Raw genomic sequence first — 72,089 nt, 5'->3', positions numbered from 1 at the left:
GGGGGAGGGAAGGGACTTGAATGCCGTAGAGTCCAATTGCCAAAGCGGCCATTTTCTTCAGGCGAACTGATCTCTGTAGGCTGGATATCAGTTGTAATAGCAGGAGATCTCCAGCTAGTACCTGGAAGTTGGCAACCATAATCTGTGGACCTGGAAATATTACACATTTTCTCCTAGTTCAAACCTCCCCTTCTCCTGTCCTTTATTCTGTTTTCCTCCCCTCCCATGCCTGTAGTAGTTAAGTAATTTAGGAGAAGGAAATGGATAAATGGGTCAGTGAACAGAAGCACATGGCATTATTAGAGAAGCATGAAAATTATATGGACCCAGGGTATGAAATTATATGGTCCTAGGGTATGGAGCTAAGTACAGTAGGCTGGTTAGTGCCAGGATGGAATTTCTATGAGGAATTCTATATAAACCCCCTTGAGTTCCATGAAGAAAGAAAAAAAACGGGATAGAAAAGCAGTAAATAAATAATATATACAGCATAGAATAGCGGCTTTTAAACAAAGAGTTTTGTTTGGAAAGGCCAAACTTTCTGAAAGAAAGAAATGAGATTTTCCCACAGCCATTTTATCAGGAGACAATTGTTAGCATAATACCAAATAAGAGATTGTACTTTCAGTGTTTATTGGTCAGTCATCTGACAGAGTAGAGCGAATACTTCCAAGGTTAGCTGTGTTATGTAATGCATTTGTGATGGTATCTGCATTTTGTTATCAGCACCGAATGCTGACACTGCACCTGCTGTTTCTAAAAAGTGGTAGAGGAAATCCCATAATATACACCGCTATTACATTACAAATCCTGTGGCATGTAGCTAAGAGCCCCATAAAGCCCCCAATGACAGATTGCTGAGTTAAAAATAGACTGAAAACCCACATAACCTGCCCAACTTGTAGGTTGCGAATGAAAGACATTTATGAAGTTTGTGTTTGTGATTGGTTAGACCGATAGTGGATATCTGGCTGACCTTGCCTTGTCAGCTGAAGTTTGCTTTCAAGGAGTCAGCACACAAAGCAAACAGATTCGCAGAGGAACCCAAACCAGCAATGTTTTCACCCAATGCATGTCCTTATCAGAGCTCCTGAGACCAGTACACAACCACAGGCAGAGAAGCAATAGACAGTAAAGGCTATGTTGTATGGGACACAGTGCTCACCTTATACTGAATCAGATCCTTGGTCTGTCTCAGTATTGTCTACTCTGACTGGCAGCAGCTCTCCAGGGTCTCAGGCACAGGTCTTTCACATCATCTATTTCCTTTTAAATGGAAAGCTCTAACACTGAGCCATGTTTTGTCTTTGAAATTTACCTTGAAGCTGATCCCTAGTTGATTTGAATTTCCCTCCTCCGATCAGAAACTGGAGTGATCTCTTTGGAGTCCAATATGTGGATCCGAGCACTTAACTATTGGCTAAAACTCATATTCAACCCTATTGGTCTAACCCCTCTGATTCTAGCTAATAATCACTGCTCAACTTGGCAAAGTGCAATAGAGAAGATGCTTCAGAAATACAGCCTCTCTTCTCAAGCCATATTGGCATTGGGACACCAAAAAGCCAAGGAAACAATCAAACAGAGACTCTTGGACCATGCCCTTCAATCAGATAGGGCTCATAAATATTCATAAATATTCAACCATCTTGCAATACATCAAACCTTTCCACCCTGCAGACTACCTTGGATTCCTGGAAGTAACCAAATATTGAAGGGCCTTTACTCTTACGCGTTTCAGTGCCTTACCTTCAGCTCTTCTGGAAGGCAGGTATCTCCATACTCCCTTTCATCAATGACTATGCCCATGCAAAAAGGAGAAAGTGGAAACAATAGAACATTTTCTGCTGCAATGTCCCTTCTACAACAACATAAGATCGCAGTACATTCTCCCCATATTGTCATCCTTTCCTGGGAGATCGGAAGAAGCTAAAGTTTCCCTTCTCTTAGCAGACTCCTCTTGAGAGATAACCATTCAAGTAGCCAAATTTTGCCACTGGTCTAGTGGGATTCATAAACGACCAATTGAAAACCCCATAGAAGATCTTTCCTCCTTCTCTTCAAATCATCCTTCCCAGAATCAACTTTTATTATTTTATTTTATTATTTTAAACCCAACTTTGATTTTTATTCAGAGCTGATATTGTATCGAAATAAAACTTGATTGATTGATTTGAATTTAATGCCACCTTGCTAAATATCAACTTTAATATTTTTTCCTGGTGAGAGATGTAGATGTTGTTGCACCAGTTCAGAGCAGCAACCACAGTGCTATTGAGTTCAGCATCCTCGTCAATGGAAAATTACCCCTAATGTCCAAAACAGGAACATATAATTTCACTTTATTTTGACTCACACAGGGCTCAGGTGGGCTGGGATCAGCCCTTCTGCCATATATTGATGTCCATTATTTGTTTATTTGTTTTTAAAAGGTGATGAATGTACCATAGTAACAATATACAAAATGGAGCAGCAGCAGCAAGCTGATGAAAAGCAGGTCCAGCATCATAAAAAACAAAACACAACGACAAGTGCTACTGTTTGGTTTCTGTCATTCTATTTTTTTTTAATTGGACATTCTAATTGCAGGTAACAGATGCTATGGGTTTTATATTGGTTATTCTTATGCAGCATTATGCATGGGGTTGCCAACCTCCAGGTACTAGCTGGAGATCTGCTATTACAACTGATCTCTGGCTGATAGAGATTACTTTGGCAATTGGACTCTATGACATTGAAGTCCCTCCTCTCCCCAAACCCTGCCCTCCTCAGGCTCTGCCCCAACAACCTTCTCGGTGGTGAAGAGGGACCTGGCAACCCTAATTATGGGCCCTCTCAATGAACAAACTGCACTGTTTGTCTGACTTTATTTTTCATCATTGCATATCACTTCTCCACATCCCAAGCAGCACCTTTCCTTGCTGACCTTCACACTGATGACACACCAGGGGTCTCCAGCTGCCACAGGGATTACAGGGGGTTGGGTGGGTCGGGTGTGAGAATCCTTGTATGGCTAGTCCATATGAGACCTTGGATGGTTTTCTCCTTTCTTCACCTTTGACAGCCGGCAGGGTTCTCTGGTATGAAAGGTCAGTAAGTAGAGTTGGCAACTCCAAATTGGAAAATTCTTGGAGATTTGCAGGTGGAGTCTGGGGATGGTAGAGAGGGGAGGGACCTCAGCTGGGTATAATGTCCACCCTCCAAAACAGCCATTTTCTCCAGGGGAACTGATCTTTGCAATCTGGAGATCAGTTGTAATTCCAGGAAATCTCTAGGCTCCTCCTAGATGTTGGGAACTGTTTCACTAAGTGGACAGAGTAGCGCCTATGCTGAGTACTTTGCATATTACAAAAGAGAGGCATTTGGGGATGAGAACAACAAATTACATTACAGCAGACACAGACCTTAAAATCCGGCCACAATTTGTGAAAAGAGTTTGGCGGCAGACCCATTTGGCAGACTGGTCCAGAAGGGGAGCACATGAATCCAATTACTTGATCAGGCTTCTCAAGCCAACATCCAACCGGCTGTCATAAAAGTGTATGTTCCCATTGTTGAGATGAAAAGTTAAGCTTTGTGTGTTTATGGCAGGCCTAAAAATACATTAAAAAGAATTCTGAGCACCTGACATCATCAAGAGGCCCAACTATTTCTAAATAAAACAGGTTTATTCATTCACTATGTTTTGTTCACATACAAGTCAAAGACATTATATAAAATAAACTACAAGTAGTTATGGGAGGGGGGGAGAGCCATTTCAGATTACAAGTAACCAGGAGTTCATCACCAATTTTCTGTTATTCATCTTGAATTGTCAGTGACAATCTTTGTAGACATTTAGACATGTAGAGAGCCAGCATAGTGTAGTGGTTAAGAGGGGCGGTTTGGAGCGGTGGACTCTGATCTGGGGAACAGGGTTTGATTCCCCACTCCCCCACATAAGCAGAGGAGGCTAATCTGATGAGTTGGATTTGTTTCCCTGCTCCTACACATGAAGCCAGCTGGGTGACCTTGGGCTAGTCATAGCTCTCCCAGCCTCACCTACCACACAGGGTGTCTGATGTGGGGAGGGGAAGGGAAGGTGATTGTAAGCTGGTTTGATTCTGCCTTAAGTGGTGGAGAAAGTCAGCATATAAAAACCAACTCTTCTCCTTCTTCTTCTTAGGATGAAAGAACTCATGGCATTTGCAATTGTGGGGACCCATAGTAATAAAACTTAAAATAAGGACCAGCAAATGGTAGCCCAGGAACCCAGTCTCAGGGACCTTAACTCTGGTCCTCATATAGTCTTTGATCCCAAGGGCTCCCCTCAATTAAGTCTCTCAGCCACTTTGTCAAAAATTGAAATGAATGCCTAGAGCTCTGTAACTCCACTCACCCCCAATGTAAATATCAACTGAGTCTTTTCCCTTTATGCGCCTCACTACCTCAGCCTGTGTTTTAGCAAATAGAAGCTTCTTGTTTGCATCTCACCCAAATAATAGGTAAGGCTCAGCTGGTGTCCTCTAAAAAAAAGTGCAATGAATCCACAGAGAGGGAAGAATACCGATGCTTAACCCTTTCCCTTCTTGCCATTTGCCCATTCAAAGTCACATGCCACCACCTGCAAAACTGCAGTCCAATCCATGGAGGAAAATATAGTGTTCCCATATCATTTCCCCAGTTAAGAAAGCAAACTTGGTGACCAGTTTTGACCAGACAAATGGAAGGAAGGGTTAAGAAGCCCCTTCATCCACCTATCTTGAGCACAGCTTCTGAGGCTATTTTGCCCTGATCTCACAGCCAGCAGCTGAGATGACTCAGCCAATGTTGTGAGTTATGCCAAAGAGGAAGAGATTAAAGAACTACTTGCCTATATCTGGGCTGAAGTAAGAAGACATAGCTATTGCTGCTATCTCCCCTTCATCCCTGGATTGAGTCTGACCTTGGACCTTGTTTTAAATTAGTTGCCAACCAGGGCCTTGAGATTGCTTCCTATTAAAGCAACAATTAAGTCTGTTCTTAAAATCACCCAATCCCATTTCTTCAACAATACAATCCATCGGCTCAGCCTGAATAACAAGCTGATGGAAGATATTCTCAGATATAGCCATACGGTTGCCAAACTCCAGGTAGTAGCTGGAGATCTCCTGCTATTATAACTGATTGCCAGCAGATAGAGATCAGATCACCTGAAGAAAATGGCCACTTTGGCAATTGGACTCTATGGCATTGAAGTCCCTCCCCACCCCAAACTCTGCCCTCCTCAGGCTCCACCCCAAAAACCTCCCGCTGGTGACGAAGAGGGACCTGGCAACCCTAGATATTCAGCAACTGTGGATCTCTTTTTTCTGGGGACTGACTCACTGAAGTTCAGCTCAGCTTGCCTTTAATTAGGGTTGCAATTGGACTCTATGACATTGAAGTCCCTCCCCTCCCCAAACCACATCCTCCTCAGTCTCTGCCCCAAAAATCTCCAGGTATTTCCCAACCCGGAGCTGGCAACTTTACCTTTAATGGAAGACAATATTTTAGTGGTTTGTGTGTATTTTATTTTGGCTCTATCTAGCCATATAAAAAAGTGGTAACCTGCCCCAATCCTTTGGGATGCGATATGTCAGCCTAAACTAGTTCTTGGCATATTTCCTCAAATATTCAACTCACGTTTGGTGGAGGAAAATGAATCCAGACAAGGCTGAATTGTGCACGGTACTAGTGAAATGTGGACCAAACAACTGTGCAAAATCTGTTAAGGGCTTGACCCTAAGCGAGCAGAGTTTCTTTTTCTTGAGACCAGGGAGGTTTAATGTGGTCACGAGAATAGGCCTTGTATGTAAAAGACTTGAACAAGCACAACTGATCTCCAAATGTCCCCATACTGGACATATCCTAGCCAGTTATAAATCTGCCTTGCTACTTTCTGTAGTGTTTGGGAAAGCATCCCATGACACACTGCTGAAAATCCACTTATTCATTCATTTGTACGTTGAGAAGTAGCAAGGCAGAACAGAACGCAGACAGTAGGGTTTCCAGCTCTGGATTGGGAAATACCTGGAGATTTTTGGGGCGGAGCCTGAGGAGGGTGGGGTTTGGCGAGGGGAGGGACTTCAATGCCATAGAGTCCAATTGCCAAAGCGGCCATTTTCTCCAGGTGAACTGATCTCTAACGGCTGAAGATCAGTTGTAATAGCAGAAGATCTCCAGCTACCGTAGTACCTGGAGGTTGGCAACCTTAACAGGCAGCCATATCTGATAAAACACTCTGACATAGACAGCATACCCAAGCTACGTATTCAAACCAACCCTATGCTGCCAAAATCTGTTTCCTTTACAGACCCACATCTGTAACCCTTATTTTCCTGGACACAAAGTGGCTGGTCAGCCAGGCAGATTTTGTTGGGCCCAAATAAAATCAAATGCCTTTTTAATTGTCATCAGTTTCTCACCATTTCTCCTTGTTCTCCTCCCTCTGCTTGCTCAAATGATTTCAGATGACCACAGTGATTATCCCATGCTATAAAATATCTCTTTCAGATTCCAAGGTGTTTCCATGCAAATGAGAGAAAATTCGCTGAGCTCTGCCATAAAGCCTATAAATACTCACAAATCAGTCCTACATGAACAACCTGAAGAACTAGAAGAACCAGTGCAGATTAGCAAAAAAATAAATCACTGCTAGACATGCATCTCTCTTAGCATACCTCTGTGTAACCTGCAAAACACGCAGTTTTAACTGACTGCACTAAAAGCCTAATTCTTCTAGAGGAAGTAAACTTGTGCCTGAGCATTACCACTTCCACTTGCAAGCGAGAGGCGTGCATGACTGTATGCTCCTCTAAATAAAACAGAAAACTAAATTAGAATTATTCTAACCAAACATCTCACAGTTTTCTACATTTATGGGAAAGGTTTTTGTATGGAGAAATTTTTGGTCCTCTGAATCCCCTCCCATAGTTTGAAGTGGTACAGGCCAGATACATGTTCATTACCAGCACAAAGGGTACCGGTAAATTAGTATGAAGACTGGAAACCTCCTATTAGCCCAAACTGAGAGCCATTGAAAGGATCTATATGACAGCCACTAAGGTGTACCAGTTACAGTTTCAGAGTAGGGCCTGGTTTCAATTTTCCACTCAGTCATAAAGCTCCTTTGGACCAGTCACAATCTCTAAGCCTAATTTACCTCACAGGATTGTTCCAAGAATAAAATTGGGGGGAAAGCCTAGTTATATAAATATGAGCTTCTTGAAGGAAGGGTGTGGAATGAAATAAATGTAACATATAATGGAAGTGCACAGAAATGGAAGGGTGGACAGAAAAGTATTAGTCATCATGAGTTGATGGCCTTTGGGTTGATGGTACTATGCTAAGTCCAGTTTTTGTATTCTTTTGACAGTGAACCATGTAAGGGTGAAAATTTAGGAGACTGATGAACCCCTGCTTGATTCTTGGTCTCCCGCATAGGATTTTTAAATTTTTTGCCGTCAAGTCACAGCTGACTTATGGCGACCCCGTAGGGTTTTCAAGGCAAGAGACTTTCAGAGGTGGTTTGCCATTGCCTGCCTCTGTGTCATGTCATTTCTTGGAGGTCTCCCATCCAAATACTTGGCCGAGGGTTAGTGTGTGTGACTGGCCCAAGGTCACCCAGCAAGTTTCCATGGCAAAGTGGAGATTTGAACCTGGGTTTCCCAAACATAGGAGATACAAGAACATATTTTTTAAAGGATACTCATAGGCTGTGACTCAACTGAAACAAATTCACGATGACCTAAAAGTTAGGAAGTTAAGGAACAGAACAATGGGACACAGAGCACATAATCAGGCTTCTCTCCCTAATCTTTCCTATAGTCTGTCTCTCTCTCTCATTCTCTCTGCATTTACCACAGAATTAAACTTGCTTGTTTTAGCTTTCCCCATGATCCATTTGTCTACATACTAACATATGAAGATTATAGGACCTCAGTGACTAAGGCTACTGAATGAGATCCTTTGGACTGTCAGAACCATAAAAGCATTCTTGTAAATTCCCATCTTATGAGACAATGGGAATATTTTTAAGAACACACTCATGAGATCCTTGGGGCATGAGGGGGGGTTGAATGAAGAATTCAGCATGATCTCATTTAGCAGTTTGCAGCCTTTCATTTCCTCTTTGCTCTAGTTAAGGTTTTTTTCCTCCTTCCTTCTCAGATAGGTAGAAATGAATATCTGTTTTGGCTGCCTTTACATTGATGAATGCTTGAACAACATAGTTAATTAGATGTCTCCTTTTGTTTAGTTTTGAACCCGTGAACAGGTATTTCAGTTCAATGCTCTTTAACTCCTACAGTGTTTGTTCACCCAAAGGGTGGATATAGATGACAATTTTACCAAAAAATTGCTTTATGGTTGTGATAGATGGTTTCAAGTTCCGCCCTCCAGGAGCCTCAGCCTATCACTTTCAAACAGTGGATTGGAATGTTGGGGGGGGAAAGAGGACTATTTTAACAGTTTAACTGCTGACCAACTGACAGAGTTGAAGGTGGTTGGATTTTGGTGGGAGAATGGTTAGAAGGGACTTTAGGTATTTTGAAGATACGTAGGATTTGGATGCTGTTTCTGTCAAAAACAATTAAAAGTTAAGAGACTTTCTATTCCAAATTATAAGTCTGAATCAGTCAAACAAGAAACCTGCTCAGTAACTGTTAGTATAATATTGAGAAGGTTGGAGAAAAGGAAAACAAACTAGCAAGCCACACACGCCACTAAAATAACCCGGTTTCTTAGCTGTTTTAATCAAGCCTACTGTGTAGTTCCTTCAGGTCTATGATTCCCTTCTAATAGGCCAAGTGAATGCCAGGCATTGTCCTCACTGAGGACTAGGAAACCAAGCCAACCCAAAAGCAGTCAGGTATAAAAATAAAAGTATTTTTTAAAAGAAAAAGTTTGTAGCCTGTGAAATTTAAGTCCTAAGTGTTTAGGTCTGGAGACAGGGAGACGTCACAGTGGTACAATAATCCTCCCAACTTGGCAAAAGAAAATGGAGGCTATATACAGCCATTTTGTAATCATGTATCCTCATGGCAAGGGGGCCATCTTTACTGCTTTGCCACATGATTGTATTTTACACTGTGGTTTTTAATTGTAAGCTCCCTTGAGCAGAAATAGAAATATTATAATTAAATGAATAGTATCTTATCTCTCCATTCCCTTAGCTACCTGGATTTCTGACCAAGCACTGAGGATTTATCTCACAATGTATGTTATTTATTGATATATTTATATCCCATTTTTCTCCCCAATGGGGACCCAAAGCAGGCTATATCATCATTCTCCTATCTTCCATTGTATCCTCACAACACCCACCCTATGAGGTAGGCTGGGCTGAAAGAGAGTGCCTGGACCAAGGTCACCCAGTGAGCTTCCATGGCAGAGTAGTGATTTGAACTTGGGTCTTCCATCTCCTAGTCCTACACTCTAACCCCTACATGACACTGGCTCTCCAGCTTAGCAGGATAACTTTATTACCTTACAAAGTGGCTATAGTAAATTTCTACCTGGTAATGATCACCTGTATCTATAAGAGTTAGTGAGAAAAGGAATGTGAACTTCTTTACAGAATAAGGTCCTTACTTCTACATTCATATATTGATTTACTTTGCTGTCATTTTGCCAATAAAAGTTTTATGTCTGCTCAAAAAGACCCCGTGTAGAATTAATCAAAGAAAGATTAAATTCATTCCAAGTTATCATGCCATCCAAATTCACATACACTGCTACAAATTTTTTATTATCCTGCATTTGTTCATGTTAGAAATGATGGGCGAGGTTTTAATGTAGTCAGAATGACACAGTGCCCTATGAATATTACTAACTTGCCAGTGAGGGCAAAAATGAGATAAGTGGAGAAGGTTTCATTGAGTATTATTCATTTTAAACAAGTCAGTCATCTTTCTCCTGATATGAGCATAGAAGTCTATTTGCAGCAAGGGTGAATCTACACCTGTGTGGACACAGAGGTCTGATTCAGTCCTACTATCTGGATCAAATTTTCTTTTGGCTTCCTAGAGGACCTCTGCATGATTTCAGTATGGCCAGGATAAATTAGACCTGAAGAGGAAGCAGGTACTGTCCATCAAAAATATGCAGCGCAAGCAGCATTTCATTCCATAATTGCTTTGTCAAGGCCAGGTTCTGCTTGACCCTGTCTGAGCACCATGCACTGGTCTCAGTAACCAGCAACAGAATCAAGGAAAAATTTATAAGGAAGCATGGTTCTCTTTTAAGTAGAACATTGGCTGCAAGCCTTTCATTACTTAATTTAGTGCAAGCTTCCATCAGGAGTGAAGGGGGTGGGGCTGGGGAAAATGTATTGCCATGGCCTGGGATATCCTTTGGGAGAGAAGGTTGCTCCCCCTGTTCCCTCAGGTTTGACAAAGTTCACACATTCCAGTGCTTTTCAGCCCCCTACCCTGCTGTGAGCTGTCAATCAGTTTTCCAGCATGGATACTTTATTCAGCTTTCCAATTTTTTCATCATGTGCAATTTTGATCTTCCACCCCTGGGATAGATTTGTCTATGTTACAAAAGTAGCCCAGGTACAGTTACAAGCAAAATAATTACTCTGATAAACGACAGGGATAAACAAACTAAAACACTTCAAATTTTGCTTTCGATCATTAGTTACATTCCAGTGTTCAGCCATATCTTTTCTTCAGTCTTGAGTATCCTCTTCCCTTCAGCTATGGTGTCTTTCAAGTTAGGCCACTTACATCTCTCAGTATTTACAGCCAGTTCTTTGCCTGTGCCGCTACTGTGCTGCGAAATCTTAAATAAAGCCTACAATTACTGAGTAACAAAGACCTCGGGGTTGTGGAGTCCACTAACACTACCATTAAAGAGAAACTAATTCTTTTGCTTTTTAGCAAAATTGCTTTTTAGCACAAGCATAAAAGGCATGAGCTACCTTCATTGTCTCCCTAATGTTCTCCAGCTCCCTGACACCTGTCTGGTTGAGGCACAAAGAGCCTTTCAGAGCAGACGAAGAAAGGGCTTTGCTGGTTTGTGTCCTTGCTTTCAGGGTAGCTGTGGGGCAGACGATCCAGTTTAAAAGGTGGAAAGGTTTCCAGGTGAGAGCTTGGTTCATTAACTACTTACACAGGTGTAGTCTGACTGCATGCAAAAGAACAACATTGTCCAACAAGGCTGTGATTGTTGTTAAAGTTGGCCCCTTTTCTGGCAGAGCTTCTGCGCTTATGTAGCATCTAAATGTTAGACCTCTAAACCAATGGAATGGAAAAAAACAAAACAAATTCCAATCCTATCTAACAGGGAAGTTCTACATTCAGAACAACTTGTACACACACACACACACATGTAGCAGCCCTAACAGCTCAGACAAGAAGAAGAGTTGGTTTTTATAACCCGATTTTCTCTACCTTTTAAGGAGACTCATACCGGCTTACAATTGCCTTCCCTTCCTCTCCCCACAACAGACACCTTGTGAGGTAGGTAGGTGGGGCTGAGAGAGTTCGGAGAGAGCTGTGTCTAGCCCAAGGTCACCCAGCAGGCTTCATGAGTAGGAGTGGGAAACCAACCTGGTTCACCAGATTAGAGCCCGCCGCTCATGTGGAGGAGCGGGGTTGTCAAACCCGCTTCTCCAGATTAGAGCTACCACTTCGAACCACTACACCATGCTGGCTGATCTTGTCAGAGCTCAGAAACTAAGCAGAGTTGGTATTTGGGATGGGAGACCACCAAGGAAGACTGGGGCTGCTACTCAGAGGAAGACAATGGCAAACCACCTCTGTTCATCTCTTGCCTTGAAAACCCCATGAGGTGGAACTTCGTGGGGTTGCCATGAGTCAGTTGTGAATCAATGGCACACTTTATCTTGACACACACAAACTTTAGGACAGACAACGCTTTTCAGCATGGCTCCATGGCCTTTAATTGGCATATGATGAGAAGTTCACCAGGTAAACTGCATGTAGGTCCACGCAAGGAGAGATGGTCCAGATGATATGCAACTCCCAGATAACAAAAGGGATTAAAAAAAAAATAACAGCACTTTAAATTGAGCCCAGAGTGGTTTCCTGTAGGCCTTTTTCTACCTCAGTGGTGTTTTTGGCACCTAGCTTCTGTCCAGGTTCCCCAGTCCATCCTATCCACTCCTTTTCCTGCATTCACTGAATATTAATCTCTTCTCACATGATGTGCTGCCTTGCATTGAACTGATATCTGAACTTGGAATTCAAGTTTGCTATTTTCCTACACTTGCTTGCTTGCTTCTGGGACTAAGGAAGCTGTGAACACTTCAGTCATCTCACAGAGGGAAGTCCAATCCTGTGCCAGATTAAAAGCCATGTTTTCATGGCCATCCTTTTGGATGCATGACGTGCACAGCCCTGGGCTATAACCACCCTGACCCTTCAGCCAGGCTCCATGTGATTTATTTATTAGCAACAATGGATTCCTTTCATAATTCAGGCATGTGATCAATTATTTATTTCTTCTACAAATAGGAAAAGGCTCTTCAATATTTGATGGCACTGGCTACAGAAGCTCCACATCATTTAGTATGTTCCTGTTGGATTCTCTGTGAAGCCACCTCAGTTTCAGCAAATAAGCAAGGCACATGTAACAAAACTGGCTGCAATCCTGCTTTTTGAAGTCAATAAGAACTTTGCCATGGGTTTTCATAGGTGCAGGATTGCAGTCACTGCCTTATTCATTCTTGGATGGGTACAAAGGGAGACTGAGTTTGAGTTTCACAGGTAATCCTCACTACATATATCCAGTGTAGAGTGAAACTAATCTCCAACACATTGTCATTCACCCTTCCTTCTGCCACAGTAGTATGCATGCTACTGAGGATAAGTGATTGCTTTTATTAGAAAACAGGCAGACAGTCTTTCTCTCTTCCATGGCACCAGGCAACATCCTGCTGATGAGACATTAAAAATAATGAGGCCAGCCCCATTTTGCCATTTAATGCAGTGGAACACATTCTGTTTATGATGGCCTTCTTCTCAGTAGGAAATCATAACTGTATCCAGGTTGCTAAAGCTAGAATATAGAATAGTCAACACAAGTATCCTGCAGTAAGAGCCAAGTCAGATGCAGCTTTTAGGATTTGGTCCTCAAGGAATATGAGAACATATTAAGACTTTACTCATTTCTTATGACAGACAGGTTCATGAATTTTGAATGTGTATATTTGCCTATATTTAGTGTTTTTAGAACTCCTAATGAAATAGCTTGGAGAAAGAGCACATGACTAGCTTTGAAGTAGATCCCATGTTTATTTCTTGGCATCGGCTACTGAAGGACCAGGACTAGATTGGTCGGTTTCTGTTTTACCTCTTTTATCTGGCATATTAGCCACAAATAAAATTTATTTATTTACTGAAGGACCAAAACTAGATTGCACTGCCTTACACTGAGCAACGTATTATCTATTTTCTGTATGCATTTCTCTGCTCACTGTATTATTTTATATTTATATAATACTGTTTTCTGCATTGGGTGTCTAATACTTCATACTTTGTTTCAGATTTCTATATTAGTACTATCACATTACGCATCAGATGTCTCATGCTGTTCACTGCCCTGTGTAAGTTGCTTTGAGTCTAGGTGAGAAAGGTGGTCTAAAAATTAATGAAACAAACAATGAGTTGATCTAGTGATGTGTCAGCAGAAGATGCCAATGCTCACAGAACTTTCCTACTTTCCCTTGCCCCCAGCAGTCCCTTCTGATTGTTCATTCCTAGGGTTGCAGGTCCCTGTGGACTAATAGTCATGTGGGGTGCAATTTCTCAAGATTCATTGCAGAGTTATCTAGCATACACACATATTGTATCCAATAGGCTATTGCTTTATTATGGTGGTAAAGTATGACTATCAGTCAAAAGACATGGGCATTTACTTTCTGTCTGATGGAGGAAAACTATTATTCCTCTTGCTTCCAGGATGTTCTAGGCACTTGATGCACAATCTAGCACAAACTCTTCTTTACTGTGTTATGGCCCTAAACTTCAATTACATAATTTTGCTTTCTGTCTTTGCACATGAAGAGAAATCCAAAGAGAACTCAGTTTATTTTACAGTTGCTACCTCCCATGGTCTCTTATGGATTGAGAGCTGGCTGAAAAATAGGAAGCAGAGAGTAGGAATCAATAGTCAGTTCTCACAATGGCGGGATGTGAGCAGTGGGGTGACGCAGGGATCTGTGTTGGGACCGCTGCTTTTCAACCTGTTCATCAATGACTTGGAGTTGGGGTTAAACAGTGAAGTAGTCAAGTTTGCAAATGACACCAAATTATTTAGGGTGGTTAAAACAAAATCGGACTGTGAAGAGCTCCAGAAGGATCTCTGCGTACTGGAAGAATGGGCATTAAAATGGCAAATGAGATTCAATGTAAGTGTAAAGTGATGCATATTGGGGCAAAAAATCCCAACTTCACATATACACTGATGGGATCTGTGCTGGCAGCGACAGACCAAGAAAGGGATCTTGGGGTGGTAGTGGATAGCTCAATGAAGATGTCACCCCAGTGTGCGGCTGCTGTAAAAAAGGCAAATTCCATGCTGGCCATAATTAGACGAGGAATAGAGAATAAAACTGCTGATATCATACTGCCCTTGTACAAATCTATGGTGAGACCCCACTTGGAAACTGTGTACAGTTCTGGTCACCTCACCTAAAAAAGGATATTACAGAGCTTGAGAAGGTGCAGAAAAGAGCAACCAAAATGATTAGGGGACTACAGCAACTGTCCTATGGGGAGCGGTTGAGACGCTTAGGGCTGTTTAGCTTGGAAAGAAGGCGTCTGAGGGGAGAGATGATAGAGGTCTATAAAATTATGCATGGTTTAGAGAGTGTGGACAGGGAGAGGTTTTTCTCCCTCTCCCATAATACTAGAACACGGGGTCATCTGCTAAAGCTGGAGGGTGAGAGAATCAAAACAGATAATAGGAAGTATTTTTTCACACAACGCATAGTTAAATTGTGGAACTCCCTGCCCCAGGATGTGGTGATGGCTGCCAGCTTGGAGGGCTTTAAGAGGGGAGTGGACATATTCATGGAGGAGAGGGGTATTCATGGCTATTAGTTAGAATGGATACTAGTCATGCTGAATACCTATTCTCTCTAGTATCAGAGGAGCATGCCTATTATTTTGGGTGTGGTGGAACACAGGCAGGATGGTGCTGCTGCACTCGTCTTGTTTGTGGCTTCCTAGAGGCACTGTGTGAACAGACTGCTGGACTTGATGGGCCTTGGTCTGATCCAGCAGGGCCTTCCTTATGTTCTTATGGGAGACCATCATGTGAGGCTGCTCAATCCATTGTTTTGGTCTGTGCTCTTAAATCTTACTTTAATTGCAAACCAGATAAGTTTTAGCTATCACAAGTTTTAGCTATCACAAATTAATATGTACTCTTGTTCAGCAAACACACAAAAGACCGTAAAAACTTGCTTTAAAGTTGATGATTGATCTCAATTTAAATCAATCTACTGCTGCTTCAAATTACCAGTTAATATCCCAGAATGTCCTGGAAAATTGTATGATTGACAGAAGAACGAAGCCTATATTCTATGAAGATACCTTGTCTATCAAAGTTTTAATCAACCAAGCTTATGTGTGGAGCCATTGCAAACATCCAATGCTAAAGTGACTATGAAGATGTCCCACAGATGGACATGAGAGGGGCACTCTCCCACATAGACATATCTTCTACAGTTAGCTGACTTTCCTTTAAAGATCATTAAAGAAGAGCAACAGTGTGGTAAGGGTCCACTGAAATCAGTGGGCTTAAACTGGAATAAGTGTCCAGGGCTTGTACTGTAGAGAACACAAACTGGAAATTTAATCTTCCCAGCTCTTGGGGGGACTAAAAGGACTTCAAGAATGCACGAAGTTGGCTCCTATTACATTAAGCAACATTAACAGCAGAAAAGACTGCATTTTCCACAATACCAGCAACACATCTTGGAAAGATTAATACACATAAAATGTGGTTGTAAATCAGTGGAATTTTTAGGCAGCTACATGATATTTGAAGAGAGAGAGAGAGAGAGAGAGAGAGAGAGAGAGAGAGAGAGAGAGAAAAGTCCTTGGGCTTCTTCCTGTTCTTCCTCCAGAGCACAAGCTTTTATAGACTGCCAAAAGAATAAACAGAACAGCTGCTCAATAATGCAGCTTAAAAGTTCCTCCAGATCATGCAAACCTAAGGCACCAATGTATTCTCATGAAATGACAAACCACAGTGGGTTATGTACAGCCTCAGCCATATAAAGCCAGCTCAGACAAGTCAAAGTCCCTTTGGGCCTGCTGTGGATGCTTGCCTTTCCCAGATACGTTGAACGCACAAGCCCAAGGCTGAATGCAGGATTGCTGAGATCAGGGCTATTCTAGGGCAGACAAGTTATGTACTGCTGATAGGGGAGGATTAATGAGCTGGTCTGCTCATCCGTTGCAATTAGAAACAACATTTGAGTTACTGTGGTGCTATTTCTACACTGAGAACTTGAACAGTGGCTTATCAGAGCTCTGGCCACTTGTGATAGTCCTCTGGATAAAGGAGGACTGGTTTAAACATAGGATAATACAACCCAGGGCAGTATCACACTGACTGCTCTTCTTTGAGATGGCAAAGGAATATTTGTTAACAGTCAGGCTGCAGTTTTTATAAAGGGCAGGTTCCCAGAAAAGTATTAGTTAGATTTCAGCCTAGTTTTAATGAAGCTGAGCGGGTCCCAGTTTTAAATGTATAAGGGTCGGTAAGACCTTCTGTTCCAGCTTCTGTTACCATTGGTGGTGGAAAGTGCCATAAAGTCACAGCCAACTTATGGCAACCCCATCAGATTTTCAAGGCAAAAGACAAACACAGGTGGGTTTACCATTGCCTGATTCTGCATAGCAACCGTGGACTTCCTTGGTGGTCTCCCATCCAAGTACTAACTACAGCCAATCCTGCTTAGCTTCTGAGATCTGATGAGATCAGGCTAGCCTGGGCCATCCAGGTCAGGGCTCTGTTACCATTACAGCTTTTAAAAAGGCAAAGCACAGATGTTGTAGCCTTGATGTTAACCCTACATTTCTAGTAGGAGTCATGATTGCTAGCTAGGGTGTGGTCCTAGTTATGATAGTTTTCTGTATAGCTTCAAGTAAGGCAGTTTGCTCACATATCAACTAAGAGGTGGTTTAGGGTATATTATAGATGTTGAATCAAATTTCAGAGACTGACACATCTTGATAGCAAAAGAGGGGAGTTTGCCTACCTACCTACTCTTTGTGCTACTGCTGGGATCTTCCATGTTCTGCAAACCACCCAGCTAGCTTCAGCTTCATGTAGTGCTGGGAATGGCTAGCACAGCTGTATATAAATATCTATCCAATATGGCTACAAAGTTTTTATGCATAAGTTGTTTATCAATTCAAAAAAAGTTTCTACTTTGTCAAAACAGCAAATTTCACAGCAGAATTCAGCTCAACCCTAGTTGAAATACAGTACCTGCCCAAATGGAAGGCCTCTTCTTACATTTCTAGATGCACAGTAGATATGAATGTGGCCAAGAGATGTTCAGGGAGCGGAGTCACAAAAGGCATATTTGGAAGAAACCAGGACAGACTATAGTTCTCTGTCAAGCATACATACAGCCTGTGATGGGCCAAAGCTGGTTGCTGTGAAGTGGATGGCAACATAATGGAATCATCTTGCATGGTGCAGATCTAGGAGTCATCCTACACCAAGGCTGCACCTTCACTGAGCTGTCATTTTACCCAGAATTCAGTATTATGTGAGCTGACTCAGATGGAATACATTTTTCATGTCACCTGTAGCACTTGATAGCAATGAGAAGGCAGACCCATTTAAATCCATGCAATAATGCAAGGGATTGCACTGAGAGTCAGTTTTCTAGTCCCTGACACCATTTGTGCAAACTCACCCTTTTAGCAGAATGCTTCCCTTTAAGCAGCCATTGTTCATGAATCTCAGGATCCATCATCTCCTAACCCTTCAGTGCATTAGCAACAATTTCTTAAAGTTAAGAAAAGACAACCACTGTCCAGAAAAAGCAAAATTATCACTCCTAGTACAAAAATAGTTTAATAAAAGGCATAAAATGTCAGGAAATTATTTGCATAGGAATAAAACTGTTAATCAAGAGTGCATGGAAATATACATACACAGATTTTCCTTATTTTCACACTGTTCTGACTACAGATAGATTTTGATGTGGAAAGGAGCCATTAAAATATATGGAAGCTACACAACAGCATTTTCAACAGTTCTTGTGCCACTGCCAAACAAATTTAATGGTGCTTGTATAGGAGAAACTTGATAATAGATTGAGATCTAGGTTTGAATTGACAGTGGAAAGAAGATCCTTGTAAGAGGACCGTACAAAGACAACAGCTAATACAGCTAAATGAAAGATCAGTGGTAAATGAGGAAGTTGCACACTATATTTCACGCTAATGTGACCAGGATCAAAAAGAAAGCATTGATAGCTAAATAAGATCAAGTAGACAACAAAAATAGATTTTAATCTATAAACTGATTCTATTCAAATATGAGATAGTCTAGAAGCCAGAAAACCATATTGGAAAGGGCAGGTTCCTTTGGTTCACCCCCCCCTCCATCTCTATTAAATGAGTCAAAAATAAACTAGTAGCAAAGAATGAGGGAAGCAACAGTCTGCAGCTTCTACCAAGGATAAGGTTAACTTTAAATTATAAAAACGAGAAGTTCATGAGACAAACCACATTTTTGTTTCACCTTGTTACCTCCACTCACAGCCAGAATTCTTGCAAATATAGCTGAACTGGGTTTTGGGATGGTTAAGATGATCGATGCATGGCAACTGGTTAAAACATGCTTAGCTTAAAAACATGTTTGCACAGCCACTCCTTACTCCACTAGTACTTAAAACGGAACTATGGTCACTGCTGTCCAAAGAGGAGGAAGGGTGATATCTGTACAACATTCCCATATAGAGATTATACCTACACCCCAACCCCAGTCATTTATAGGGCTGCCTCGACAAGGGAGAACAGCATCTAATAAATTTTTTAAATTAATAAATAGCCTAGCAGGGATCAGGATCAGGCTTTGGAGGGGTCAGGTACTTTGGATTAGTGCAAATGAGCACTCACAAAAATCCCTACGTGGATATACCTCACGTTAAATGCAGTATTTCCCCAACCCATCTAATCATTCATGCTTGCATACTTCAAAAGCAGTGGAGTCAAACATAAGGCCCCGGGGCCGGATCCGGCCCCTTGATTGCTCTTATGCAGCCCGCGAGCCAGTCGAGGCAGCCACACACTCAGTCCCAAGGTGTAAATGATCAGACTGTTAAATAAAAGAAAATACTGTAAGAGTGTTATTGTGTTAAGCATGTTTGTATTTTAAGTAAAAAAAATAAAGTAAAAATATATTACCATTAATTGGCTTTGCCTATGTCTTCTATAAAGTTTCCATCTCCGGTACCTGGCATTAAATTTTACAGTACACATGGCCTGTCCTGGACGAAGCGACATTTATGTTACGTCCGGCCCTCGTAACAAACGTGTTCCACACCCCTGCTTTAAAGTAAGCTGCGGGGGGTGGGGGAAATGTTGAGCTATTTGTGATAAGAAGTTTGTGACAGAAAAAGAAGTGAATGGTTAAGTTCAATCAGTTAAAAGATGAAAGAAAAGGGACTTGGTGAAGGAATTCTGTCAGGCTGAATGAAGGTGTGCCCTACATACTAACTGTTAGAACCATGGGTAGTTATAACACAACCCCTGCCCTGTTTAAACACTCCTGTGTCTGGCCGTACGCAGGCAGTGGCAGCATTTCAGCAATGTACTGGCCCACACAGACATGACTGTGGAGCCAAGCTCTTACAGTACGATCCTATGCAGAGTTACTCCAGTCTAAGCCCACACTGACATCAGTAGGTTTAGTCTGAAGTAACTCAGCGTAGGGTTGCAGTGTGAACTGGGTAAATTCTTCATCCATGGTCGATATGAGGCTACCAGAACCTTCCACTACATACCACAAAATTTGTTTTGAGCAATAGCTTGAAGAAATCAAAGAGCACACACAGAGGCAATTTCCAAAACAGTTTTCGTTTTTATAATCAAACTTTTTTTTTTTTAAACTTGAACAGAAACACACTGGTATTTTGTGCGAAAAAATATCTTAAATAAATTTTGCTTATTCTTGATCTTTGTACATTCTGATATACATATGTAACAAGGTTTATGGCACTATAACCAGAAAAGGGAAAAAATAATTGCTTTTGTTGCATTTCTTCTTTAAAATCAAGCCAGCCCACCTTTGCACTTAAAAAAAAAAATTATTACTGGGCAGCCAGCTATCACTGGTTTAATCTCTCTATTTCCCTTAACTGTTATTGCACAAGAAGCCAGTAAAGGCATATGGCATAAAATGGTCAAGTCCCTTGGTGTTAAAACTGCATTATACACCCACCCTCCCGTAAATAGAAAAATAGTACCGGAAGATGAAACGACAAATAAAAAGATTCTCTAGTCAGGAGGGTGAGAAGTGCTTTTGCAGATAGTTTAAGCTGCTCTGATCTTCTTTGCACCGGCAAGCATTTTGCTTAGGTTTTCTTAAGCAAAGCCTTTGCAAACTCAAGGCCCATGGATTTAGTTGTCTTTTTGCTTTTATTTTGGCTGGTTGTGTTTTCTTTTCTCCAAACAGAGTTGTCTTCGGTCTATGAACCTGCACAGACTACTTAGTCATAATCTCTACAAGTAGCTGAATCACCAAATCGGGAAGGAAAAAAAACCCATAGTGTCCAGTTTTTCTTTCACACACACATAGACTTTTTTTAAAAAAAACTGGTTTATTTTCTAAGTATCCCTCCTTCAACCATTTTTTGGAGAAGGGATTTGCAATGGCATTCTGCTCAACATTGTGAAGTCCTTGTATTTTTAAAAACCTTTCCCCCCCAAAAAAAAGGTTTCTTCAGAGATTATCTTAGAATAGCCCCCTCCCCAAATAAAGCTAAAAAGGAAAACCCCAACCTCCCCATCTGTGTCAAGTGAAGAATACGATAGTCTGTTACGCGATTCTTCGCTGTCACACGACAGTCTCTACCCCGATCAGCTTTGGCGTAAGAATTCGTGGTGTGACTCCATTGTTCAGATCTTCTTCAAACTCCAATAATTGCCCCATAAAATTAAGATTAGGAGAAATTATTGGTCGCTTGCCTTTGACAAATTTATAGGCATCAGTCATGGTCATCCGCGTGTGCTTCATCAGGTAAGCAATGACAATGGTGGCAGAGCGGGAAACGCCAGCCTGGCAGTGGATTAGAAGACCTTTTCCACACTGGTGAGCTTCCTCTGAAAAGGACAGAAATGAGTGTCATCATTCCCTTCACAAGAATGGAGGCTTTTAAAAGAATTCAAAATATGCAATATTACAATGCTTCCCACAACACAAGCAGCCAACTTATATTCATTCATTTCGTTAACAGCAAACATAAAACCAAAAAAGTATCTATGTTTCATCTGAACACAAATTTTTGTTTGTTTTGCTCCTCCTACTTCCTGGAAGGCTAAGCTTTCACAAATGCATACATGTCTGGTTTTCATGCTTTCAATGATGAAACTGCCAAGGGCTTGTTCACACTTCTCCCTTTCCATGCCTTCAGATTATTCTTGCTACAATACATTTCCACACAAACACATTAGGAAAGTGGTGTTGACAAGAGAATGAAACATTTAAAAATGGTTTTGGATTCTGGATTACCTACACTTGCCATTGGTAGGGGGAAAATATATGGAGACGTGTGGGCTGCTAGACCAGATATTCTTCAATATGCATCCAGATGGCCAAAAGTAAATTTAGGCCAGCATCTTGAACACTGAACAAGCCTGGGGAGCAAACCTGTATAATAGAACCGCTCTGAAGACCAAGTTAGCAACATAACACAGTAGTCCTATAAAGATCTGTAATATTCTACATAGTGCACAGTGGTGTGCATCTTAGAATTCTACTGCTGTCAAGTCTAATGTATAGGATTGCCAGGTCCCCCTTCCCCTCCAATGGGAGCTTTTTGGGGTGGCGCTGGGGGAGACAATCCTGTGCGTGCAGCCCTGTGTAGCGCATTTACATCACTTCTGGGTTTGCCCCAGAAGCACCGCATTGCACGGGACACTCTAGCACTCTTACCCCCAAAACTCTATGGAAACCAGAGAGTTTGGGGGGGGGCGTTAAAGGAGCAAATGGCCCAACTCTCCTCCCCAGCCCTTCTAAGGTTGGAAGAGTTTGTTCTTATTATTTGTACTTACTTGCATGGCACATGGCCCTTACCTCCAGCTAAGCTACAAATTCCAAAACATTACCAAAGCCAGATTTCTGCCCTTTTACACTTATGGCAGTCACTACACAGAATCTGGAATTCTTGAAGTGTTACCCATTCTCTTTTCATGAGTTTCACAGAGACCACTGGTTAGAAGTTGCTGGGCTCAGACCAATGTCACACATTGCAGAGAGGCACACCTGGGTTTGCCACGGAACATATATTCAACAGCAAACCAGCCATGATTCCCTGACATATGTCCCTAAAAAAGTGATGTGTAAAATGGTTTTCAGAGCTGGTCTGACCCAGCATGGCTATCATTACTTTTGTGTGCATGTGCTTTCCCAGGGAAGGTTTCTTAGCATTTACTTTTGCAAAGGCTGTGACTACATGCATTGTTTCTGCAGACAGACGTTCCGTCTTTGTTTCAACCTTCATAAAACCCAGCAGTGGAAGAAATAATCTATTTAAGACAATCCAGATCTTTTCAGATCCAATTTAAACTGTCCCCAGGGCAAAGCTAAGCCCTGATTAGTTACTTAACAGAATATTTATCCTACTAAAAAGTCAAGATGAAGACATATTTATTTATCCAATACTCAGGCATAGCTTTAGGCTGAAGTTATCACAATGAAGAAAAAAAGAATTTGGCAATAGGATCTCTTCCAGTACATAGCCCTCAGTAGTCTTTGCAATGGGAAGAGACCGTGTGCAAAGAACTGGTCAACACGGCACTAGTGAATTATTTAAACTCTTCCTTCCATTTCACTATCCTCCCACAATTAAAAAAAAACTCACAATAGCCCCATTAAATGAGGATAGCCCTGTACATGATCCTACCTCTATTTCTACATATATACTAGAAGGATACAGAGGCAAACTGAATTTGAAAAGGGTAAGGTTGGCACTGCCACTGGACAGCATGAACAACTGTCCTGGATGAGAGTTGGTACTGATTATACAAAAACTCTTTCGTTCCACAAGAATCAGAATGCACCAGTGTCAGCCAGGCTGGTTTGCAGTTGGCACAACTCAGCTGAACGTGAGTCCCCATCACTACCAAAAGTTCAGGTGTGCTCACAGTGAACTGTTCAGAGAGCCAGTGTGGTTTAGTGGTTAAGAGCGGTGGTTTGGAGTGGTGGACTCTGATCTGGAGAACTGGGTTTGATTCCCCACTCCTCCGCATGAGCAGAGGATGCTAATCTGGTGAACTGGATTTGTTTCCCCACTCCTACACATGAAGCTAGTTGGGTGACCTTGGGCTAATCACAGCTCCTAGAGCTCTCTCAGCTCCACCTACCTCACAGGGTGTCTGTTGTGGGGAGGGGAAGGGAAGGCGATTGTAAGCCAGTTTGATTCTTCCTTAAGTGGTAGAGAAAGTTGGCATATAAAAATCAACTCTTCTTCTTCCTCTCACTACACCTCCAATGCCAACCTACTTCCATTACCCTCATTCTAATACATCAAACTTTTATGGCAGATACATATGGCAGATACATATAGAGTTGTTTTATTAATCCCTGGCTCCTTTCATATTACTCAGGTTGAAACTGGATACATTTAGCAAGTGTTCTTTGGGCGGTCAGCTCATGAACTGAGCAAAATCCTTCAAAGTAATTTCTGGCAGGATGAAGATACAAAAGTATGCCACACCGCTCTGACAACTATATTAAACACAGACATGACTTGGGTTTTTTTTTTTGTGCACTTTTATCCTCCCTTTCATCCAAGGAGCTCAGAGTAGCATACATTGGTCTCCCCACCTCCATTCATCCTCACAGCAATACAGTGAGGTAAATTGGGCTGAAAGAAAGTGAATGGGTTCATGATCACCCAAGTTAAGTTTCATTGCAAGTGAGGATTTGAACCCCGGGCTCCCTGGTCCTAATCCAACATTCTAACGAGTACATCACACTGGGGCTTTGCATTCTGAGAAATGTTTTTCTTTAAAACAAATACTACCACATGACAGGCATTCACCAGAATACCAGAGTGTGAATGCTGGAGAGCTACATACATCCAGCTTCTGAATCCCAAGCAATATAGCATGAAGGATATAACTCCATTGACATAGTATATGGGCATACTGCTCATGGGCTTAAGACATTTATATTAAACACTCACAAATTATCCCTGCCTGAGAAAGACACTCATGACTCACACCACATTTACAAAAACTATGCCTTGCAATGCCTTGCATATTTTTATAGTGCTTGGTAGGACACAGCACTTTCCCTTTCAAAGCATGTTACATAGATTATCCCAGGGATTTTTACAGCGCCCTGTAAAGTAGGCCTGTTTATTAAAGGGTAGAGGCTGGTAAGATAGGAGAATGCCTTGCAAGTGAGCTCATGCATCTAGATTTGGCATCTAGCAAGCATATTGCAATGTTTTATTCCTTTACTGAAATAAAGGCTATGATAAAACACATGAAGAAGCAGTCTATTACTGTTAGGCACTCAATTTGGTACCATTCAAATGCCCAATATTGTCTTCTATATACACACAGAACTTTGGGCATGACTTTATGAAACTGAGTTTGGTAGCTTAAAAAAAGGGGTCCATTCTTTCTTAAGTCATAGGGAATAGGGGACCCCCAGGAATAGCTGGGGGGGGAATCAGAAAAATCAGTGCAATTTTCCCCCCTCTGCCCATGGAACTCCTAGGTTGGTTCCAAGTCTATAACTCTTCTGTGAGATGGGCACTTCTGCTGGTTAAAGGTGGGGGCTACCTTTAACAATTCTCCTTTCCCATCATAGACCCCCAAACACGTTTTCAAATGTTCTCTGACCTCCACAGACAACTTTCCATGGAACACATAAGGCTACAGCTGAAAGAAGAAAAGAGAGGAAAGATCTGTTCTATTTTTAGAGCTCCACTCAAAGTCCTGTGAATTTAACCCATTATTTCAACAATAGTTATTTTAACTACAGGGCCTATACAGTATGCCTGCATAATATTAGGAATGGAAAAGAGTTTTAAAAGTGGAGAAATTAATAAATCAGTTCCTAAATCCCTAAGCGTTTATAAACTATCCAGCTCCCCAGATTTCATCTCAATATAGAGTGGCTTGACATCTGCCAGTTTCCCTCTGCTCCCACTTTCCTATATGTCCCCCAAATTTGCCAAGTTGTAATGGACAATGGGATGAGGGAAGCCAATATGTGTGTGTGTGTGAAGTGCCGTCAAGTCACAGCTAACTTATGGTGACCTCTCATAGGGTTTTCAAGGCAAGGGGACTATCAGAGGTGGTTTGCCACTGCCTTCCCATAAAGGTTAAAGGGGAGAGCCAAGTCTAAGCCATGTCTAAAGGGGAGAGCCACATCTAAGCCATGTCTAAGTTTACTGATGTAAACTTGTAGAAGTGTCAGTTTTTAAAAATTCTTCCTGGCACATTATCCAGGAAGAAAAAAACAAAACAAGATTACAGTTTTCAGAGTTCCATCAGTAGAAGAGCATCTAAGGATGCTCAGAACCCATCATTACAAAGATCTGAAAAATTAGGAGCTTCAGCTGTTGGTCACTACTAACCCACAATATGTTATGTTTGGGAAAGTAGAAAGCTGGGCAGGGGAGGGAGAGATTGGCAGATGAGAGTGGTGGCAGCAACAGAGACTTCCCTCAGGTTTGGTTGTTCTGAACTTCAAGACATTCTTAGAAAGAGCCAGGGCTTAAAAAAAGCTTGAAAAGACCCAACCCGTTCCTAATGGAGATGGGTGAGTTTTCTCCGACTTCATGATAATTATCATACATCACACATCATGTAAATGGCAGGATTACAGGAAGAATGGATCATTAGTTTAGCAATCAGAGTCACACAAAACGCCTAGCAACAGAACAAATTTAAAGAACAGCTAGATTTGTGTACACTGATTGGATGTACTTAACGTAGCAGAGATTTTTTTTAATGAACCTGGCAGGTGTACAACTGCAGCTGGAGGACACACTGTACCTGTACCAAAGTACTTTTATTCTGACAATGTTTATCCTCAAGTTGTGGACAAACCAGAATCACATTGCTAGTATGCTTTAAGTAATCATAAAAGTAAAACAAGAAAAATAACTTGGGTAAGTGCTATCTACTTCTCTTCTTTCAGTCTTAGAGTTGCCACTGTATTTTCAAAATGTCCCTCTATAAACTAAGCTAGAAACTTACAAGAGAAATATCATGCTATCTTCACAAAGTCTCTGGGATAGGGTAGGCTACACATTTTGAACAGTCATGGGGGTCAAGGGCTAGTGATTATGCATTTAGCACTAAAACGGCAGATAAGCGGATGGAACCACAGAAAATGCTCTGTCCTCTTCCTTTCTACTACCAAACAATACATTTGAATTGTTCTCCAGAATGTGTTCTAAATGCTTAGCTACCCAATTAAATGTTTGTGATGTGTGTGTGATATATACATGTCAGCAAATTATGCTACAATGCCTCACCTGCTTGAAATTCATTTCCAAATAATGCATTACAAAAGTGAAAAGGACTGATAAGTTTTCCCATAGTTTTTTTCCTATGAAAGTAATAAAGGAATGGGGGTGGGGAGGTGGCACAGTGGTAGATAAAAGCCTCTGCTGAAAATGAAAATAAAAGTCAGTGGCTGCAAAAATCTTAAAATCACAATTCAGCAAATTCCTTCACCTGCAACGTCACTACACAATTAAAAATTGGGCTGTTTCATATTCCCCCCATTATATGAAGAAAACCTCATCTGGCAGCAAACTAGAAGGGGGGAAAGCCAGGCACACCAATGGAAAACCAACCAGCTGGAAACCCTGAGTACCAGCACCGCAAGGAAAGGTGAAGAAAGGGGCAAGGCTTAATTTGTCTCTTCTAGACTCTCTGCTATGGTTTAAAAATAGGCACACATCTCATTTTACATGTGTAAATGCACATATATCCTCTTCTCCCACAGTGCAATCCTGTGCAGAGTTACTCTGCACAGGATTGCAGTGATATTTAGTTTGTCACAGAAAGTCTCAGGGCCAAAGCTGGGTTTGTCTTCTACAATATAAGAAAAGGCACCAAGAAGCCTTTTCAGAATTAACCAGTAGAACTGTTTTGTGGGTACCAAGGGCAGATGCAGTTTTCTCAGGTGTTGCACTTCTCAAAAATAAGGGTAGCTTCACTGTTCAGCCCCTTGGGCTGAGATAATCAGTTCTATGCCTATCAACCTTGCATTAAATGCCTTTAAGCCATGAAATCAGAAATTACAGCAGTTTATGAGGAAAGAGAATCCCAAGCAGAGATAGTTACCAATGAATTCAAAAGCCTCTTCGAAATACTGCCTGAGATTCTGCTTGTTGCTGTCTGTGGCAGGGAGTCGTTTGTAGTTGAACAAACCTTTCTCATAATGATAAAGGGGCAGGTGAGTGGTTACGTTGATTATGTAGCCTATGTTCAACCGCTGCATCTTCTCCAAGTCCTGAGCATCATGCTCATTTCCAAGGAACAAGAAGGGCAAGATGGGAGTGAGCTCAGCATTTTCGATGTCTGGAGTGGTGGGGATTGACTGAGGTAGTGTAGACGTCACTGCCATGGCACCACCTCCTCCTCCTCCTCCTTCAGGGCACTCTTGGAGTTGGAGGGAGTTGTCACAGAGGTTTTCATGGTTCTGTTTAAAACTGCTGAGTCCACCTGCATTGGAGAGAAATTAGATATGCTTTTCAGAGACCTGACCAAGACCTGAACTGTGGAACATTCACAATGCAACAAGCACCTAAACTTGTAGCGTTATGGAAGCTGCAGTTTTCAATACACTTCCTCTACACTCAGCAATCTAGCTAAAACCAGTGGGTCTGTTCAGGAATGTAGGGACTCACGTACCACACTATTTAGTCACCACTTACTCTCACTTCTGTTGGCAACAACAAACAGGAGATAGAGTTCAGCTATGCAGTTTTGCACAATTGCTGTGAAGCAGGTATGAAGTTTGCATGGACAGGCCTCATATATACAGGCTGATACTATGTATATATTATTTGCTTATGTGATTCAGAGCCCATTTCTGAAGGGGGGGCAAAGCTCCTTAGGAGCCGACTTGACCCCATGCCAGAGTGTCACCTTATCACGGGGCAAATACACCGGTGTCCAGGTGCCGCTGGCCCCCACTGCCGGCACAGCCACGCCAGCAGGGCTTTCCCAGAAGGGAAAGCCCACGCCAGGTTGGGGGGGGGGGCATTTCCGGGACGTTCCCAGAGGTGGAGCTGACTTTAGGCAGCTTCCACAGCCTTTTCGCCCTGGAAACACCCCCCTGAGCGGTGGTGGGGCTGCTCCCTATAGGGCATTTCTCCCTTTTTTTCTTTATTTTTTTTAATGCTTTGTTTTCCTTTGCGGTGGCCGGGAAGCCTCTCATGAGGCACCATGGCTGCGCCATTCCCAGCCACCACTGACCCACTCCCCCTTTAGGAATGGGGTGTAAGAATAGAATTACCACTGTCTCCTAAACCATACCAGACAATTTTCCAGGGATAATACACTGATAATTTATTACCTCGGTGGTCTAAAAGCAGCTTGCTTCAATATGTATGGCATTATGTCCTTTATCTATAAACTTTGCTACACATTTTCGACACTTGTTTCTCCAAACAAGAAATTTAAAAACTTATTTTAAGAAAAGATATATGGTTGTTTTACACATGTAATTTAAGTCCTCTCACTTCCTGAATAGGATTACTCATTACAGATAGGGAGGGGAGAAAGCACCCAGCTAATAAAGACCAAAAGGACCATAGAGCATTTGGATTTCATGCTGAGGACCATACAGCATTTAGCTTTCATCTTGAGGAAACAATTATATTTTGCTTTGCTTATTAAAATGGCATCTTGTATAACAAATTGTTCACAGTGCTTCAAAGAGGCTTAACATGATTTCAGGACAGAATCATTTGAAGAAGGAAGGGGCAATCAAACAAAGACGACACATGATCTCACACGCTGTTTTAAGTTTTCCAAAACCACTTTAGGATTTTTCAGACTGTTTTCTAAACTGATAATCCAACAACAACAACAACAACTGAAGAGATGCTTAGAAAACTTTTTTACACCTCACTCCCAAAATGACATCAGCTCAGGCTCCCCCACCTGCCTGGTTTCCAGGGCAATTACACAAAGACATACAATGACATCAGCTTGGCATGACATCAGCTCTTTGAGTGCAAACAATGCAAGAAGAGCTACTTTGTTTGAAGTCTTTTGGTACAACTGTGTTCCTGGGAGCCAGTGATGTAATGCTAACAGGTGGTTGACCCTGCTTCTGTTCAAGAGAAAAATGAGGAAAAAATCCAAGATATCCCTCCAGTATAAATATAAGACTATGGCTTAAGCTTTTATTAAACACATAGGGAATAGTGCATTAATTCAGAGAGGAATATCTAATGCAAATTAGACAAAAACTCTCAAGAATGAGAAGCTGTCTATTAAGTGGCGTAATCTGGCTATCAAGAAAGAAAGATCTAGTGCTATAAACACTATTTATTCTGCTGAAAGGCAGAGGTTAAAATGGCAACACATAGTTATGTTTACAATGTTCTTCGTATTGCTAGACATTTACTTGGTCTATAAAATTATCTGTGCTAGAACAAAAAAAAAAAGGCTTTAGAAGTTCCAGACTCTCAATGATATGGCATCAACTTTACCTTTTAATCAGAGATGTTTTGCCCCATTCTAAACACCCCAGTGATCTATAATTTTAAAGGGAAGATTGGGTATTATAATACAGGTGAAACAGAGACAGAATTAAGTCTTTTGAATACCATAATTTAGTATTTTTGTTAACAGAAAATTTTCCGCGAGTCTATTATATAATCAGCAAAAACATACCCAAAAATCAAAATCTTGAAGTAGCACGACCAGGCTTTTTTTGTCCTAGTTTTATAAATCATTTCAGAAAACTTAGAAGCCCTTCCCCCAATTCACAGAGAAAACTGCTGGCTAAATTATTGTTACCCAAGATGGAGAAAGTCTTTGTTCATTACATAAGAAATGCAGGCACCAATAGGTTTCAAGTTTGGCCACAGCCAAAGCAGAAAGCAAACTTCTTTTTCCGAACTCCCAATGCCCCTTTTTAAAAATTTGGTAGTTTACTTAACAACATCCGATCTTCTTTTTATTAGGAGTAGTAATGTTCTTTCTCCTGTCTCACACTCACAGCTGAAACACTGTGGCTTTAATAGCTGCATGACAGACAAAATTCAATCAATGTACACTCTCATCTAAGAGAGAAACATACCTGTGGAATCTCTGCATGCTATAGACACAGCGCATTTGCCAGGGGAAAAAAAGATGTGATGCTGGATTTGTACTTAAAAATATAAATGAGGGTATTGTGGATTTAAACAATTCAAGCACAGTCACCGGGAGAGTTGTAGACATGTCCATGATTTCATTGTGTGAGAAGCTCCCTTTATTTAGAGTCAGTTTCTAGTTTCAATGACACAGTTCTTATGCCATTTTATTTCATTTGCTTGATCACTAACTCCCCCCCACATCACGTTAAACAGGCCTATACTTATATACATCACTGTTTGGGAGAGGGTGTGACTGAGAAGAGAACTCAATTAAACCTGCAGCTGCCATAATTGGGTTGGTTTTCTTTAAGGATCATTCATATGTTACATCATTTTTAGGATACTGAGGATCTCACAGACCTTTACTGAGTGGTACTGAACACCAAAACTTACACAGGACAGTCACAAAAAAATATCCAGATTTTTAAACACAATTTTTTTTTCAGAAGAGGGGAGAGAGAGAAAGAAGATAACTCTAATTTTTGGACGATAGCGAAATTTTCTCTAGATTTATATTCACTAGAATTATTTCACAGCAATATGTGATGTAATAAAAAGGACAGAATTAAACAGTATAGTGCTTCAGATCTTTAATAATAGGAAATTCCTGCAATCATGCCAAATTACCTAATGTTACTTCTCTAATTTGTCTGGAAGATATTTAGAATTTAGATCCTCATTCTGCATAAACAGAACTACATAATGAAATACAAATATAAACAGAGGTAAACACAAAAATTACCAGCTAGAACCCATGGTTCAAAGTACACATTTTTTGTTCAATAATTCTAACATTAAAAAAATATTCTAAAACATGCTTGCTATTTTTACATGTTGACTGTATGCCAGATCTAAGCCTGCATTTTATGTATGCTCAGTAAAATACACAAAGTCTAGCTTGACTCAGAACTAAAAATACTTTCATGAATGTCAATTGAGACACACCACCTATAAGCTTGTTTGTGCTTCTAAATTTAAAATTCTGCCATTTGAAGTAATCATCTGGGTGAAGCAGATAGGATCTTCCTGGAATGGAGATCCTATCAGATAATGAAAAATATTTTAATCCAGTAGATGTGTATATAATGGAATCGGGCAGACAGAAACATATGAAAAAGAAATTTGAACTAGCAAAAGGATGTCGATAAATTCAGCATTGGAATAGAACTATTAAGATCTACCACATGTGATTTTGCTTTGTGGTTTTCTAACTAGTTACGTTCTTAACTAGAGAATTAATGTTGATCAAAATTAAAAGACAACTGTTCCTTACAGCAAGTTCTAGCACTACTAAAGTGAATGTCTGGATACATACATGCAAAGATCAGCAAGTGTTCCCAGTTCCTAACAGGCAGTAATGCCTCCCAGTCCAATTGCCAGGGGTGCAGTGACCGCTGAGAGAGGGCTGTGGTGCATATGCCGTTTCTCAAACATGCTTTTGGCATCCAGACTACAAGACTAGTGCCCTGGCATTCTATCTTTACCAGTGACTGCTTATGAAATTTTTATTTTAATCCTTCCCTATTTATGACGATCTTGGGGCTTGTATGGTCAGTCTTCATATTTGTATTGATTTATTTTAGTTGCATAAAACTCATCTAGAACTGCCTAAAGCCACCTTGAACCAAGAGGAAAGGCAGGATATAAATGTTCTAATAAAAAAGTAAAAAAAATAAAGCTGTCCTGAAAAACCCTAATAAACTCCAATTTCTACCATTCATGCCCCTATCTTCACTGGACCGTATCTCGAGATAGGAAAGATATTCATCTGTACTGGCAAATAATTAGTACCAATTCCATGATGTTAGGGGACTACTGACATGCCTCCTTCAGTCATGAGATGTACAACTGAACATTCTTTCATGCATGCTTCTAAAGTTACAATGACAACATTATCAGGCAATAATCCTTTTGCTGACCTTGGGGCCAGATCTGGGGTTTCCAGGTGCCCACTAATGACGGGCAATCTCCTGGGGATTACTGCTGCTGCCTACCAACACTCTATGGCAGGCGAAAGCAGGTGGGCTAAAAGGGGGGCAGCGATCTGCATGATGCCATCACGCGAAGGGGAGTGATTAGGGTAGCCAAGTCCCTCTTCGCCACCAGTAGGTGGTTTTTGGGGCGGAGCCTGAGTTGCCAGTATGGATCTGGCAACCGTAGCCAGTTACTTGCTATGCAAAATTTAAACGTGGCCCAAGCATGGAGTACCAGAAAAAATCTTTCTGATTTATCCATTTTCAATTTATGAATTATCACATATATCTTTCTATTGTGGATTATTGTATAAGACACTTTTTTGCGTTCTAATAATTTTTTTAATCCTTCTGAAATGTGGAAGTGATGCTGTTTTGTTCACAACAAGTAGGCTAGGTTCTCTACCCAAAGGATTAAGGTATTTCAAGTTGTCCCAGACTTCTAGAGGTCTTTAATACACACACACAAAGTACATCAAATGTGCTATCTGGACACTGAATGGCACACTTCAGTCGGCCAAGAGAGCTATTCAGAATGAAGAGATCTCCAATTGCAGTTCTTGTGGTGAAAATAAATAAAACCAAAACTCTTTCTATAATTTGTATTGGTGGCCTCAAAGACAAATCTATTTCCTCCAGCTATAAAGCTGTTTAACATGACACTTGGTTCATGAAAACCATGCTTATTTTCAGAAGTATGGAATATGACATTTCTATGCATCTGTGAGTCAGTGTAATATCACAGACAGAGTACTGGACTTGGGAAAAAACTGGGTTCTAGTATGTGTTCATCCTTGAAGATCAGCCCAAAGCCACCTTCTCTCACCACAGCCTACGTAACTATCATGAATGTAGAAGGGATAAAATACAGAAAGAGTAACTGTCAGCTACCCTAAACTCTTGGGAAGAAGGTCAGGATAAAAAGGCCCTGAAGAAAATGCAACACCTATTGAAACCACCTCACCAAAACACAGCCAATGAGATGCAACAAAATTAAGGCCACAAATCTGAGCGCCATGCCTTCAGATCTCCCATGGTTTTGGTGGAAGAGGATCAGAGAGAGTAAAATTTGAACTCTTTATGCTCTCCCCCCAAAAACCCTGCAGTTTTGTAGAACAGGTCAAAATCATTGAGATGTGTGTGTGTGTAAAGTGCCGTCAAGTAGCAGCCAATTTATGGTGACCCCAAAGGGTTTCAAGGCAAGGGATTAAGCAGAGCTGGTTTGCTGTTGCCTTCCTCGCAAAGTCTTCCTGGCTAATCTCCCATCCAACTCTGCTTACCTTCTGAGTTCTGAGGAGATCTGATAACATTCCACAATCCACTGAGAGTTGCCATCAAACATATTCACACTATAAACCCCTATATTTGTTTTATACTGATTCAACTACTGTGGCTTCCCACAAAGAATCCTGGGAATTGTTTAGCTAATGCTCTGCCAGTGCCTTCCCTTCCCACTCATAGAACTCTAGAGGCTTCAACCCTGTTTAAGTCCCTGATGCAGATATTGCTTGCAGGCATAAATAAGGTAATTTAACAAAGACGAAAGCGGGGAGGGAATCCTGTCTGAGTGCATATTTTCCCAAGAAAGGGAATTTTAGATTCACTTCACTGTGAAGTTAAGCTTTAATATTCAGCTTCAGTAGCTGAGCAATATGGATAATAGACATAAGGTGGTATAGATTAGTTTAATTAAGACTTTTTAAGGATTTAAAAGGAATGACAGAAAATGCCATGCCCCAACTGAGGATATAAACCCAGAGTATTTTATTTCTAAGCTAATATCAAACAAATAACATTTGAAACTGTAATCCAACATGTAGGTCCATGTATAATGTTTGAAAGCGTACTGTGCAATTCTGCAAGTACAGCCTGATTGTTTAAAAACTGTGACCTCATTTATTTATATTGCTGCAGAAAGCCTTGCCAAAGCAACAGCTGATGACAGCCTTATGTATTTTTTCCACTAAGACAACAATTAAAGGGCTGTTGTGCTTTTAATGAACAGAGGACATTATGTCAAACCAATTCAAGGCACGTGATGCTTGAAGGATAAGGAAATGTCATTTAAACTACATAATTCAGAGAAAGAGCAGGGATAAAACTGTATTGTCTGAGCTTGGGTCCTTACAGATGTAAAGCTGAGATGCTACTCCTCTTTAATATTAACACGAGGGGGAAAGAGGGCACAGTTTAGCTTCCAAGAGATACGACAGGAAAACAAGCCAATTTAGAGACCCCACGACCTGGCAGCATAGACAATACCGTGTCATTTTGTTACAAAGCACTAACACAGGTACCTGTGGAAATTATTGGGCTAGATCCTGATACTCTATGTTCCCAGTCACCTGAACACTGTTAGTGTGCCATGGACTGGCACATTTCTTTCAGACTCTCTTTTCAAGCAATTTGTTCTCTCCCTTACTTTTTCATGGGTTCAGGCATAACAACAATGCTAGTTTTAAATTTCTTTAAAATGGACAGCTGAATTTCATGGACAGTTAAGATCTGCCCATCATTCTTAGTATTTCTGTATCACAAAGGTGAAGCTAGAAAAGCCTTTTCTTGTCTGCCCTCCATATAGGGTTGCAAGGCCTCTCTTCGCCACCAGCAGGTTTTTGGGGTGAAGCCTGAGGAGGGCAGAGCTTCGTGAGGGGAGGGACTTCAATGCTATAGAGTCCAATTGCCAAAGCGGCCATTTTGTCCAGACGAACTGATCTCTATCGGCTGGAAATCAGTTTTTAACAGCAGATCTTCTACTATTACCTGGAGGTTGGCAACCCTATCAAGGGCGGGACATGTGTCTTGCAAGTGCAAGAAAAGATGAAAACAACAACACTGGCGCAGCACAAGGAAAGAGTACAGTGGCACTGCTTAAAGGCAAATCCACCTAATGCAAACCAGACTTATTATGTCTTCAAAGCTCTTCCACACAATGGAGGCTAATCCATTAATGTTAAGGAGAAGTTCTTCCAGAGGCAATGAAATTTTTAGCCTTTGTGTTTTAACTAAAGCAAACAAAGTGTGTCAGTGTAGGTTAGAGTGTTATTGTCTTAGACAATATCATAACCAAGTGGAAAAAGTAGATACTTCTTCAGGATCACAGCTAATTTCAATTCTTTTTTGTTCTTGTTCTAATCCAGGTAGTGGACATCCTGCTCCTCAGGAGGCAATTTGTTTGAGAACTTTCTGCTCTGCTCATAGGTAAAAGGAGTTTGGTTTTTTTTTTTTTTAGTTGAAGTAGGTCTTTCCTCTAGATGTACAATTTGTCTTCAAGATTAGAAGAAGTAGTTAGCTCCAAAAACATGGGAGCAACACAGATTAGATCTCTACTTGTTGCCCAATTCTGGGCTGAACTGGAGAAAAATGAGGTCATTCACTTTTAAGTATTGTCCTCACCCAAACAAGCCTGGCTTGCATAGGATTCTCACAATCAACAGTGACAGAACCCATCTTTGAAATTTGGATTCTGAAAAATTTCAAGTCTTTGCTTTCAGTCAGCAACACTTTTTGGACAATTCCCTAAACAGACCAAAAAAAAAAAAAAAGGCTGCAGTTCACAGCAAAAAACAAAAAACCCTCCATGTAATATCTTTTACATCACATTTACTCATCACATTGTGCAAGCGTTCGATCTCTTCATCAAGCTGGTTGTTAAGGGTAAGGTGAAAACATATCTTTTAAGCCACAGTTTTAAATTCCCTTCAATGCAATCCTATGCTGATTTACTCCAGTCTAAACCCATTCATTTAAATGAATTTAGACTGGAGAGACTCTGCATAGGATTGCAGTGTTCGACTACTTCCTATGTAGGATGCTTGCTGCCTTCAGTGGGCCATGCAGGGCATGACATATTTATGTATACCCTGCTTTTCTCCCCAGTGGGGACCCTAAGCAGATCATCATTCTCCTCCCCTCCTTTTTATCCTCACAACAACCCTAAGATGTAAGTTAGGCTGAGAGAGTATTGTTCAGCTGGTTTGAGATAGCACTAGGGTTGCCAGCTCCAGCCTGGGAAATACCTGGAGATTTTGGGGGGTGAAGCCTGAAGAGGGCGGGGTTGGAGAGGAGATGGACTTCAATGCCATAGAGTCCAATTGCCAAAGTGGCCATTTTCTCCAGGGGAACTGATCCCTGTCACCTGGAGATCAGTTGTAATAGTGGGAGATCTCCAGCCACCATCTGTAAGTTGGGAACCCTAGATTGCACCCATAGTATGCTAGGAAGAAACCATCCAGTTGAAAATGTGTTTCTTTCCTCCTTTGCCACCCTTTATATTTTTTTTTGCATCCCGCCTGATGACGAGTTTTGGATAACTCAAAAGGTTGCACAATATATTGTTTTTTTGGTTGGTCAATAATAAAAAGGGTTACAAGATTTTGTTTTTGGACAATGCCCTTATTTTCAGACATTTACAAGCAATAGTTCAGAAACCAAGAGTAGCTGATTAGTAAAACTAGTCATTCTGAAAGCAGTGATTTCCCCCCAATGTACTACCTGAACTCCATCAGTCCATTTCCTTCCTACTAATTCCAAATTGTTCCCCAGTGTCCCCACTCTATGCATGTCTCACCAACTTCAGTGGGGCTGGTCAGTGGGAGACCTGGGGATGGGGACAAGGAGGGGTGCCTGTCACTAACAGCTTTACCATAGTTTCCAGCAATTCATAAAAAGGTGTGACATCGCTTGGGAGGACCCCCAGAAGAGACATCATGTCATCTCCAAGAGTGCTTTAAAAATTCTTTCTCCTGTTGTCCCCTAGTAGGGTTGCCAACCTCCAGGTAGTAGCTTGAGATCTCCTGCTATTACAACCGATCTAGATCAGTTTACCTGGAGAAAATGGCCGCTTTGGCAACTGGGCTCTACAGCTTGAAGTCCCTCCCTTCCCCAAACCCCACCCTCCTTAGGCTCTGCCCCAAAAACCTCCCGCCAATGGTGAAGAGGGACCTGGAAACCCTAGCCCCTAGAGTGCTGGCATTTAAGGCACACTTGGGCCAGGACGTCTCCTAACCTGAGCAGGAGTATGGCAACCCTAGGCTTGTCCCCAGGTAAGAGTGCGTAGGAATGTAGTCTTAAAAGTAGTGTTTTTTCCCAGCATAATGAAGGAAGGCACCTACTACACAACAGTCTTTGTGTGATTCTCCCCCTCCCCCCACCATCCCTTTAGAAAGAGACGGCAGCGCTACATATTTCTTCCTCAGAACTGGTAGAGTATTCTAGTATTCTAGGTACAGTATTCTACTCACTGCTGTTTATTAAAATTGGGGACACCACCAACTCCAACACTCAAAAAGTTAAATATGCAACTTGCAAAGAACTCAGGTGACAGGAAATCATAGGCCTCTGCTGCAGGAGGAAGTGGGTAGCATTACAGGTTTTCACCCCACTGTTTTTACATCAGGGGACATCTGTGTTTGTGTGTGTGTGTGTCTCACAAACAGAGCACGACATCTGCCGTGGGGAAGTGTTTGCCTCTTAAATACGAAAAAAACAGGATGTTATTAAGCGATTTGCAATAGTTGTACCCCTCATCACTGGTTTCACAGTCACTATCCGATTAGGGGGAGGGAAGGCGGCATGGTATAACCTGATCACATCAGACCTCGGAAGCTAAGCAGGGTCGGTACTTGGAAGGGAGACCACAAGGCAGACTCTGCAGAGGAAGGCAGTGGCAAACCACCTCTGCCTCTCACTTGCCTTGAAAGCCCTATGCTAGGGTCACGAAAAAGTCAGCTGCAACTTGATTTTACTTTACACACATACGCACGTGCACACACACACACCCAATTAGGGTTCCCAACACAAACAACTGCAATTCATAACCTTAAACTGATGTCCAGAGACTCACTAAGGAAATGCTACCCCCCGAACTATCTGAATCCTTCAAATATGTAATACCCCCACAAAGAGAAGCATCACCTTGAGAACAATTGCCTGGATCTTTCTCAATGGTGTACTTAGTGCTTGGAATAAAATAAAAGTTGAGAGATTTCTGGAGTCCCTGCCAACAGTCTAGCAACAAGCAATCTCATAAAGCTGCCATGAACATCTCTTCAGCCTCTAACAAGAAAAAAAGTGGTCAGCAACTACAAGAACAGCGGTTCTCAGAAGATACATGGATCTCAGAGCTGCATGTGGGGGGGGGGACTTCTGGCAGGCTATGTTCCTTTTATCTGTTTGTCAGAAAAGTTTCCTCACAGGAGAGCCAGCGTAGTGTAGTGGTTAAGAACGGTTGTTTGGAGAGGTGGACTCCAATCTGGAATCTAGAGAACCGGGTTTGATTTCCCACTCCTTAATATGAGCGGCGGATGCTAGTCTGATGAACCAAGTTGGTCTCCCCACTCTTACACATGAAGCCAGTTGGGTGACCTTGGGCTAGTCACAGCTCTCTTAGAGCTCTCTCAGCCTCACCTACCTCACAGGGTGTCTGTTGTGGGGAGGGGAAGGGAAGGTGATTGTAAGCTGGTTTGATTCTTCCTTAAGTGGTAGAGAAAGTCAGCATATAAAAACCAACTCTAATTTTCAGGTACATATACCCAAGTACGAATTACACACATTGTCAAGTGTGTGAAGCATGCATGTGTAGAATTTGATTTCCTTCATTTCTGAGTTAGAGCCTCATACCTATCTCTTCACACCTGCATAGACATCTATCACACTTCAAACAGTGGACGTGCATGTACTTTGGAATCCCAGAGAAACATCCCAGACACGCTAATGGTCAGGTAACATGCAAGAACTTCTGTAGCAAGTGCTCATGAATGGACTTCCCTTTTCATTATATATAATAAAAAACAGATGATACCTGACCTCTTTCAGTATTTCTGTATGAAAGACTGACTCGGTGTTCAACATTGTCTGATAATGCTTTGCATTCAGCCCACATAATGTTCCTGGTTATCAGTGAAAATCCCCGTTTCCTTCACTGCCTAACTAGACAATGGTAACTGTGTGAAGCAGAAAATCCCATCGACACATTGGTTTGCTATGTTGCTGGAATGCTGATGGTTATTAGGCATACTTCGTGTCCCACATGGATCAGGAAAAGAGGGGGACATCTTGTCTTCTGCTATTTATAGGAGCAGTGTATTGAACAAGGGGGGAAAGTAGTAGGCATTGGATGGATGCTTAACCTTTCTTCCAGGACTCCCTCGACTTCCTCCCCAGCCACTTTCCCTGCAGCCAGGGACACATTTAAGCACTCTTCTTCCAAAGCACGGCTTTTTCATAGCCAATCACTACCTCCTGGTGCTGCTTTGCACAAAAGTAGCAGCGGCTTGAAGACAAGCAAAACATAATTACAGAAAGGGGAATTCCTGATTTCTGATATACACCCCTGCTTCCAGTTCACTGCATGAGCAAGTCAATCAAGCCCAAGCATCTTTCTACATGTAGAAATATTGGATGCATTAGGGATGGGTAGGTTAAAGGCTGCCCCACACAATCAGATGTATCATGTTATCTGCAGATTTTTTTTGTTCGTGTGAATGTTTATTGGAAGGGATCCGTGAACTGAGCTTTTATATCTCATTAACATTGTACTGGTCAACTGAGGAATGCTTTTTAACTTGATACCTACCACTTGGAGTTCTTATGCAATTCAGCTCCAAGATGTCCCTGAATGCCCACCAGTGTTAAGAGTAAATAATGTTTTTGGTCTTCCAAAACATTATGCTAGCATGAGTCAAATGCTGGGCTCAAATGAGCAGGACATCTTGACAATGAGAATGACCAATATAAATTGTAAAAGGGAAAGGGAGGAAGGAACCATCTGCTAGGCAGCTCCCACTCATTACAGTGGGACTAATACAAGAGAACATCCTACGGTTTTGCAAAGGTAGCCTGTAGTTAATAGTCAAATATTTTGCAAGCCCTTTTCCTAACATTCTTTATCTTTCTTACTTTGAGAACTACTGAAAGAATGAATGCCAGAGTGAAGTTTACTTCTGGATCACAACACCTATCTGGTGCTAGCCTTTAGTTCTGCAAGCACCTTATACGGGCCGTGCTTTCTCACTCTAGGAATTTTGTTGTTCTGTGCAGGAAAAATGGCAACCTAGCCTAGGAAAGAGATGTGAAGAAGTCTATAGGACTCTTTGTATATTCTCAACTGTTTTCTCACAACATTTTTTGTCTTCGCATTGGTTGACAAGGTATAATAAATTCTGCTCTACTCTTGTGCTTGATCCAAAAATGGCCATTTCATACATTCGGCTGAGCACGAGATGTGGCAGTCACAGCAATGCACTGATGCATGAACTCATTGACACACTTACTTAGACCTCAGCCTGTGGAAAGGAACACACAAACAGACAGCAGGAAACACTTCCATAAACTCAGGACAGTTTGAAATGTTTGTTTCCCTTCCCCTTAGACACCTATCAATGTATTTCCAGCATGTAATGCAAACAGAGTGGCCAACACAAACCTGGCAAGGGGGCAAGGCTAGGGCTGCCAACTTTAGCTTGGGAATTTCTTAACAATTTGAAAATGGTATTTAGGGAGATGAGGAGTAGATAGTTCCTCCAAGTTCTTTGTAGTCTGGAGATCAGTTATAGTCAGTGCTTTTTTTGGAAGGAAGGCAGGCAGGGAAAGGGAAAATAAAAGGGAAAGGAAAGGAAGGTGCCCATATTCCTAGATGAAGGTGGAGTGAAAATTGATGGAAGGAACATTAATACTTTGAGATATGCAGATGACACCACATTACTGGCTGAATACAGTGAAGACTTGAAACGACTACTAATGAAGGTTAAAGCAGAAAGTGCCAAAGCAGGAGTACAGCTGAACACCAAGAAGACAAAAGTAATGACTTCTGAGGGATTACACAACTTGAAGGTTGGCAATGAAGAAACTGAAATGGTTAAAGATTTTCTATTCCTTGGCTCCATCATCAACCAAAAGGGAAACTGCAGCCAAGAAATCAGAAGGAGACTGAGATTGGGAAGGGCAGCCAACGAAGAGGCTAGAAAAGATCCTTAAGTGTAAGGTGGTGCTGACAACCAAGACCAAGATAATTCACACTATAGTATTCCCCATTACTATGTATGGATGTGAAAGCTGGACAATGAGAAAGCTGACAGGAAGAAAGTAGATTCCTTTGAAATGTGGTGTTGGGGGGAGAGTTTTATGGATACCATGGACCACCAAAAAGACAAATAGGCAGGGGTTCTAGATCAAATCAAACCAGAAATCTTCCAAGAAGTGAAAACGACCAAACTGAGGCTATCATATTTTGGTCACATTACGAGAAGATAAGATTCCCTGGAAAAGGTAATAATGCTGGAAAAGACAATCATGCTAGGAAAAGTTGAAGGCAGCAGGAAGAGAGGAAGACCCAACACGAGATGGATTACTCATTCAAGGAAGTCACAGCTCTCAATTTGTAAGACCCATGAAAGGCTGCTAATGATTGAACGTTTTGGAGGTCATTAATTCATAGGGTCTCTATAAGTCAGAAGCGACTTGATGGCACTTAACACACACACTCATATATAAGGTTGCACCAATTTCCACCAATCCCCCCCACCCTTTGCAGATCCCCATGAGTCTGCTCCTGAGTGTCCAACTCTCTCTTTTTCTCTGGCTGAGTGATCCAGGCTAGTGCTGGAGGATCAAGACTTGGCAGAGTCTCCAAAAACATAGATACCAGTACTCGCTACCTGTGAGTACCATCACACACGTAAAAAAACAATAACCTGGTTATACTTTTGGGAGAACTCCATACCCTACCTTGAGGTTGATAACCCCAGGCAAGACCTATGTGGGATAGTAGAGAGAGCTCAAACCATGTAGAGTTCAAAGGGGCAGAGCCAACCTAAGGGGCACAGGTACCCCACCCCGCCCTTGGAGAAGCAAAAAAAAAGGCAGCCACAGACAGCTACACTGTTTAGAGAAGTTACTTTTGAACTGCAAAAAAATTCTGAGCTCAAAAATGAAAGTTAAACCTGGCTGCAAGCCTTGTGCTGCAAGGGTCATAAAGGCAAAGCACAGAAAAATGCCTCTGCCTTCAAAATCACTAAACTGCTAAAAAATATGAGTTGCTCTGCTCTTCCCCCATTATATGAAAAAGTTTATCTGGCAAACAGACACTAGCTTCTCTACGTACACCGAGTAGATAGCAAAATCCAAATGCTGCAACCCTTTCCAGACTTTGGTTCAGAATAGATCCCACCGTCTGCCAACACTTTTCAGTATGGAGCAATTAGGTTCCATTCATTCCTACATACAATACCAAAAAGAACACCTGGAATCTATCCACCCTTGTACTCAGTACATAGTCACAACTCTAGGTCATGTTATTTTCTTACAATATGTACAACTGAGAAGCATGCAATCCACAGATGAACCCAGGGTTGATTACCTGCTAGCAAACAAGTGGAGCGGGGGTGGTGGTAGGGTTGCCAACCTCCAGGTACCAACTGGATATCTCCCACTATTACAACTGATCTCCAGCTGATAGAGATCAGTTCACCTGGAGAAAATGGCTGCTTTGGCAATTGGGCTCTATGGCATTGAAGTCCCTTCCCTAACCAAACCCTGCCCTCCTCAGGCTCTACCCCAAAATCTCCAAGTATTTCCTAACCCAGAGTATTACCTGCTAGCAAGTACCTTATACCTCTTAGTTTGAGTGATAAAGCTGCCCTTTACCTCTCAAACTAAGAGTATGAGTGATATAAGGCCCCTCACGAGGTTGTAAACCAGAAGTGCCGTGCACATGGTGTGTATGCGCATGTGCATGTTTGCTTGCCGACCCTCAGGTGGTCGGCAGGCAGAGGGGTGAATTACCAGGGGTTTGCCCGCCACCACCTGGCAACCCTACACATGAAGCCAGCTGGGTGGCCTTGGGCTAGTCACAGCTCTCTTGGAGCTCTCTCAGCCCCACCAACCTCATGGGGTGTCTGTTGTGGGGAGGGGAAGGGAAGGTGATTGTACGCCAGTTTGATTCTTAAGTGGTAGAGAAGGTTGGCATATAAAAAAAAAAACACTTCTTCTCTAACTTGCCTCCTTAGCGTAGTCAAAATCCCATATGGCTTTTGCCCCCACAGGGTCTGCATAGCTTTTCCAGTGATCAAAAGATGACCCTACCTCCTTCAACAGAGGGAAAGCAGGCAGGATTACATCCCGATACAATTGTTGTACTAAGTTATAGGTAAACACAATTCATGTTTTAAGATGTCTGCAGTTTGAAAGTATTGCGTATATTTTATTTTCTTCAAAAAAAAAAATTGAAACACCAATTTTTCCTCCTGGCTTCGTGGTTTTAAGAAATGAACCAGAAGAGTGGGCTACAATCATCACCTTTCTTAAAACTTTTGCTAAATGTTATAAATAATAACCGCACCGCCACACAGTTAGCCCTTCACAGCATACAATACAATGCAATTAGCATACCAGGCACTTCTATAATGATACCATTAGCTATGTAGCAGCTATATATGATTTTTTGTCAGCTTTCTTCACACTGTTCTAAAGATTTTCAACAGCTCCCACATCCTAGCCTTCCTTCACTGCATTCTTTCCAATACTGCTCTTAAACATCAAATTACCTCAACACTGATTGACATTCAACCTTCTACATCCCTAGAGGGCAGATAATACCTTGCAGCAAAAATAAAGTGAAATCAAATTCTTGATACAGACCACGATTACCTGTACAGGATTAACTCAAGCTTGTAACTTTCAAACCAAGCAAAGGTTTGGTGAAACCCCCCATTGCTTAAAAAAATGCACAAGCATTTTCACTCCTTGATGCAGTTCTTTTTACCAATGGCATCTACATAATGTAGGGTTGCTAACCTCCAGGTGGTGCAAAAAAATACTCACAATACTAGAAACCACAAGTAGCAACAAACAAACTAGCACGACTCAATAGGAAATTCCAAAAATTCATTCAAGTGCTAACAATGAAAAACCACCAAAAGTGTGTAATACAAAACTATATAAACACTATATACAAAAATACCAGGAACAAATGGAAAAAGTCCAAAGTCCAAAGGTCTTATCCTATTCCATCATCTTCAGATGTAAACGTAGAAATAAGGTCCACAAGGGTCCACGGGTGGTAACAAGACAGTGAAGAGAGGAAACGCTATTCCGGATATCTTTAGCGCTTTCACAAAAGCACAGCTTCATCAGCCTAGAAAAATTTTTTATACCATTTTAACGTTTTTACATTTTCCAAATGAATAAATAGTTAGTCAATGATAAATATAAGGATAGACAACAATAATTATACAAAAAAGCTTACCTCTAAGTGTATTGAAAAAGCAAACTCACTGGGAGTAATTAATCCATATAGTTCAATTTCTTTTATTATCCAAACGTATTAGTTTGATATAATACTATATTTTGCAATTTTTTAATTTTTTAATATTTTTTATGCTCCCAAAAAGAAGGGCTGCTAAACCTTCCGGTTCTAAGTTAGATTGTAAAGATACTGCATACGCAGATATAGAGCTAATGGGTCACGTGCTGCCGTTGTTGCTGAATTCATTAAAGGCACAGTGTCAAAAACGGAGCTCAACTCATAAGAAGCAGGACAAATCAAATTCATTATTTAACCCGTTGGGGGCCAGGGTGTTAAATAAATGTATAAAGCGCATTTCATTTTGAAGGAGCACTTTTTGTACATCCCTATGATCATGTGGATGGTCACGGTAGATCTGCCCAGTTCGGTTGCGCATAGGAGAACACAGATCTAGGTTGCGCTCTTTGAATTTCGAGGCTCCACTAACGAGCCACTTTGTGGAACACAAACACTCTGAGACTGACATGCGTTTCTTTGTATTATGGGTTTACCGTGACCATCCACATGATCATAGGGATGTACAAAAAGTGCTCCTTCAAAATGAAATGCGCTTTATACATTTATTTAACACCCTGGCCCCCAACGGGTTAAATAATGAATTTGATTTGTCCTGCTTCTTATGAGTTGAGCTCCGTTTTTGACACTGTGCCTTTAATGAATTCAGCAACAACGGCAGCACGTGACCCATTAGCTCTATATCTGCGTATGCAGTATCTTTACAATCTAACTTAGAACCGGAAGGTTTAGCAGCCCTTCTTTTTGGGAGCATAAAAAATATTAAAAAATTAAAAAATTGCAAAATATAGTATTATATCAAACTAATACGTTTGGATAATAAAAGAAATTGAACTATATGGATTAATTACTCCCAGTGAGTTTGCTTTTTCAATACACTTAGAGGTAAGCTTTTTTGTATAATTATTGTTGTCTATCCTTATATTTATCATTGACTAACTATTTATTCATTTGGAAAATGTAAAAACGTTAAAATGGTATAAAAAAATTTTCTAGGCTGATGAAGCTGTGCTTTTGTGAAAGCGCTAAAGATATCCGGAATAGCGTTTCCTCTCTTCACTGTCTTGTTACCACCCGTGGACCCTTGTGGACCTTATTTCTACGTTTACATCTGAAGATGATGGAATAGGATAAGACCTTTGGACTTTGGACTTTTTCCATTTGTTCCTGGTATTTTTGTATATAGTGTTTATATAGTTTTGTATTACACACTTTTGGTGGTTTTTCATTGTTAGCACTTGAATGAATTTTTGGAATTTCCTATTGAGTCGTGCTAGTTTGTTTGTTGCAACCTCCAGGTGGTGGCTAGAGATCTCCCACTATTACAACCAATCTCCAGCCGATAGAGATCAGTTTTCCTGGAGAAAATGGCTGCTTTGGCAATTGGACTCTATGGCATTGAAGTCCCTCCCCTCTCAGGCTCTGCCCCCAAATTCTCCAGATATTTCCCAACCTGGAGCTGGCAACCCTAACATAATGAGATTCTGTGCCTTAAACCCAGGTATTCTATTCCTTTATTCTTCCCTCTCATTTTCCCACTTGATTTCCCCTGTGTTGATAAAAGCACACACAGAAGGACCAGGGCCAATAGGGTCCGGTAGCTACCAAAATCCCTGATAGGGAAGCCAGCCTCTGCATGGGACCTGGGAATCCCCCAGAATTACATGTTACCTCTAGGTGACTGATATCAGTTTCCCTGGAGAAAATGCATACTTTGGAGGATGGACTCTATGGCATTGAACCCTACCGAGGTCCCTGTCCTCCTCACGCTCCATCCCCAAGTCTCCAGGAGTTTCCCAACCAGGATCTAGCAACCCCCATCCTCCACCAGTGGCCGGCTGGGTGGCATGGCAAACCTAGTCCCAGAAGGGCCCACTGCTGATCATGAGTAGCTGGCCTAAAAGCAGTGAATGGGCATCCCACTCCTTACCTACAGAAATTGGAGACTGTATTGCAGATGCACCTAGGGCAGTCTTTGATTTCTAAGAAGCATTCTCATCCATTTACCACTGCTGGTATGGAAGGGGCTTGAAAGAAAGCATACTCTTTTCCCTCCTTCACACAGGTGGCCATATGCATATGTGGCTGAAGGCCACTGGAGGAAGACACTTAAGTTGAAAGAAAGTGCCTGAGACTGGAGCAGGATTGCCAACCTCCATGTAGTAGCTGGTGATCTCCTGCTATTACAACGATAGAGATCAGCTTACCTGGAGAAAATGTGTTTGTGTTCTTGGGAGAGAAATCAAACCTCATATGTGGGAACATCTACATGAATTGAACCAGTGTAGAACCGTGTGTTTCTGGAGCAGCAAAAAAAAAAAAAAAACATCAGCAATGCCAAGGGACACAGTGTCTTGTACCATCTTTCCCCTAGGCATGCTTTGCTCCTGTCTCAGAAAACACTCTGAGCAAACCCTAGCAGGAAGAAAGGACCTTGGCAGGAGAAAAGGACATTTTCTGTCATCCTGCCCCAATTTTTTTTGGAGGTAGTTAGCAGGAGGAGATGAGAAGCAACTGGTAGACTACACAACAATGGATGTGATTAATTTGCACAATTTAATGCGACAGAGTTGAATATGGCAACATAACCAATGAGCAAGCCCTGAAAATGTTTGCATGAACTCCAAGCGAGTTCATGCTTTGACTATGTGAAATAAAGGGGATTTTTTTTAATCGCCTAGAAATAATGCTGGGGGGGGGGATGGAGTACAGATCCAATGGACAAGCCATTAACACAAATGGACAAATTTGCGCTTTATCACTTAGCCCAGACTTGTATGTCAGCATACAACTGCACTGAGCAGTCAGAGGGAGACTTGTATGAAATATTAATGTGCCCATTTGGGAATTTTATTGCCGATTCCCTCCATCTAGCAAGCACGATATTGGGCTCTAATGCAACACTGACTGTTTGCCCTTCACAGCAGCCCTCAAACTGAAACCAAACCAGCAGCTGCTGCTGTCATACAGAGGATTAGGTGAGCATTAAGACAACACGAAAGGGCAACATTCAGCAGTTTGGAGAGAGGGCAAAAGAAGAATACCTGCATGGGGGTGGATTTAGAGGTCTGAAGATCTTGAAGGATAGAGATTACGTGTTTTTCTTGCTTAAGCGGCGGGTTAAGCAAAGGCATCCACTTTCCCTCTGCTCACTTGACAATGTTCTTTGCCCCACAGGGAACATGCCACTGCAAGGAACGAGACAGCAGGACTGAACTGCTGGACAAGAGATCCTTCTGCGGAGCTCCAAAACATCCCAGGCTAATGCACGCAAAAGGGAATGTGTTGGCATGTGAAGTGGCATAGAGGTGAGCATTATTTGATGTCTGCTGACCAAGCCACTGTGAGAGACAGAAGCAGGTACTACTAAAAAGTTGACAGCCTCGTGGACAAGCCTTTTCCCTTAACTTGCTTTTCCTTTCTTTTTTTGGAGGTAACTGTATACTGTCTCCCTGTTCAATACTACTTGTTGTAGACTTCTTAAAGGAGGGAGAACAGCTATCCTTCTACAATAACCTTGAACCCATGAGTACCCAGCTGTAAGGCATTGGAATGGCTAGTCAAGTAGGGAAGCTGATTGGAGGGAAAGGCCCTGGGACACCAGTGCTCTCTTACAAACGGCGCATATTTTAAAGAGACCAGTTACTATACTACAACATCAAATAAAATCCGTCACAGCTTATTCTCCTAAAGTGCTTTTCTCAGCAGTTCAGAAGTCTTGCCCATTGGGACTTCATATACACATTTTCAATCCACAGAGAAGAGTATGTGTGGAAGTAACAATTAGGGAGCTGCTTATCTGACAGCCCCTTTCCCTATTTCGTATCTCAAGATATCTTGCTTTTCTATGTTTATTGTGGAGAAGTTTATGCTGAATGGTGAACCTAGATGCATAGGCCCCGTCTCAGCAGAGGCCCTTTTTGTGGGCATGGGCCTAAAGCAGTCATGGGGGGGGAGGGGGCACAAGCAGGTAGCCAGCGGCTCTCCAAGTCACCGGCGGGCAGCAGGGAGGCTCCTGGCTGGCTCACAGCAGCTCCGTGGCTCCACATGTTTGGAGCCCTCCAGCTGGCCAGTGGGGCCGCAGGCAAATGGCAGCTGTGCCAGGCCGCTTTGTCGCACCTTTGCCTCCTTGCTCTAGCCTGAGCTTCCTGGGCTAATTGGGGACCTTTAGGGGAGGGAGCCTCCCAGCTTGGGGGATCTGAATGGGCCAATCAGGCCCGGGGAAGGGGGCTCCCCAGACGGAGCATTGCCTGAGGTTTTCACTCAGGTCCTCTGGACGGGTATTTAAGGAGCTGCTTCCTCGCTCCTCTCTCAGTTCTCCTCTTGCTTTCCTATGTTTATTTTGGAGAAGTTTATGCTGAATGGTGAACCTAGAACAAGCAAGTGCCAAAGTCGCAGCATATGCCTGACCACAGCAATTCCCCGAGTCAGATGGAATCTCTCCAGAATTCATGCTCTCTGAGTGTATACAAGCAATATTATCTCACCGCTGGAAAATACATGGAGATTCAGGAAGACGTCATTTTTTCCTTTAGCTCAAAATGTAATCTTTTACCATTCGTTTTATAATGTGGAGTTTGATAGTACTTTGAGGAGCACAATGCTTTGCAAAGGAAAAGAAGCAATCAACTAATTCAGTGCTGGAAACTGAATCGCCTCAGCTGCTGCAATAACAAACTGGTAGAGGAGTAAATGCTGGCAAGTGATTTTAAAAGGGTGGGAGAAAGGCCACACACATAATAGTATACTACACAGTATGGTAAAAATAACTTGGGGGGGGGGGAATGGGTCCAGATCATTAGTTTATCAAGCTCAATATTTATTTATTTACTTCATTTATATGCAGCCTTTCTCCCACCCCCATTCCCCAGGAGGGACCAAGAGAGGCTTACAACCTTCTCCTCTCCTCCATTTTATCTTCACAACAAGCCCGTAAATTGGCTTAAGCTGAGTGTGTGACTGGCCCAAGGTCACCCAGCAAACTTCCATGGCAGAGTGGGGATACAAACCTGGGTCTCCTAGCAGTGGCTCTCCATGGTCTCAGGTAATCTTTCACATCACCTACTACCTGATTCTTTCAGCTGAAGATGCTAAGGCCTGAACCTTGGGTCTTCTGCATACAAAGCAGATGCTCTACCGCTCAGCCGCTCCTTCCTTGCCTGCCATCTTTCACAGAATACCTCCTGCTGTCAGAGCTTCTCTTCCACATTCACTGATAATCTGAAGTGGTATTAAAATTGTAGAGTATGAAACTCAAAGTATCCACCTATACCGATACCTGCCAACCTTCAGAAAGCGCCAACATTGTTGCTCTTTTGATATGTTTTCCAGGACATTTAATGAATGAGTACATTTGTAGCCAAATATTAGAGAGCCTTCTTATGGTTGAGGCTTAGTGCATGACCTCACCATTCCCACAGATTTTCTCTTTGAAATCATGAGCAAAGGGATACAATGCCAGAAGCAGATACGTAAGTCACAGGTTTATGTATCTGGGTCAGGTTTTCAATGTGGGATTGAAGAAGCACAGCAGTGCATATTCTTTAAACCCAGAACAAAACTTCTGTTCAACCACTTACATGCCTAATAATGATTGGCAGTTTGTACCCACCATACATAGAAGGAACATCAATCAACCAATAACTTGCCAAATCCCAAATTATGCAAAACAACACATCGGGCAAAAACGCATGGTAGCTTTAGCCTCATTTATTCCATTTCAGCCAGGATCGAACACATGCATTTTGCCGAATGTGCATTCAATCCTGGCTGAATCTTGGCAGAAACGGGATAAAGGAGGCTAAAGTGACCATCCATTTTCACCCATCATTAAAATGCACCCATGTCACATTTAGGATTTCAGTTTTTACTAAAGTGGTGGCCATCTAATGCTAAAAACAAAACTAAGGGTTATTTCCCACATGTAACATTTAGTTCAACAAATGCTCGCAAAGGTACATGCACTATACTACATCAAAAATAGTTTTTACAAAATGTAGATATCTTTAGACAAAATATTTAGCAAGCAGATTCCTGCTGGCTCCTCAGAGAACTTGACCAGAAAATCTACATGGATGATAGATCACAGCCTAGGTCTCATTCAAGGTTAAAGGAGTCCCGTCATGGTACTAGTACAGCACCATCTTAGGAGAGAAGTATGCAATCCAGTTACTTTCCCTGCTGGTGTCAAACATATGAGTAAGAGAGATCCTCAGAGGAATAACAGTCACATTACTTTAGAGATCAGGAGCATGCTATGTGCTTTACATAGCTTCCCCCTCCTCTCCTTGGTACAACCTCCCATCTTCTCTTGCTTTTTAACGACAGTGTCACTCACCATCATTAAGGCTAACCAAGTTTCTTTTTAAATTATGGTTTACAAATTCAGGTTGAGAAGATTAAAAACAGGTTGTTCTGGTTTTCTTCCACCCCTTCCTCAGGCTAGCATGTTTGGGTCTTCTCTCCATTTCATTCTTGCAGTAACCCCATGAGATAGGTCAGGCAGGGAGAGAAAGATGGACTGGTCCAGATCACTGACTCTCATGACTATTTGAGGTCTCTCCAGTTCTAGACCAACATTCTGACAGCCAGTGTGGCCATAGCGGTTATGGTTAGCATTAAGCATGACTACCTGGATGGCCCAGGCTAGCCTGATCTCATCAGATCTCAGAAGCTAAGCAGGGTCAGCCCTGGTTAGTATTTGGATGGGAGACCACCAAGGAAGTCCAGGGTTGCTGTGCAGAGGAAGGCACTGGCAAACCACCTCTGTTAGTCTCTTGCCATGAAAACCCCAAAAAGGGGGGTCGCCATAAGTCGGCTGCGACTTGTCGGCACTTTACACACACACACACATCACATCAACAAGGATGCAGTGTTAAACTGAAGGCTGGGGGGCGGGGAATACAGTGAGCATCCAGTCGGTACCACAGAGGGGAAAAGATGGAAGAAACATACAGACCAGTCTTTATTCCATAGCCATAGTTAAAAGATCAGCTGTATTACTTCTGGATTTAGACTGGAACAGCCCTATGTAAGGTTCATAGGTCACATCCTTAACCTTGCTGTAAGTTCCTGTGACACCTCAATTAATAACCTGATCATATTTGAGAAGACAACTCCCTACAAGAAAGCATGTCCTGGGTAGAACACATTATCATTTAACAAGTCTTCTCTCAGAGGGTCTTCTATATCTAGAGCTATGCAGGGGGGGGGGAGCAAAGCCCATGATGTTCAAAGAAAGGAATCCACTTGAGAAACTTTTTCTTTCTTTTTGGTTTTCAGAGCCACATTGGTCTGCTTATTGTGGGAGGGCTCCTGCTGTCGAATCCACCCTCCCATCAGTCCAGGAGCAGAAATGACATTGCTCGATGTCATATCTGTCTGAAAACCAGGTTGCAATGTAAGCATGTCAGGAGATGCTCTGCTCTTCCCTGAATGGGGAAGCATTGCACAACGTGTGTATGTCACATCCAGGTTTTCAGGTGCAAAATGATGGTGCACAACATCATCTCTGCCCATCACCCTGCCCTCAAAGCTGCTGGGGATGGCAGCTTGTGGTGGGCCATTCCTAAATCCACAAGATGCTACACTCTACTCTTAACTGTTGGGAGTGCAAGAAAAGGAGCTGTCATGCAGCCCAGTGAAAATAGCAACAGCTTCTAGTATGGTTACCATGCATTCCTGAAAGGGGGGGGGGCGAATGCCCATAGGAACTGGTGTGATCCCTATGCTAGTGTCCCTGCCACTTGCACTGTACAACCTGGCACAGATGCCAGCATAGGGTGACTTATGCCAGCCCCGCTGGATCACAGCAGCAGCGTGGCTCCCAGACGCCTGCATGGCCTCCTGCCACTGTTTCTCCAGCATATCTCCCAGTGCCGGCGTCCTGGGAGATGTTCCGGGGCATTCCTGGGGGTGGAGCTGTCTTTAGGCAGCTTCCTAACTTTTTTGTCCCGGGAACGCCCCTCCACCCTACAGTGGGTCTACACCATCAAAATAGCTGGCAAAGCCTCGCTAAAGTCTATTGGGCATTTTAAAAAACTTTATTTAAATTTTAAGTGTGTTTATTTTTCTTTTTTCTAGCCAGGAAGCCTTTGTGGAGGTAGTGTGGCTGCGCCACTCCTGGTCAATGTCTAACTTTCCCCCGCCGTTCAGGAATGGGTTGTTAGACTCCGAAATCTCAAAATGACAGCTAGTTAGGCACTAACTTTTAACTACTAGCAATTCTTCTGCAGGGGAAAAAAAAGGGTTTCAGAGGCTTATTATGCACAAGACATGTTAAATCCCAAACCATGGATTTTCAATTTAATTTTAAACATTTCAGTGCTAACGCTCAGGGAATTAGGCAAAGGATATGATATATGACACAACACTTTTCAGAGAAAAATCAGAATGAAGGGGAACTGGAGGAGTGAGACACACTGGGGTGGATATTGCCATTAAAGGGTTCTCCTGCCCATCACAACGAAACAAACAAACAAAAAGATCCATTTTTAAGGTAAGCATATATCAAAGTTCAATGTCATCTACCCCAAAGTCACTGCCACCCTCCTATAGTTGAGGCAGCTTGCAGTTAATATTCCAATTATTTATTGCTTCCACTTTAAGGAGGGGATAAGATTTGCAGCTGCCTCCAAGCCAATATTACCCAATACTGTAGCCTGGCTGTAAAATGGCTGCAAACCCAAAATACGACACACGTTCAGTAGGCATTCTCTTTGTATTTCTCACTGGTCAAGTCACACAGCTGCTAAGGCAGGCTAGTTCTATTTACTTAAAGCATTTATAACCCCTTCCCTTTTATATTACCATGCCTTCAGTGCAGCTTACCAAACCAGTAAAGCCTGTTACAGTACACTCCAGATAAAGGCAGTCCAAAACAAACAATGCCATTAAACAGTAGCAACAGAGTAACAGAAGCATTATCTCACTCGCTAAATACTCAGAAAACAAAGGATATAACGTGATACCTGAAGGGTAGACATTAAGGGAACATTTCTAGAGACGTAATCAAGAGAAGGCCCTGTCCTTAGTCTCTACAGGCCTCGCCTCTGAAGGAAGAAGCACTTCCAACTAAACCTCAAGTTATGACTGAGTGAACAGGAAAGTTCAGGTAGAAACTTTCAGAACCAGAGAGTGGTGTATTTGAGGGGTGTGCATTCAGCTAAAGCCAAACAGAATCCCCCAAATACTTTTTTAGTATGGGGGGGGGTACCGGTTTTTAAAAATGGTGGCTATAAAGGCAGCCGAAAAACCGGATCCCAAATAATGCTGAATTTTTTCAGCGTTATTCGGGCCGCTTTGGCCCCACCATCATTTTTTCTCCCTCCCCCTTTCTCCCCCCTTACTGACCTGAGTCAGATCCACACTGCCTGTGGGCTCAGACCTCCACATGGAGGTCCCAGTCAGCAAGCAGTGTGGATTGGAATGCCGAGCCCAGCACTTAGATCGCCTCCCCTGCAGACCCTCCAATTTTGGGGGCAGCAGGGAATGCAAATCTAAGTGCTGGGTTAGAGCCCAGCACTTAGATCGCCTCCCCTGCCATCCCCACTCTCAGGTGCTGCAGGGAACTTACGTATTTTGGGGGTTTGAGTTTATTAAACCCAAAAAAAGGTGATTATTCGAAAAAACTGAATGCTTCATACTCGGCTTTTTCAGATTTAAAAAAAATTCTGGGTTTAATAAACCGGACCCGGAAAATACCGAAAAAATAGTGCACAGCCCTAGTATATTTCATTAGCACTTGAAAAATTATCACATTTTTACAATTATCTCCCTGGTTCAAGAAACCAAGGGCTACATCACATGGGTCTTTCTCATCCTTCACTTTATCCTTGTGTGGTGGATTAGCTTGAAATGTGCAACTGGCTTTAAGTCTTGCAGTGTGCTTCACGGCTGAAGGACAAGTCCAGACTACAAAGGTAGTCTGAGTTTATGCTTAGATCCAACTTGCATCAGAACTGTGCCATTCAAAGAAAGGGTGCTTAACGCTCCCCCCCCCTAGTTTTCCCAACCTTTAATGGTTCTAAGGAGCTACTGTTTGGCATAAGCTCACACAAGTTTCCCCAGAAGGCAAATAGCAGCTCCCCGGTGCTGTCTCAGAAGGGGTGGGGGTATAGGGTAGGGAGGCACTGAGAGCATAGAATTCTTTGCAATGTGTAAATGGAGATCTGAACCCATGTCTTCCCAATTCTATTTTACTTTGGGCCTTTTTGATCTTTCCACTTTAAAACATCCTCAAAGGTCTTATTTTAACATGGTAACCACTATACCGTCGTGGTCTCTCGAGCTGCACACACACCCTGCTACATTATGCATGTATACAGCTCCTTTGGACCGAGAACATTTTCCACGTACTCATCCTCACTCATGTAGCACTCTGTACATTACAAGCTGTTTACAAGTTTTCATGGGTTCTCTTTACAACAACCTACCAGTAGTTCCCATTTTGGCTCAGATTTAGATGGGGAAGATCCAGGTTCAAATCCCTGCTCAGTTGTGGATGACCTGAGACAGTAACTATCTCTAAGCCTAACCTACCCTCATAGGGCTGTCAGTTTCCAAGAGGAAGCATAGAATTAAATTGTATTGTATCTGTCAACCAGCATCTTAAAGTCTACATTCTAGCATAAAATGCATTTTATCAACAGGGAAGTCTGGCCATCTATTAGGGGTTGCTATATTTCTGTTCACTTTCCAAAGATTAAAAAAGCACCAGACGTCTAGCACAGGAATATATATTTTGATTGAGGTCACCAGCCAGAACTGTAAATTAAGCTGGTAATTCAATCCCTGGAGGCAAAGGCTCTCTGATCAGTTTCTCCTCTGCATGACACTGTACCACTGAAATGGCAAGAGAGCTGCCGGTCTGACAGGCCGCACCAAACATGGAAAACGTGGCACTGGATCAGGGGGGGAGGGGGAGGAGACAAACTTGGATGGGGCGGTTAGCAACCAGTGTTTACAAACATAACGCAGGAGGATCAGATGGGCCAGCAATAAATTATGACCGGATCGCAGTCAGGCGAGAGCCTCCACTCCACATAAAAAGCAAAGAGGCTTTATAGCCTGGCTTCAGTTTTAGTTCAATCCCTAAAAACAAAAATTGCATCACATGCAGGGCATTAAAAGCTACTGAAGCATGATGGAAAAAATCCCATCTGACAAGTGAAACTGAATAACAGATACCTCTCCTATCATGCTGCAAGCACAGATGCTGAAGCAGAGCCTTATTAAAGTGTGTATATATATATATATATATATATATATATATATATATATATATATATATATATATATATATATATATATATATATATAATTTCTCTCTCTCTCGGTCACAATCCCTTAGCAAGAAAGAAGGTTATTTGTTTCTGTGAGTGTTGGTATTTTATAGTGAACATATGGTACTGTTTCACGCAACCTTCTTCTGCTTCTGTTCATTCCCCTACTCTTGTTTTTTTTACTAAATGGTGGCCCAGAAAAACCAACAACAACCCTGCCATATTAATTCCTTGATCTGTACTTGCAATTCTTCCTAGCTGACAGACAAGGGAAAGGAACATAATAATCTTTTCTGTAAAGCTTCTTTAGAGAAAGCTGCTAAGTGCTTTCAGCTAAAGTTAAAACTCCGGACTTCAGAGCAGAACCAGAACCCCATTCCCAAAATGACACCGCGAGGATTCCATCACGGCCAAATGACAGTCAGCCAAGAGCCTAAGAGCCTGAAGACAGATCGACGTAGTTTCAGCAGTGAGCCCGACTATTTTGGAAGCCATTCACTGCCACCAAGACACAAGCATTGCCTTCTCACATGGGTCAGACCCGGGGGGAGACCGGTTCTTCTGGTTTTCAGCAGAAACCAGATTTGCAGAGTGACTACAGGGGCCAGGCAGCCATGGCCCTCACCTTATGGATTGGCCAATCCAACTTCCCCCGTCTCCAAAAAGATTTCTACATATTTTAAAAACATTAAGACTTAAATATAAAAACATCTGAAGACACCAAACGTGAGATCAGGTAAATGTGCTTGCGCTTGAATTAAAATAAAAGAATACAATGTAGTCAGCCCACCTGAAGTATGCATGCAGGGAAGGGGTTGGTGGTAAATAGGCATGTAAACAGAGCTCTCTCATAACAGAAAAAAGAAGAGTTGGATTTTATATGCCAATTTTCTCTACCTTTTAAGGAGAATCAAAGCAGCTTACAATCTCCTTCCCTTCCTCTCCCCACAACAGATACCTTGTGAGGTAGGTGAGGCTGAGAGAGCTCTAAGAGAACTACGACTAGCCCAAGGTCACCCAAGTGGCTTCATGTGGAGGAGTGGGGAAACCAACCTGGTTCTCCAGATTAGAGTCTGCCACTCATGTGAAGGAGTGCGGATTCAAACCCAGTTCTCCAGATTAGAGTCCACTGCTCTTAACCACTACACCATGCTGGTACTCAAACTTGAACCTGTTCCTAGGTATGCCTGCCATCACCCTAAAAGGTAACCCAGATCTGAAGTCTCTGATATTTTCCAAGCTCCTATTTGTAAGAGCATGGACTACCAGCTGCCTTCCAGTTATCATACCATGAACTTCATCTAAGATGTACGTATGGCTGACTACTGGATCAGGGCTGAATTTCACAATACAAACAGTTTTAAAGACTGCATTTGTTTTTGTTTTTCATTTCCAGGCTGCCATAAAGTCTATATAATTCAACTGTCCCAATTTAGCAGAGATAGTTCCTACTTTCTGGTGTCTTTGATTTTAAAAAACCTGTCACTAATCTGACTTTCTGGCAGATGCTGGAGAATCCTTTACAAGTGATGTGCACACCTGGTCTAGAGTTATTCAGCTTTTAGACCTTCTGCAGGTCTTTAGAAAATAAAGCTCTGATTGTGGGATGGCCCATCATTAGGCTTGCCAACCTTCAAGCAGGGGCCTGGAGATCTCCCAGAAATACAACTGCTCTCCAGTCAACAGAGATCAGTCCCCCAGAGAAAAAGTCTCCTTTGGAGGGTGGACTCTGTGGTATTATACCCTACTGAGGCCTCTCCCCTTCCCAAACCCTGGCCTTCCCAGGCTCCACCCCAAAATCTCCAGGAATTCCCAGCCTGGAGCTGGCAACCTTACTCATCATGCATCTGGACTCTAGTGTACATGTCTGCAAATGGATGCTCATGCACACACAATATTGGTGTCCCATTTGCTTTCCAGTCTCATAGCCACTTAAGTAGATAGTCAATGCCATTGTAAATGCCTGGATTACAACCGCTGAATAATAAACACCACCATATCAATTGTGAGGTTAAATAATATATTAAAACAAACCCACCTGATAGGCTCACTTTACTTACACACCCAGCTTCAGTAGCCAGTACAAAGATGTCAGGTTATTGCAGAGTAAGTGAAAACAATGCACAGCAAGCCAAGAAGACATTTCAGCAATGTGTAGTGGGAAGGGGAAGCACATGTATGGATCCTCGGTGTCAGAATATGATGTTAAAGACACTTCACCTCTGAAATGTTGGGAGGGAAAGAAATTCCAGTGACAGCTATGGGACGTAGGAGCTGGTCATTGTATTTAGGATAAGAGCCAGAAAAAATTAGCCCCACAATGGATTTTTGAACTATTGCTTCATTCAAAATAGTGCATTACTAAAGGAAACACTAAAGACAACAGTATGCACAGGGGCCACTGGCAAAACCCTATTGAGAACCTTGAGGAACCGTCTTCTGAGTGGCAGAGGGAGTCAAGCCTATACTCCAGTGTACCTCTCAAGGGCTATACTAGTGCCTCTTGCCCTGTTCAATATATTAAAGCAGGAGTGGGGACCATCAGGCCTGGGGGTCATTTAAGGCCCGCAAAATCATTTGGTCTGGCCCTTTGTGGGTCCTGGCAGATCTCTAGCTCAGAAGGATCTAAGACTGGCGATCCACCCCCTCCCACGGACAGAAATAGTTTCTATTCAAGGCGGATGTGTTTGTTTTGCCGAGAAAAGGAACCTTTTTTCCCCCTTGCAGAAGAGTAGTTAGCTATGGAGATGCTAGGACCGCCCAAGAGACTGTTAACCCCTTCCCACCCAGGCCATGGAGAAACGTATTCCCTCTGTACTACAAGAGGGCTGGGGGCGGAAGTGGTGACAATGGAGGGGTTAAAGGGGGCAGGGCCAGAATGTGCGCACACGGGGGGGGAGTTCTTAGCCAGTGTGTCCTCATTTCATCCCTGCAGGCAGAGGTAGCAGGAGCTGGCTGTAGAATCTGGCCCTGATCTTGCAGAGCAGGAGCAACTCCGGCTTGCGGCTGGATGGCTACACCAGGCTGGTGCAACAGACCATCCTTTGCCGCCAGGTGGACAAGTGCACCATCGGTTGGATGCCTGCCTGCTTGCCTATGCGGGGGGGGGGTCATCTGGGGCAGCTACCTGCTTGGGGCTTGGTCAGCTAATTTTTAAGTTGATAATTTTGTATGGCCCACGAATGATGTTATAAATATCCAAATCGCCCTTGGCAGAAAAAAGGTTCCCCATCCCTGTATTAAAGGGAACAGCAATGGGGGAGGGAGAAGAGTGTTGATATCTGGCCTTAATTTGTGGCATCATTATTAAAATGGCTGACCACCACTCAATTAAGGTAACTACTTTGGTAAATAATAAGTTTGCAGATGATTGGAGAGAAAAAGATCAAGAAAAATCACATCTGTAATAGTTGCTGCCCCAAGTCAGAATACAAGACAGAGTCAATGCCCAAGTTAGGGGAAAATGAGCACAACTTAAAACCTATACAGTTTCAAAGTGGTGGAAATCATATTTGTTCAGAATCTTGTACTTCTTTGCACCTTCATCTCATAATAAACTCCAAGAACTATCATGGCATGACCAAATGTATATTATCTGTGAAAGATTTCAATTCAGACTCTGGCAGAGCAATAATTTTGTCCTTCTAAACACCCTAGAAGCTTTTGGATTTTTAGGGGAAAATATAAGATACAAGAAGTATTCTGGTCTGCTCCAGATTTGTAAGAATTTTCCAGATTTATGTTCTAGAAAGCCATTCACCTACCATGTTCTGCAGTAGACACTTTTAGAGCTCCGGTTTGCACTGTACATAATGAATTAGCAGCAAAGCAGTACATAGTCAAATCCTTCTTAGTAGGAAAATTGCTTTATGAACCAGACTGCAGTCATGCATTCCATGTTGACTTTGACCATTTTATAGCCTCTTCTTTCTTTAAGATACATCTAAAAGCCAGTAACTAATAGATTTTGCACAAAAACTATATAATGGCTGATTATACTGTAGTTACAAATTAAAAGAAGATTAATATATGATCATATCTCAAACCAAAGGCGCATCTCACTCAGTTCAGCATACTTTTGCTGGAGTCTGCCAACAACTCTCCAAAGATTCAGTCAGAAGTCTTTGCTATTCTTGCTGTCAGAAATCATTTTTGTTAGAGATGCCAAGGATGAAATATGGAACCATTCATATGCCAACATATGTGCTATCACTGAGCCATGTTTTCTGCCTAAACACTGAAACCTCAGTAAATACAGCCCTGTAATCCCAGATTTACCAGTGCTTTAGCCACTAAGAAGTGGAGCTACCCATCCCTATGCATGAGATTTGGTTTGTTATCGACTCTCTGATATTTTATTTTCTTGTATGGTCTGTTTACCTTTTTCCAACAGCTTTTATAAAAAGTTAATACCTAAGGGCTTTATTACTTACATTTAAAAACTAATAGACCTCTAGCCCCCACAGCCCACTAAAACAACACATAGATACAAATAATCTGTATTCTAAAGCTAGTAATGGACCGACAAAAGAAACAGCTATTGTGACTTACATGTTAACCAGTCTTAGTAAACTAAGTTAGTTAACCATCTTAGTTAACCAGTCTGTCTCACATTACCACCAGAGAACTACTAGTAAAAATAAACTGATGGGGCTGACAGCCAATTAAACATGTTCATACATGCAGCTCCATCAAGAGCAATTTTTCAATACAAGATCTGCTTGCAGTACAGTATTTGTCTTTAAGTCCATTCTGTCACTTTTTGGTGGAACATGTAAAGTAAGCACAGAGTATACACCACTTAAAAAATGAAATGTGGGTGAGTGGCCCCTTCCATTTTTTATCATACTATAGTGTGGGGGAGTGGAATATTCATCTTGCACCCAACTATGAGTTTCATGCGCCATCTGAGGTTTATGGATCTCATGATTCTGCTTTAACATTGAAAAGGAAGCAGAGATACAGGAAACACAAATCACTCACACTTTCTCTTTCACCTCTTAATAACATGAGAAGCAGCTCCTAGATGCCATCTATGTTCAGATACTATACCTAATGTACACTATAAAATTAATCACCAGCTATGAGAATGTGAAGACTACTGTGTTTTCCCTTATCTTGTCCTCTGCTTACAAGGAATCCCAGTGTAACAATCAGAGCTCAGGAGAATCTTGGAGAAATACTGGTTTCCTCCATTTGCTCCTTTATCCCAGCACGCCTTAGATAATCCAAGGCCTTTTGAACAAGGCACAATTGTGACAGATCACAAAGGACTTTCTTCATGACCAACGTAAAGCTGAAGAAATGCAGACAAGGCTTATCATACCCTCAACCCCAGACATCTTTTGCTGCTTTTCAACGACTCCTTTTAAACATGCACCCTTAGTTTGTAAAAAGCCCCATGAGACACACATTGTAAAATGCGATTTGTACTAATAAAGTATTATTTTTCTCCCCTTGAATCTTAATTTCAATTGTTTGAAATAATGAATGGCATGCATTCAGTCATGAATTCCCTTGCTCTTCTGCACCAAGGGACCCCCCATTAAAAAAAAAAAGGAAGGAAAGGGGAAAGGCTTGCTTTTAGGAAGCCAAGCATAAGAACTGCAACTTCACACAACAGCAAAGAAGAAAAAGCAGCAGAACATAGGCCAATACCTTTTAGAACCAGGGGTTCCTTGCCTTCTCGTTTGAGAGACTCCAGCACTATGTGCAATGGCTGGGAAGGTATTACTCTGCTCGGTTCATTGGTATTCTCGTCATATACAACAATTTCTTTGGAAAAGATCCTCTTGAAGGAGTCCTTGCCTTCCCGGCAAGAGATCAAGTCCAAGACGGTAATCTTGCCCTGCTGAAGCCTTCTCCTGCTAATCTTGTCAGAGCAGTTAATGTGAACCGCCCCTTGGATGTGGCTTTTGTTGTATTCCATGAAAGGCCTGCAGTCAATGATGACCGGCCCTTGGTGGCTCTTATTGCATTTGGTCATCTTCTTCGCCAGGTCATTGGGATAGATGATCTTGATGCTAGCCAACGGCTTTGCTGTGCCTGAGACTGGGCTCCCCACGCTGCTCGAGGGACTCAAAGGGCCAGAGTTCTCATTGCTGTTGACCATTTGGTTAGCAGGGCAAGGGCTGGAGGTTCCGACGTTGGCTGAGGCGCTGCTGGTGCTGGCTTGCGTTTGGGCCTGATTGTCCTTGTCGTACGTTGCCACGCTGCAGCAACTGGCACTGCTGCATCCACAACTCAAGGAGCGGGCAGAGCTGTTGGATGAGGGCATATACGTCAGATTCGCAGCCTTGAGGGACACAACAGCGGAGCTGAGGAGACTCACGTGGCTCTCGCTGGCGGAAGAGGCAGATTCAAGGTAGCTGGAGTCTAAGCAGAGGTTGAGATCCTGAGGTCTGACAGGCCTGGAGAGTGCCACTACTACCCTGTCGTCTAGTGGAGATGGAGGCATGAGGAGGCTGAGAATGGCAAGTCAAAAGGAACTCAAGCTCTCTCTGTTGAAAGGGGGAAAAAAGATATCAGGTATCCCATGATGCACAGGGTTTCATTCCCACATCTAGAACATGGAAGTTGCAAGGACTTTTGACAGTCCAACGAAACAGAGAATTTATGACTAGCTGCCACCATTTACATCTGAACTTAGCCCTGTTCTGAATATTCAGCTATGGAATGTAGGCATACAGGGCCATAAGGGAGTTGGAAATTCCTTTGTCCCAACCCTTATCCCAAGACAAGAAATAAATAAACATTAGCGACCTGGAGAGTAGGGCACTAAGTATGCTGCAATTTCGTGGGTACATCAGAAAAGTGCAGTAAAGCTACAGAATTCATCTGCTCGAGCATCTGAGTTCTTCATTTAAAGAAAAAAAGCAACTGTCTAATGCTTTATGATGTTTTTTTTAAAAAAGTTTAAGTAGGCAATACTTGGTGAAATCAGCAACCAAGGAGCTGCTTAACAAGACTTCCACTGATCAGAGAATCAAAGCCCTGCTCAGTACCTTGCCTGCTCTCTTTGACCAGCAGCATGTAAACATCGTAGCATAAATCATGCTAAATGCACATGCAGATTTCAGCTGACATAATTTACACAAGTCACAGAATTCATTTGTACAATTTAGAGTGCCAGTGCAGAACTTTGGTTGGTGTGTGTGTGTGTTTCATGGCAGAGTACACAAAGCCAGGCTAACCTAAATAATCCAGATCCTAGCAGATCCCATATACCTGCAGAGCAGATGCAAATGAACCAAATCACAGGCTCCAAAGCAAGTCAGCTCCAGCTGCACTCCCACATTCTCCTACCAATTAAGCTGACAGATTAAAACAATGCAGGACCGTCAATCTGCCCTGGGAGGACATTCAACTCAAGCAGCTTGCTAGGAAAGAACTACCTTTTGTGCCTGCTGCACACGCATAAAACACTTCAAGAATCTTGCTAGTAACCCAAATCTATACTGGAAGAAAGAAACAAGATAAGCAGTGCTTATTCTGTGTTTCTTATGAACAAAAGTACTGTTTTGGAGCGACACTTTAGGCAATGGCTAATATAACCCTCATATGATGACAGCTCTGGAATCATCAGTCCTTATGGTATTAATACTCCCCGCCCCCAGACATACACTTTTCATCCCCATCATCTTAAACAGTTTAAGACAACCTTCCTTCCTAAAAACAGAGGTTCTTCTGTCATCACTCAAGAGGTTTTTTGTTTTTTTTTTAATGATCAGCTTTATGATGCTATATAGGGACCAAATGCACTGGCATAATCCATTAGGATCAACTAAAGGGAGACCAGAATGGCTACTTTACCATGGGGGAGGGGAATCAGAACTTCAATGAAAATCTTACTTTAAAAAAAAACTGAAAGTCTAAGTATCAAAAACTGTCCCAAGAGCTTACTTTGACAGAGGCAGTTTGAGGATTGCATAGGAAATAATCCTATATGCCCTACTGTAGTATGGACAGCTGCCACCACCCCTCTCAGTATGGTGTGGTGCCCCCACTGGAACAGAATAACCTAAAACTAAAGAGCACACTGAAAGTGACTCAAGTCCTCTGTAATCCCCTCCCTGCTTTCCCACGTTACATTACCTATTCCTATAATCTGGCAAGGTCCCCTTTCTTCCCCATCTAGGTGGCAATGCAACAAGCAGAGAAAAAGACATTCTATCACCTGCTGAAAGAAAAAGTCTTTGCAGGATGAATTTAAATCATCCTTGTGCTGGGAGAAGAGACCATTGATCAGTTCTAAGGATTCCCTGCAAGGAGGCAAGATAGCTGAAATACAGGAAGATGAACCTTTACCAAATGAGTCTTCTGTAGTTCCCTTCGCTTTCTGACTTATTTTTTGAGCAATCACAACTACAGACGACATGAAACATCCTGCACACCAAGGAATGGGGAAGGGAGAAGCAAAGCTTTTTGGACTAGTAATCCAAAAAAAGGCAGGGGAAAACAAATAGTGTTTTTTTTTTAATACAAAAGGCAGAAACAAGCTGTAAGACTGTAAGCAAATCACCTGCGGGGTCCAGTAAGATTATCTATTTCCCATCCCTAATTACAAAATAGTAGATAGATGTGTTTCCTTCCGATCGCAAGGATATTTAGTAAGATCTGCATCCTCTGCAGCAGAGGTAAGATATTTCCAGCCAAAGCATGAAGTCAGACTGGAGTTAAAAGATCCCAGCCAAAAGAGGCAGCTTTTCACTCTCACGCATTCGCAGATCCCGAGTCCAACAGGACCACACTAACAAGGGAACGGGATTTTGCAGAAGAAGAGGGGGATGCCGACGCGGGGAACGTCTCGTGCACTCCGATCCCCCCCTACCCCCCTAGATACTGCAGCAATCCCAGACGAGAAAAGCCTTCGTTTCTTCCGATCCAGGCGGCGATCGCTCCCCAAAAAACGCACAAGGGTCAGCCGAAGGAAACTCAGACCGGTAGGGGGGAAGAGAAGCATCTACCTTATTTCCTACATAATTTTCTATATTAATCACATTACCCAGGGATTTTTATTTAACGCATCCCTTTTCTAAGGCAACATATATTTATTACAAAAAAAAATTAATTTCTATAACTCACGCAGAACTAAAGTCCTCCGCTTACTTCATACACGAATATTTCCCTCCACCATCTGGCGCTTCTCTTTAGCTATCGATTTACGCATTAAGCCCCCATTCACTTGGCTTCATTGATCTCCAGACGCAACATAGTTACTTTCTCTTTTGCTACACAGTAAATGTAAGCTTCGAAAGGGGCGTGGCAAGAGGCGGGATAGACGGCACGCCGACCCAATAGGGGCCCTCTTCTGAAGGCAGCTTGAGCCCCCTCACGGGGACGCCGGTGATTGGCGGTGGGCGGGTAAATGGGTGGAGTCAAAGGCCAGGCTCTCGTCTCTTAAGGGATGGTTTATTCAACGCGGCTTCGGGTCTTCTGTGTTATAACAACCGGAGTGGGGGGAGGGAGTGATGTCATTGGCAACCAATCAAAAGCTCCACTGGGCCAGCCTGACCGGAGAGGAGCAGCTGCTCTCTATTTACATGTAAACTTAACCAGGAGGACGAAGTTAATCCTTCACTGCACAGATTTGTCAATGACGCACTAACTGCCTTTCTCAGCAGTTCTTGCCTTTGCTCCCCGTTTCCTTGCTGCTTAATTTAATCATTCACAACCTCGATTTCTCTTTAATCCCACTTTTTTTTTTCAATGAATGAACGAATCGATGAATGAATCCCACGTTCACTAGAGTCTTCTTACGAGCCGGCAACACGCCGAAGGCAGAAGCTGAATTATTATTCGCATTTGATTTGGCCAGCCGTGCCAGCAGTGGTAGGAGACAAAAGGACAAGATTCAGGCACCTGCCCCCCATTTGTTTTACTTTGCAGGCAAAGGGGGGGGGGGAATCAAAGAACAGTTCATACTTGAGAGTAATATAAAGTCCCTGTCAATGATATATGAACAAGGAACCAAGCATGAAGAGCTAGATCCGACCTCATGAACACCGCTTAATTCCTAATGTCCCCAAATTGGGGATGTACCAAAAGGAATGGCAAGAATGCCCATTGGGGGAAAAGGGATATGCCTAAAGGACCATTGGATATACTGGGAGTCAGGAATGCCAATAGACTTGCATGAGTTCCACTGAAAAACATTACAAGACTGAAAAAATGCAATGAAAATGCGGAATGGATTTTGAGAAACCTGCACTGGGCATGGAAAGACAAGTACCACTCCTACACATGAAGCCAGCTGGGTGACCTTGGGCTAGTCTTAGGGGTCTCTCAGTGCTACCTACCTCACAGGGTGTCTGTTGTGGGGAGGGGAAAGGAAGTTGATTGTAAGCTAGTTTGATTCTCCCTTAAGTCGTAGAGAAAGTCAGCATATAAAAACCAACTCTTCATCTTATAGTTAGGGAAGATGGCAGTAATAAAAATGAAAGGACTTCTCAGATCTGTGTTTATATTTCTAGTTTTGCAATTAATACCCTTGACAACCCTGAAAAGTCTGCTTTGGATTAGTTCATTTGGGTAGAAGAAGACCCAGGATTCAAAACAAAGGTATGTATGTTTTGTATGAAAAGGGAGGACACACAGTACCTAATTTGTATAGTTATCATATAGTTGAGCACTAATACATGGGTTCAGAAACTACAAAAATCAAGCTAAGTGGAAATGAGAACAAAAAAGAATGGAAGTGTCTCTTAGGATATGGATTTGACAAGGAAAAAATGGAAGAAAACATATCTGCATCAGATGTGTTTTACCTTCTATAAATTTGGGGGATATAGAATTTTATATTTTCCGTTAAGTGCTCTCCATTGAGGCTTTGGTGGATTTGCAAGGACTCAAAGCAATTGAATATATGGTTTCATGCTATTGTATCACATTTATGGATTTCCGCAAAGGAGGGTCCATGTTATCTTTCAGAAAACGTGAGACAAATTTTAACACTGAAGATATCTTTTTATGAATATCTTCAGGTCAGGCATGGCATCTGGAACATCTTATGATAGCTTGATGCCTTAGGGCAGGGGTGGGGAACCTTTTTTCTGCCAAGGGCCATTTGGATATTTATAACATCATTCGTGGGCCATACAAAATTATCAACTTAAAAATTTGCCAACCAAGCCCCAAGCAGGCAGCTGCCCCAGATGACCCCCCCCAGAGCGGGCAAGCAGGCAGGTATCCAGTTGGTGGCGCATTCGCCCACCTGGTGGCACAGGATGGTCTGTTGCACCAGCCGGGCGTAGCCATCCAGCCGCACACTAAAGTTGCTCCTGCTCTGCATGGTGGGGGCTGGATTCTACAGCCAGCTCCTGCTACCTCCGCCTGCAGGGATGAAATGAGGACACACTGGCTAAGAACTGTTGTCCCCCCCCCCCCCGCGCACGCATTCTGGCCCTGCCCCCTTTAACCCCTACATTGTTGCCACTTCCACCTCCAGCCCTCTTGTGGTACAGAGGGAATACGTTTCTCCATGGCCTGGGTGGGAAAGAGTTCACACAGTTTCTTGGGTGGTCTTAGCAGCTCCATAGCTAACAACTCTTCTGCAAGGGGGGGGGGAGGTTCCTTTTCTCAGCAAAACAAACTCACATCTGCCTTGAATAAAGGCTATTCCTGTCTGGAGGTGGGGGGAGGATCACCAGTCTTAGATCCTTCTGAGCTAGAGATCTGCCAAGACCCATGAAGGGCCAGACCAAATGATTCCGCGAGCCTTAAACGCCCCCCGGGCTTGATGTTCCCCACCCCTGTCTTAGGGCTTTAACCAAGTTTGAAAATTTGATAGTCAATTCAAAACAAGAAAAAAGCACAATGCCCAACATTTATTCCTGTATTTAGGGATCTCACAACCCAGGGCACCCTACCTCTGGTGGAGAAGGGATGGAGTAGGGCCACAGCCCTAAGAAGAGCAGCAGCCCAGTGGCAAAGTTGAGAAGGGAGCCAGGTGGGGGTGGCAGCAGCAAGGGAGGAGCAGCCAGCAGAAAAAGAGCTGGTTTTCATACCCTGCTTTTCTCTACCTTTAAGGAGTCTCAAAGTGGCTTACAATCGCCTTCGCTTCCTCTCCCTTCAACAGACACCTTGTGTGGTAGGTGGGGCTGAGAGAGTTCGGAGAGAACTGTGACTGGCCCAAGGACACCCAGCAGGCTTCAAGTGGAGGAGTGGGGAAACCAATCCGGTTCACCAGATTAGAGTCTGCCGCTCATGTAGAGGTGAGGGGACTTAAACCCTGTTCTCCAGATTAGAGTCCACCGCTCTTAACCACCACACCATGCTGGCTCTCCAGGAGGAAGGCCAAGTAGGGTTGCCGGGTCTCTCTTTGCCCCCTGAAACCAACTTGGGATGGGGCCTGAGGAGGGAGGGGCTTGGGGAGGGACTTCAGTGCCATAGAGCCCAATTGCCAAAGCAGCCATTTTCTCCAGGTGAACTGATCTCTATTGGCTGGAGATTAGTCGTAATAGCAGGAGATCTCCAGCTAATACCTGGAGGTTGGCAACCCTAAGCATATTCCATGTCTTTTTCAGAGGTCTTTGTACCCGGTTAATTATTTACTACTATATATACCAAGAAAGGACAGACATAAACAACTGATGAAGCAAGTTTATTGCGAAACGTGCACTGATCCGGAAGTGTCATTTTGGTTCTTTTCATTTGGATTATTCTATTATTGACTTTGGATTTCCTGTACTACAGTGGATTTTCATGGACTGTGCCTGTTGATGGAATTTACCTGGCATCATTATCCTGAATAGGTAAGGAAATAATTTTATTTATGTATATTCTACACCTGGCTTATTGTAGTATAATTTTGTAGCATTATACTGTCTGATTATACAAGACTGCGTCTTATGATTTCCATGTTATTTGAACTTATAAAGAAAAAGAGAGAGATATTGAGCCTTGTGCTGTTGTTTTCTAAACCAATACCTGGAGGTTGGCAACCCTAAGGCCAACCAGTGTTAGCTTCCTATGAAACAAAGACGCTTCTGTAGTAAAGGCCTCTTTGAGAGAAAAAACTTGCTCAGGAGTAGAACCAGAGAAATGGCTGGCTTGGGAGTAAGAGCAAGGAAGTAGGAACTGAGAGTGACCAGAGGAAGAGAGATGAAAGGTGGCAGGTGAAGAAGGTAAGGAGGTAGCTGGAAGTAGGCTAAGGAGTACCAAGCCTCCTGGGTACTCAGAAGGTGACGTTCCTGGCACAGAGGGAAGCCAGAAGGAACATTTACTACCTGACCCAGGCAGACCGGATTTCACCCTGACAGATGCAGGGGCAAGGACAAAAGCTTCAGGAGCTGTCACTAGAAAGGAGCAAAGCAATTAACATGCCTCTGTTAATGCTTTCGATATCTTTCAATCAAGGTCCCATTCTAAAGATCAGCAAAGAGGCTTAGGGAAGTAAACAAACTTTTTTTGAAGACAGGGTATGAAAGAAAACTGCTACTAATTATACTTTTATTGACATTACACTCCAGTTAGGCTGTCTAAAAAGTTTCAGGAGGCTCTGCTCTTTGTTGGAAATGTGAAAAATATGAAGGCTCCCTAATATTCCTGTAGTGGGAGTGTAAATCAGTTAGGAAATTATGGGTCAAAGTATACAAAAGACAGCAGAATGGGTTGGCTATACTTTTGCCCTTTCTATTATGATCTATCTATGTGGGGGGATCTGTCTAAGACGCTACTGATCCAGTTGGGAATCTTATCACTGCAGCTAGGTGGGTAATAGCCCAGGATCAGAGTTCAGGCAGTTCCAGGATAACAGAATTAATTAAGCAGAGTATTGCACCTATAAGTATATTGGGGGGTGGGAACTTACCCTTCAGCTGATCTGGCTGTACTAATCCATGGTTTTGTAACCATGCAGTTGAATTTAGGGTTGCCAACCTCCAGATACTAGCTGGAGATCTCCTGCTATTATAACTTATCTCCAGCTGATAGAGATCAGCTCACATGAAGAAAAAGGCAGCTTTGGCAATTGGACTCTATGGCATTGAAGTCCCTCCCCTCCCCAAACCCTGCCCTCCTCAGGGTCCGCCCCCAAAATCTCCAGGTATTCCCCATCCCGGAGCTGGCAACTCTAGTTGAACTACTGTAATGCACCTGCCCTGACCTGGATGGCCTGATCTCGTCAGATCTCAGAAGCTAAGCAGGGTCAGCCCTGGTTAGTATTTGGATGGGAGACTACCAAGGAATACCAGGGTTGCTGTGCAGAGGAAGGCACTGGCAAACCACCTCTGTTAGTCTCTTGCCTTGAAAACCCCCCAAAAGGGGTCGCCATAAGTTGGCTGTGACTTGACGGCACTTTACACACACACAATGCACCTTATTTTGTAAAGATATGCAATATATTCTTCATTGTATCCAAGAATCTTGTGAATCTTATCTCCCTCAACTAGGGTTGTCCACAGGCCTGAAGAAAAATATCCTAATCCTTTAATAGAAGCTTAATGAGTGGAAACACACAGTTGAAGCTTTTCATGGCATGGAGTTAAATAACATCTCATGAAACCTCTATTAAATGGACAGGGCATTTTTTTCTCCAGGCCAGTTGGCAATCCTACCCTTAACTGAATTTTTTCCACCCCACTCTATTGTGATGCAAAATGGTACCCTTGTCTGGGGAAAATAGATCTGTACTGGAGAAAGGGCAGAAGAGAAGCTATGTTGACTGAGGAGAAAAAATAGAGTTGAGGGAAGAGTCAATATGAAGAAGAACGGCCACCCCTCAATCATCATTCTCTTCTGCTGAGAAGGTAGCGTTAGTCTTTAGCATTCTGGTCTTATTGGCCACATCCTTCAGATTCTATTTTGAACCCCAGCCTCCATGTTACAGGACATCTGGTACTTAGCTTTTAAAGGTGCAGCTATGACTCATCTTCCTCCATTGGTCGGGATTATTCAGAAGTACCCTCTGCTGTGAACATGACCCCACTATCAAAGCCTTCTCAACTCCTAGAGCTAAATTACAGTGCAATCCTAAATAAAGCTATACTCATCTAAACCCACTCCCTTAAATGTAACTTACTTTGTGTAACTTTGTTTACGATTGCACTGCTAGGCACCTATCTAGCTATGCTTTTGAAATTAAAAACCCTCTCAATCAAGGAACACAGACCTGGCATTAACAGTGACAACATTCAGAAACCTGTGGGAGAATATTTCAGTCTAATGGGACGCTCTGTTGCTTATTTAAACACCATCATGTGTCAGCAAAGGAATTTCAAAGGGACGCTCTAGCATGACATTGCTGAACTCAAATTTATCAATTGGTTTAACTGTATTAATTGGAGCTTCAATATACATGACAACTCCCTTTAAAACTACACGCTTAACTACCTTAACTACGCAGACTCTGTTAATCAAACGGGTACACCAACACTTTAAAGACTAATAAACATTTATTCCAGCATAAATTTGGAGAGTTAGAGGTCACTTCATCATACTCATGAAGTTTTCAACCATAGGCAGAGATGTAATAGTTCTCAGGTTTTCAGACAAAAGAATGGAGGAGATATGTTTAAAACAAGATCCAATCAAAACAATAATCAGTCCACTCAGACTGGGGTGAGGACCACTCCCAAGTGTGGGCAAAGTGCGGTTAATATAAAGTCAGATCTAATCTAAGAAAATGCAGGGTGAAACATGATAAACTAATCCACAATTACAAAACTATATAGGTATAGCAGAACTAATTAACATCTGCAAGGGATGGGACAGGCCAAGGTAGTGAGAAATCCCACTGGGTGGGTGAGTATAGTGTTGAATCCTGATGTTTTCTGACACAAGACAAGGATGGATTGTTTGACATATGGAATCCCTCAGAGGTTCTGGTGTCAACAACCTGGTTTTCCTGGAAGTTATGTCATGGAGCTGACAGTGACGACCCCTCCATTTCCCCAACCTCCCCAAAATCTCTTGCCAGACATAGCCTGGTAATGAGGGTTGTG

The 72,089-nt window shown here is 42.4% G+C and overlaps 1 protein-coding gene across 3 annotated transcripts; it reads right to left on the bottom strand.

Annotated features, from left to right (window-relative positions):
- Positions 1–20,833: 20,833 nt before the first annotated feature.
- DUSP10 (dual specificity phosphatase 10) lies at positions 20,834–65,393 on the bottom strand. 3 transcript variants are annotated; one of them, XM_056853580.1, is made up of 4 exons: positions 65,233–65,393; positions 61,807–62,648; positions 27,543–27,923; positions 20,834–21,326 (listed from the first exon to the last, which is right to left on the bottom strand). In XM_056853580.1, the coding sequence occupies exons 2-4, from the start codon at positions 62,603–62,605 to the stop codon at positions 21,061–21,063; spliced, it is 1,446 nt and encodes a 481-aa protein (XP_056709558.1). In that variant the 5' UTR covers positions 62,606–62,648; positions 65,233–65,393; the 3' UTR covers positions 20,834–21,060. The 3 variants fall into 3 exon arrangements, with proteins under 3 accessions (XP_056709558.1, XP_056709559.1, XP_056709560.1); XM_056853581.1 differs by having other exon boundaries at positions 65,257–65,393; XM_056853582.1 differs by lacking the exon at positions 65,233–65,393 and adding an exon at positions 64,325–64,345 and having other exon boundaries at positions 61,807–62,644.
- Between the last annotated feature and the right edge of the window lie 6,696 nt (positions 65,394–72,089).

Source organism: Euleptes europaea, chromosome 7, assembly GCF_029931775.1.
Source record: "Euleptes europaea isolate rEulEur1 chromosome 7, rEulEur1.hap1, whole genome shotgun sequence".
In the NCBI taxonomy this organism is placed as follows: Eukaryota; Metazoa; Chordata; class Lepidosauria; order Squamata; family Sphaerodactylidae; genus Euleptes; species Euleptes europaea.
Note: the sequence above shows the minus strand (reverse complement) of the source record. Positions and strands in the feature narration are given on the sequence as shown.

Coding starts and splice junctions, on each gene's coding strand:
- DUSP10 (XM_056853580.1), bottom strand. CDS start 62,605: ATGCCTCCATCTCCACTAGACGACAGGGTAGTAGTGGCACTCTCCAGG. Junction 27,924..61,806: donor GGAACCCCTGGTTCTAAAAG/GTATTGGCCTAT, acceptor TCTCCAATGCAG/GTGGACTCAGCAGTTTTAAA. Junction 21,327..27,542: donor AGAGGCTTTTGAATTCATTG/GTAACTATCTCT, acceptor TGTCCTTTTCAG/AGGAAGCTCACCAGTGTGGA.